Here is a 55,140-nt window from a genome sequence, read left to right as displayed (position 1 = left end):
TTTCCAGTTTTCCCAGCACCATTTATTGAAGAGGCTTTCTTTTCTCCATTGTGTGTTGTTGGCCCCTTTATCAAAAATTATTTGACTATATATATGTGGTTTTATTTCTGGGTTTTCTATTCTGTTCCATTGGTCTGAGTGTCTATTTTTCTGCCAATACCATGCTGTTTTGATTGTCGTGGCCCTATAATATAGTTTGAAGTCTGGTATTGTAATGCCCCCAGCTTTATTCTTTTTCTTTAGGATTGCTTTGGCTATTCAGGATTTTTTATAGTTCCATATAAATCTGATGATTTTTTTTTTTGTATTTTTCTGAAGCTGGAAACGGGGAGAGACAGACAGACTCCTGCATGCGCCCGACTGGGATCCACCCAGCATGCCCGCCAGGGGTGACGCTCTGCCCACCAGGGGGCGAAGCTCTGTGCCTCCGGGGCATTTCTCTGCCAGGACCAGAGCCACTCCAGCGCCTGGGACAGAGGCCAAGGAGCCATCCCCAGTGCCCGGGCCATCTTTGCTCCAATGGAGCCTCGGCTGCGGGAGGGGAAGAGAGAGACAGAGAGGAAGGAGGGGGGGGTGGAGAAGCAAATGGACGCTTCTCCTATGTGCCCTGGCCGGGAATCGAACCCGGGTCCCCCGCACGCCAGGCCGACGCTCTACCACTGAGCCAACCAGCCAGGGCCAATCTGATGATTTTTTGCTCCATTTCTTTAAAAAATGTCATTGGAATTTTGATGGAAATTGCATTAAATTTGTATATTGCTTTGGGTAATATGGCCATCTTGATTATATTTATTCTTCCTAACCAAGAAAAAGGTATATTCTTCCATCTCATTATATCTTTTTCAATTTCCCTTAACAATGGTTTATAGTTTTCATTATATAAGTCCTTTATATTCTTTGTTATGTTTATTCCTAAGTATTTTTTTTTGTTGTTGTTGCAATCGTGAAGGGGGTTGTTCTTTTGAGTTCGTTCTCAAATGTTTCAATTTTGGCATATAGAAAGGCTATTGTCTTCTGTATGTTAATTTTGTATCCTGTGACCTTACTGTATTGGCTTATTGTTTCTAGTAGTCTTTTTGTGGATTCTTTGGGGTTTTCTATGTATAGGATCATATCATCTGCAAAAAGTGATACCTTTACTTCTTCTTTTCCAATATGGATGCCTTTTATTTCTTTGTCTTGTCTGATTGCTCTGGCTAGAACCTCTAGTACCACATTAAATAAGAGTGGAGAGAGTGGACAACCCTGTCTTGTTCCTGATTTAAGGGGGAAAGCCTTCAGTTTAGTGCCATTTAATATGATGTTAGCTGAAGGTTTATCATATATGGCCTTTATCATGTTGAGATAGTTTCCTTCTATACCCATTTTGTTGAGAGTCTTAAACATAAAATTGTGTTGTATTTTATCAAAAGCCTTTTCTGCGTCTATTGATAAGATCATGTGGTTTTTGTTCTTTGTTTTGTTGATATGGTGTATTACGTTAACCGTTTTACGTATGTTGAACCATCCTTGAGATTCTGGGATGAATCCCACTTGATCATGATGTATTATTTTTTTAATATGTTGTTGTATTCGATTTGCTAGTATTTTGTTTAGTATTTTAGCATCTGTATTTATTAGAGATATTGGTCTGTAGTTTTCTTTTTTTGTGCCATCCTTGCCTGGTTTTGGTATAAGGGTTATGTTTGCCTCATAAAATGTGTTTGGAAGTATTGCTTCTTCAATTTTTTGGAAGACTTTCAGTAGAATAGGAACCAAGTCTTTGAAGGTTTGATAAAATTTGCTGGTACAGCCGTCTGGGCCTGGACTTTTTATCAATGAACACATTTAAAAAAATTATTTTATTGATTGATTTTAGAGAGACAAAGGAAAAAAGGGAGAGAGAGAGAGAGAATCATTCATTTCTTGTTCCACTTAGTTGTACATTTTTTGGTACATTTATTGGTTCCATTTAGTTGTACATTTATCTTCCATGTGCCCTTACCAGGGATTGAACCTGCAAGCTTGGTGTTTTGGGATGATGCTCTAAATGACCGAGGTAACTGGCTGGTGCCCAGTGAACATATTTTAAACTTGATCCTGTCCCAGGAGCACTTGACAGTCATGTTTTACTTCAAATGTCTGTGTTCTCTGCATGTATTTCACAATACTTGATGCTCCTGTTTTCTCTCACACTTCAGTGCTTGCTTCTTTTCCTTTTCTGGAGGTTCCCACTTCTCTACCCAGTTTTAAAATATGAGAATTGGTTAAGGTAACAGAGCAATACAATAAGACACATTCAGAGGTTTCTGTGCTTCACTGGTTGTGTCTTGCAGAAGGACTGGGGAAATCAACACATCTGGCGTGGCTCAGAGGTAACAAGGAGGAGAAGAGAAAGGACCTTAGAATTCCCAGTCCACAGAGAAGGGGCTTAGAGCAAACTACTTTTTCTTTCTTTAGTTGAATTTATTAGGGTGATACTAGTTAACATAATGATTTAGGTTTCGGGTACCTAAATCTAAAACACATCTCTATACACTGTATTTTATGTTCATCCTCTCAAATCATGTTTGTCCATCACCATCCGTCTCCCCATTCCCTCCTTCACCTTTAGTGTCCCAGTAATCACCACACTTTTGTCCAAGTTCATGAGCTTTTTTGGTCCCTTTTTTATCTTATCTTTCCACCTCCTTCTCCCAGACCTCCTTCCCCTGACAGCTGTTAGTCTTCTCTCTATGTATGAGTCTGATTCTATTTTTTTTTATTTCTTTTTGTTCATTAGAGTCTCCATATGAGTGAAATTATATGGTACTTGTCTGTCTCTGACTGGCTTATTTCACTTAGAATAATAATATCCAGGTCTATCTATACTGTTACAAAAGTAAGATTTCCTTTTATTTACGGCCACATGGTATTCCATTATGTAAATGTACCACAGCTCTTTAATGTACTCATCTACTGATGGCCACTTGGGTTGTTTCCTGATCTTGGCTATTGTAAATACCACAGCAATGAACATAGTGGTGAATATATTCTTTTGAATTAGTTTGGAATTTTAAGATATATTCCAAGAAATGCATTGCAGTGTCAAAAGGAGTTTCAGCTTTAATTTTTTTTGGATAACTTCATACTGCTTTTCACAATGGCTGTACTAATATATATGCATTCCCAGCAGTAGTGCATAAGGGTTCCCTTTTCTCCACACCCTCAGCAGCATTTGTTGTTTGTTGATTTACTGATAATGGCCATTCTGACTGGTGTGAAGTGATAGCTTATTGTGATTTTAATTTGCATTTCTATGATGGTTAGTGAGGTTGAGCATCTTTTCATATTGGCTATCTGTATGTACTCTTTAGAAAGTTTCTATTCACGTCATTTGTCATTTTTAATTAGATTTTTTTGGTGTTGAGTTTTATAAGTTCTTTATAAAATTTGGATATGAATACCTTATCATATGTATCATCAAATATATTCTCTTATTGTATCAGTGGGCTGTATTCATTTTTTTGATGGTATCTTTTTTATGAAAATACTTTTTAGTTTGATTTAGTTCCAATTGTTTGCTTTTTCTTTCACACAAGAAGATATATCTGAAAAAATATTGCTATGAGAAATATATGAGATTTTACTGCTTAGGTTTTCTTCTAGAATTTTTTTTTTAGTTTTGTGTCTAATATTTAAGTCTTTAATCCATTCTGAGTTTATTCTTGTGTATGGTGCAAGAAGGTGGTCTAGTTTTATATTTTTGCACTTATTGTCCTATTTTCCCAAAACCATTTATTGAATAGGCTGTTTTTAACCCATTGCATGTTCTGGCCTCCTTTATTAAATATTAGTTAACCATATAGGTGTAGGTTGAATTCTGGGCTCTCTATTCTGTACCATTATTTATATGTCCATTTTTATGCCATATCATACTGTTTTGGTTACTACATACTTATAGCATAGTTTGACATCAGGTAGTGTGATTTTTTCCAACTTTATTCTTTTTATTTATGATTGCTGTGGCTATTCAAGGTCTTTTGTGGTTCCAAAATTTTTTTGTTCTGGTTTTATGAATTACACTATTGGTATTTTGATGGGAATTGCTTTGAATCTATAGTTTGCTTTGGGTAATGTGGAACTTTTAATGATGTTAAATTTTTCTATCCATGAACATGGTATATGCTTCCACTTGTTTGCATCTTCTTCAATTTCTTTCTTTAGAATCTTATAAATGTCTGAGTACAGGTCTTTTACATTCTCAGCTAAATACATTCCTAAGTGTGGAGCTCCAAGAGGCCTGGTATCTCTGGCCCTTTTCACCACCAGGAGACCCATACTTTATTCACACACCATTGGGTCTCTGTGGGAAGTAATGAGGCTTCTACTGTTGCAGACTTGAGGGATGCTTATTTTCAAGAATATGAGGAAAGTCATTCATGTCTAAAAATCATTTCTCCTTCACCATCTACCACAACTCTCTAAAACAACGTGTGGTGCCATGGCCAGTTGGCTCAGCGGTAGAGCATTGGCCTGGTGTGTGGAAGTCCTGGGTTCGATTCCTGGTCAGGGCACATAGGAGAAGCACCCATCTGCTTCTCCACCCTTTCCCTTCTTCTTCCTCTCTGTGTCTCTCTTCCCCTCCTGCAGCCAGGACTCCATTGGAGCAGAGTTGGTCCAGGTGCTGAGGACAGCTCCATGGCCTCCACCTCAGGTGCTAGAATGGCTCTGGCTGCAATAGAGTAGTGCCCCAGATGGGCTGAGAATTGCCCCTAGTAGGCATGCTGGGTGGATCCCGGTCGGGTGCATGCGGGAGTCTGTCTGACTGCTTCCCTGCTTCTAACTTCAGAAAAAACAAACAAACAAACAAACAAACAAACAAACAGAAACAACATGTGTCAATTTATTTCTCAAATGATGCTAGGGTTCTGGATCAGTCTTAGCATCACAGGATTGGATAATCCCCAAAGCTTAGTCAGGTAGAGTTTCCTCTAGCAGGAAACTCCTTCTGTAACATTACTGCAGACCTGACTTACACACAGACTGTACAGAAGAGCTTACCATTCGTGGCCTTTCTCTTCTTTTATATCTGGGCTGCTTGACAGGGAAAAAGTGTGTGTGTGTGTGTGTGTGTGTGTGTGTGTGTGTTGTGTGGGAGTAATGACTCCTGGTCCTGCCCTGTCAGCCTGAATCCCTACCTGTCAGGAAATGCTTTCTGGAGTAGGAGGCATACAAGCTGAGTTTGCAAGATCAGAAAGAAACCTGGGAGGAAGGTCCTAACCTCCAGTCTAAAACACAGCTTTAACTACCATTCTTGTACCTTCATTTGACAGCTATCATTATGAGTAGTTTTTGGACCTTAACACTGTGTATGTGTCATGCAGTTGTGCATGTGAATGTAAACTCAGGCTGGTTTTTTTCCATTGCCCGAAGCCAGCAGGGTTACATGTTGGTCCCTCTCCTCACCCCAGTGGAATATTGTGGTTGAAGCACATGAGCATAGCTGATCACCCAGAAGTCCATGTTTCCATTGTCCTGTGCTTTCTCACATGGGTGCTGAGTCTCTCTGCTTCACCTGATATCATTGGACCTGCCAAACTTCCTGTTCAGGATGCTCTCAGCTCATTTTTCTGCTCTATGTCTCATTAAGCACTAAGTGTCCATCCTTCCCCCTTCTTAGAGCAGGGTTGAACTTCCCCAGTGACCTAGGAGGCCAGAAGACTGGGAGGGAGATTCTGGCTACTGGTACTGATTAAGGGAGAAGCCCTTCAGGGAGCAGGATGAGGTATCCCACTGAAGGCAGTGGGGTGCCGGGAGGTCCATATATGACATATAGGATCATGGACTAGGAATGGCAAGGGTTTTCCCAGGAGGATGACCTGTGTTTAGAATCATCAAGAGAACATCTTTGAATTGAAAGAAGCTAGTGGAGAAGGACAAGGAGAGCAGACCCCCAAGGGCAAGAGGACCACCACTCACATATTCACCAAATGTTGCAGGTTCGTAGAAGCCCCTCTGCCATTTGGGTATTTGACAAGAGGTGCAGAGGACTGCCAAGAGCCTGTCCTGGGAGAAGGTGCAACCAGATCTTTACTGACATCCCTTCTCCCTGGTCACACTTATTTGCCCACTAGGATATTTCAAATCTCTCCTGGATAGCTGCTTAACTCCTGGTCTCTGAGGTAATGGGTCCTGGCACCACAGAGTAAATATTTTTTCCCTTCCATTTCTCCTTTATCTATCCTCCACTTCTCTCTTCTCTTCACCCATCTCCTCCTAGGAGTAAACACTTCACATGACATTATGAACTTTATTCCAGGAAAGTAGAAAGAAGGTGAGGTTATGAAATGACACATGTGTAGACAGGTAACCCACAGAAGGGATCTGGGAACAAGGAACGATGGTAGTCACACAGGGAGTTTTTAGGTAGAATAAAGGCTCCCAATGTCCAAGGTCTAATCCCTGCATGTTGTAACTATGTCTTATTCTTTATTTTTAAATTTTTAATAATTAATACTTATTAATTTTTTAGACAGATATGAAGAAGGAGAGAGAAAAAAAGAGGGAGAGAGAGAAACATTGACTTGTTTTACTTATTCATGCATTCATTGGTTGTTACTTGTATGTGCCCTGACTGGGGATAGAACCTGCAACTTTGTCATGTCAGGACCACATTCCCATAAACTGTACTGTCAAGCCAAGGCCTATGTCCTGTTTCATTATAGTGGGCCCATGTAATCACAACTGTCCTATAAAAGAGAAGGAAGTGTAAAGACAAAAGCAGAGAGACATTTGTAGATGCTGCTGGATTTGAAGATGGAGGAAGGCTCCAGAAGGCAAGGAATGTAACAATGCAGCTCAAATGCTGGAGAGACAATGGCAGGGATTCTCTTCTAGAGCCCAGGAGGTGTGTGTATGTGTGGGGCTCTGCGAACACCTCAGTTGTGTCCCGAGAAACCCATTTCAGATTTCTGACTCCAGAACCCAGGAGAAAACTATTGAAATGTTTTAGTCACTGATGCTATGGTAAATTACTATACCAGCTAAAGGAAACTAATACAGGGAAAGACAGCAAGCAGAAAATGGAAAAGACAGGGAGAGGTCGGACAGGCAGAGGCCCGGAGGAGATCAGGGAGATTGGCAGGCACGCAGATGGAAAGCAGGAATTGATAAGAGAGACAGGGGATGGGAGTGGGTAACAGGAAGGGAGGAAGGAGTTCCTCAGAGCTTGTCCTTGTGTCATCAAGGGTTAGAGGAGCTTCCTGAGCTGCAGGTGGATCCCATTATTAGACTTCAACACAATTTCTGGTATAGGGATGGGGACTCTGGAAGAATCCGCTACCAGCTCAAAGCGAAGTAGGGTCAAGGCCACGGCCACCTTCAGCTCGTTCATGGCAAAATGCTTCCCGATGCAGTTCCTGGACCAGGGATGGAAAACAACATGAGAAATGGTCTCAAAACCTGTATTGAGCTAGGCAGGCAATGGCTACTGAGCCCTTGCCAGGACCAGGGGATTCTGATGTGAGTCAATCTGATTTCCTTCCTGGTCAGTCACGCACTCTTCTGCCACACGAGCCTTGCTTCACATTCTGCCCCTGAACTTTGACAAAGTCTAACTGTCTTCTACAACTAGCCCCTAACTCCTATGTCTGTTCTCAACAGGCATGAAATCTTCTTAGGGAGAGGTCAGTGCACTAAGCTACCAGGTCAAGTCCAGTGAACCACTTTAATGTTAATTATTAGTTTGGTTACTCCTGACATAAGCAGTTTCTGGTTTCACAATGTGGAAGCCAGGTCATGGCATGATATAAAGGGGGGTGAGGCCACATTCTCAGATCTGGTGGACACAGTGGGGCTTCTATTCTCAAAGAGAAGGAAAGGTTCACAGAGAAGGAGGGATGAAATTGTGTGAGGAAATGAGAATGACAACAGGGAAGTTTCCTGGGGCAACTAGAAATTAGCGACTTTCAATCAGTTGCTCACAACTGGTCCAGACTCCTGCCTCTCCCACATCTTTCACCCTACTAGCTGATGTAGCTTTTCTTTTCTGTAGCAGAAATGTTTTTCCTTGACATTTGTCAGTCTCCTCACCTGGACTTTTCTGTCTCTCTGCCTTCTCTTCCACTACATTGAAGCCAAGACCCAGCTCAGCCCTTCCAATAACTCATCACAGGTAGGACACGACCAAATCAAAGCCCTCTATGGATGGTTGCCTCACTTACTTCTTACTTGTCAAACTCCACTTCTAAGTCATCTTATGTTGTTGAGATCATGGATAAAGACATCCCTCCACCTTTGCCTGCCACATGCTCAAGGCTAAGCTGAAAGACGTCCCGTCTTCACCTTCTCTGCCAGCTGCATGTTTCCTTTCCTGACCCCAAGTCTCCATTAGAGTTTTACTCAAGGGTACATCACCATGCAGTGCCCAGGAAAGTGCAAATAGCATGTAACATTCCACAATCTTCAATAAGGGAATCTTCAATAAGTGAATAAGTAAGTGAAAGAAAGAATGAATGAGTGATATCTGTTTGAAGTAGAGGTACTGGTTTCCTGACTCTGAACTCCTAAAGGCAGGAACATTATCTTTCCCATCTCCTAACTCAGGACTTGTCACGCAGAGATAGGCTTAAAATACTTTAATATTAGAGTGAAGTTAATTGAATTGAAAAAGTAAATTAAAACTTAAAATAAAAACCCCATGGGCCCTGGCCAGTTGGCTCAGTGGTACAGCATTGGCCTGGCGTGCAGGAGTCCCGGGTTTGATTCCCGGCCAGGGCACACAGGAGAAGCGCCCATCTGCTTCTCCACCCCTCCCCCTCTCCTTCCTCTCTGTCTCTCTCTTCCCCTCCCGCAGCCAAGGCTCCATTGGAGCAAAGTTGGCCTGGGTGCTGAGGATATCTCTATGGCCTCTGCCTCAGGCACTAGAATGGCTCTGGTTGCAACAGAGCAATGCCCCAGATGGACAGAGCATCGCCTCTTGGTGGGCATGCCGGGGTGGATCCCGGTCAGGTGCATGCGGGAGTCTGTCTGACTGCCTCCCCGTTTCCAACTTCAGAAAAATACAAACAAAAACAAAAACAAGCCCCCCCACCATGATTTCTGACCTAGGAATTAAAGCTGCCTAGTGCTCTACTGCCCTCTAGTGGCAGCAACATGACTTGCAATTCTGGGAAAAACCAAACCCTGGAGCCAGTCTCTGGAAGAACGATTTGTTTAAAGCCTGTTCTGTGAAACCTGGTTCACTGTTTGAAGAACTCACAGACTTATGGATTCAGAAAAAGCTTGTTTCTAGTAAGCAAATTCAAATTTTATGAAAATTACTATTTCACAGGAGGATTCCTGTAGCATTTGCAGATTTTCAAACAGAACCCATTAAGTAGTATACTCAACAGCTGTTTCAAGTGTGCTGGATAGTTTACACACCAGGAACTTTTCAAATGTATGTGTGATACAAAAAATCATGTTTTTTCCCCCCCAAAACCAGTGATTGTTCACCTGACCAGGAAGTAGTGCAGTGGATAGAGCATTGGCCTGGGACACTGAGGACCAGATTTGAAACCCTGAGGTGGCCGGCTTGAGCATGGGCTCATCCAGCTTGAGCATGGGATCAACAGCTGAGCACAGGATTGCTTGCTTGAGCATGAGATCATAAACATGATCCCATGGTCGCTGGCTTAATCCCAAGGTCACTGGCTTGAGCGGGGGGTCACTGGCTCGGCTGAAGCCCCTCGTCAAAGCATATATGAGAAAGCAATCAATGAACATCTAAGGTGCCACAACAAAGAATTGATGCTTCTCATCTCTCCCCCTTCCTGTCTGTCTGTCCCTATCTGTCTGTTTCTCTTGCTAAAAACAACAACAACAAACAGTGATTGTCCTTATTTTTATGCTGTTTGCCATTGGACTGTGTAAACTATGGGACCATGGTATTTAAATTCCACTTTAAATAAAGAATTCTTACTGGTGATGTCACAGAAATGGCACCGTGAGCAGTGCGTCCGACAGATCTCCCCCAAATCTCAACAAATTTATCAACTAGAAACAGAAAAATTTATCCTCGGAGCATTCTGGAGTTCCACACACACTGAAAGCGAAAGGACTGTTATCACTTGAATCTGAGAGACAGGTGGGAGCTGAGGGTGTGGAGGAAGCTAACTACCACACGGACGTTCATTCAAGCCGAGGAGGGAGTATGCCTGTGGTGAGTCAACCCACACATGCAATTGCCCGCCCACACTGGGGGAGCAACAGCCTGAGCGCTGCGAGCAGCTGCCGGCATGCCGTGAGAAACTGCGTGCGCGCGCCCCGTGCTGCGGTCCAGTCGCAGAGCGAGCTCCCTTGCCCGTGAGCATCCCCAGCAGCCCACGCACTGCGAGTGAGAGTCCCCAGCCACCCGCGTGCCCAGAGCACCCCATTCGCTTGCGTGCCCTGAACGTCCCACTTGCCCACATGCCCAGAGCACCCCACTCGCCCGCACACCCAGAGTGCCCCATTCTCCAGTGCGCCCAGTACACCCCAGCCGCCAGCGGCAAAGCAAGCGGGAAGGGCGCCAAAGCTATCTTCCCTACTCCGGAGATTCTCTCCGTGGGCGGGGCACCTCACCCAGCCATTCAAGCTAACAATCAAGCATTGGGGGAGGGGTGCGCAGGCAGCTTGAAATACTTTCTGGAGCACAGCTGCGGATCCAATCACTGAAATTAGCTTAACCCACGAAATCTGCGCACCCATGGGGCTCTAATTGATAAGATCTCTCTCAGTTTGGCGATCCAAGACAAGAGGCGTGATATTTTTCAGTGCCTCTCGCTAAAGGGGCGGGGGCAACTTCTGATTGACAGAGCTTCCATATTCAGGGATATACGCTAACAAGAGGGACTTGGCAGATATTAAGATCTATACAGCAAGCAGCGACTAGTGCCTCTTCTTCCCAGACAAAACAGGCTACAAAGTGTGGAAAGCCTGGGTTGAGTGGTCCAACTGAATGCTAGGCGCTGAACAGTCACCTTGACAACAATTGACTCCCAGCCCCGCCTGATTACGCTGGAGGCTCTGACTGCCAGAGCCTTACCCAGAGCCTTGTGCTGAGTGGGGATAGAGTGGGGATTTCCCAGCTCTTTGAGCCTCTTACTCCCCAGGCAGAAGCAGTGGCAGCCTCATAGCTGGATCACCAGGCTGCTAATTCAGGAAGGGGAGACTAGGAGAGAGACTCCAGGGTAGCAAACTCTCTCATTGTTGGACCCTGCAAACACCAACAAGCCTTGACTACCAGCGAGACTAAAGCCAATTATATGACATTGCCATAGAATCCCATCAACTGCAAATCCCTACCTAAGCATGACACAGGGGCAGAGCCTGGGGTACAGAGTCACCGACCAGGAAGAGGGAGAGAAAAGAAAAAGGAAGAAGTTAACCTCTCAATATCAAGAAAAATCCACAGACTTTATGACTTGTTCCACTAAATTTTTTTGTTGTTTGTTTCTTCTATCTTACTGTCTTTATTATTATTATTTCTATTTCCTCCACCTCAATCTTTTTATTCTCTGCCCATCTTATGCTTCCCTTTTCTTGAACTACACTACCCATGAGTGTTACATTTTATTTCTTTTCTTCATCCTTACTCTCCTTTAGGGTTACACTCCAAAACCCTTAACTCTCACTCTCTCCCTTTTGTTTTTTTTTTCCCTTTTTTTCTTCCTTCGTTTTTCTCTTTTTCTTATTTTTTCCTTACTATTCGTTTCTTCTTTTCTCCTTTTACTTTTCCTCCCATTCAATCCTCAATCACGAACAAATTATTTAATTTGGAACTCAAGTTTTTTTGGATTTTTTTTTTGCTTTTGTTTTTGGTTTTCTTTTGTTTGTTTGTTTTTGTGGCATTTTGGGTACTTTTTACGTTGCTTTTTAACTCACTAGCATTCCTCCCAACCCAAGGTCTCCATTGTATTTAGTCTTTGCTCCACTTAATACAACAGATTTTTACTTATTATTACTTTTTTTCTTCTTTAATTATTTTTTTCCTTTTTCTGTTTCCCTCTTATCCCTCTCATTATATCTCTTAGTCGACCATCACTTACAAACAAATAATTTTATACTTGTCTAAGATTTTCTCATTTTTTTTAGCATTTAGTAGGTCCCTACTCCCTTTTTTGCTCCTTGAACTCTTCACCCCAAATCAGGCCCTCCGTTATAGGCAGTTTGTTCCATTTAGCATAATATAATTCACAGGTCATCATAATATTCCCCTAAGGAGGGGAGAGGAGGGAAAGAGAAGAAAGAAAAAAGGGGGAAATAATAAATTATTACTGTTTTTTTTGTGGGGTGTTTTTCTTTTTTCCTTTTTATTCTTTATTAATTCTAATTAGTGCTATCAACAAGACCACCCTCAGATGCCAATAAGAAAAAGGAAATCGAATATTATGGATACAAAAGATAGAGAGGTAACACAAATAGATGTGGAAAAATCTATGGAGAAAAGATTTAACATATTGAAAACCTTGGAGCTAAATGACAGAGAATTTAAAATAGAAATCTTAAAAATACTCAGAGATATACAAAAAAACACAGAAAGGCAATTTAGGGAGATCAGAAAACAACTCAACAATCACAAAGAATATATTACCAGGAAATTGAAACTATAAAAACAAATCAAACAGAAATGAAAAACTCAATTCATGAGCTGAAAAATGAGGTAACAAGCTTAGCTAATAGAACAGCCCAGATAGAAGATAGGATTAGTGAAATAGAAGACAAGCAACTTGAGGCACAACAGAAAGAAGAAGAAAGAGACTAAAAAATAATAAAAAATGAGAAAGCCCTACAGGAACTGTCTGACTCCATCAGAAAGAATAACATAAGAATAATAGGTATATCAGAGGGAGAAGAGAAAGAAAATGAAATGGAGAATATACTCAAACAAATAATAGACGAGAACTTCCCAAGCCTGTGGAAAGAACTAAAGCCTCAAATTCAAGAAGCAAACAGAACTCTGAGTTTTCTTAACCCCAACAAACCCACTCCAAGGCACATCATAATGAAGATGACACAAACCAATGACAAAGAAAAAATTCTCAAGGCAGCCAGGGAAAAGAAGAGTACAACATATAAAGGAAGGCCTATTAGATTATCATCAGATTTCTCAGCAGAAACTCTACAAGCTAGAAGAGAGTGGACCCCAATATTTAAAGTCCTGAAAGAGAGGAACTTTCAGCCACGAATACTATACCCATCAAAGCTATCCTTCAAGTATGAAGGAGATATAAAAACATTCACAAATACAGGAAAGATGAGGGAATTTATCATCAGAAAGCCCCCACTCCAGGAAATACTAAAGGGGGTTTTCCAACCAGATTCAAAGAACAAAACAAAACAAAACCACAAGTAACAGCTCCACCAAGAACACAATAAAACCAAATTTATACTGTGACAACAAAAGAAAAAAAGGGGGGAGAGGATGGAGATTAACAGTAGCAAAGGACGATGAAGTGCAGAAATACTCATAAGATAGGGTACAACAATGAATATTGTAGGTACCCTTTTCATTACTTAATGGTAACCACCCTTGAAAAAACCACCACAAAAACACTTGACTTAAAAAAGGTAACAGCAGAGGAAAGAAGTATGGAATACAAACAAACAAAAACAAATGATAGAAAAACAAAAGAGAAGAATCAAACAAGATACAAAACTAACAGAAAGTAATTTATAAAATGGCAATAGGGAACCCACAAGTGTCAATAATTACACTAAATGTAAATGGATTAAACTTACCAATAAAAAGACACAGAGTAGCAGAATGGATTAAAAAAGAAAATCCAACTGTATGCTGCCTAAAAGAAACACATCTAAGCAACAAGGATAACAACAAATTCAAAGTGAAAGGCTAGAAAACAGTACTCCAAGCAAACAACACCCCAAAAAAAGCAGGTGTAGCAATACTCATATCTAATAATGCTGACTATAAGACAGCAAAAGTACTCAGAGACAAAAATGGTCATTTCATAATGATTAAGGGGACACTGAATCAAGAAGACATAACAATCCTTAATATATATGCACCAAACCAAGGAGCACCAAAATATATAAGACAGCTACTTATTGACCTTAAAACAAAAACTGACAAAAATACAATCATACTTGGAGACCTCAGTACACCGTTGACAGCTCTAGATTGGTCATCCAAACAGAGAATCAATAAAGATATATTGGCCTTAAACGAAATATTAGAACACCTGGATATGATAGACAGCTACAGGACACTTCATCCCAAAGCGACAGAGTATACATTTTTCTCTAGTGTACATGGAACATTCTCAAGAATTGACCATATGTTGGGCCACAAAGACAATATCAGCAAATTTAGAAAAAATGAAGTTGTGCCAAGCATATTTTCTGATCATAAAGCCTCGAAACTAGAATTCAACTGCAAAAAAGAGGGGAAAAACCCACAAAAATGTGGAAACTAAACAACACACTTCTAAAAAATGAATGGGTCAAAGAAGAAATAAGCACAGAGATCAAAAGATATATACAGACAAATGAAAATGAAAATAGGACATATCAGAATCTCTGGGATGCAGCAAAATCAGTAATAAGAGGAAAGTTCATATCACTTCAGGCATATATGAACAAACAAGAGAGAGCCCAAGTGAACCCCTTAACTTCACACCTTAAGGAACTAGAAAAAGAAGAACAAAGACAACCCAAAACCAGCCGAAGAAAGGAGATAATAAAAATCAGAGCAGAAATAAACGAAATAGAGAACAGAAAAACTATAGAAAAAAATCAATAAAACAAGGAGCTGGTTCTTTGAAAAGATCAACAAAATTGACAAACCCTTGGCAAGACTCACTAAGGAAAAAAGGCAAAGGACTCAAATAAATAAAATGCAAAATGAAAGAGGAGAAATCACCACAGACATCATAGATATACAAAGAATTATTGTAGAATACTATGAAAAATTATATGCCACCAAATACAACAATCCAGAAGAAATGGATAAATTCCTAGAACAATACAACCTTCCTAGACTGAGTCATGAAGAAGCAGAAAGCCTAAACAGACCAATCAGCAGGGAGGAAATAGAAAAAACTATTAAAAACCTCCCCAAAAATAAAAGTCCAGGCCCAGAAGGTTATACTAGTGAATTCTATTAAACATTCAAAGAAGACTTGGTTCCTATTCTACTCAAAGTCTTCCAAAAAATTGAAGAAGAAGCAATACTTCCAAACACATTTTATGAGGCCAACATAACCCTCATACTGAAACCTGGCAAGGATGGCACAAAAAAAGAAAACTACAGACCAATATCTCTAATGAATACAGATGCTAAAATACTAAACAAAATACTGGCAAACCGAATACAACAACATATTAAAAAAATAATACATCATGATCAAGTGGGATTCATCCCAGAATCTCAAGGATGGCTCAACATACATAAAACGGTTAACGTAGTACACCATATCAACAAAACAAAGAACAAAAACCACATGATCTTATCAATAGATGCAGAAAAGGCTTTTGATAAAATACAATATAATTTTATGTTTAGGACTCTCAACAAAATGGGTATAGAAGGAAAATATCTCAACATGATAAAGGTCATATATGATAAACCATCAGCCAACATCATATTAAATGGCATAAAACTGAGGACTTTTCACCTTAAATCAGGAACAAGACAGGGTTGTCCACTCTCTCCACTCTTATTTAACGTGGTGCTAGAAGTTCTGGCCAGAGCAATCAGACAAGACAAAGAAATAAAAGGCATCTATATCGGAAAGGAAGAAGTAAAGGTATCACTTTTTGCTGATGATATGATCCTATACATCGAAAACCCGAAGGACTCCACAAAAAGATTACTAGAAACAATAAACCAATACAATAAGGTCGCAGGATACAAAATTAACATACAAAAGTCCATAGCCTTTCTATATGCCAACAATGAAATATTAGAAAACAAACTCAAAAAAATAATCCCCTTCATGATTGCAACAACAAAAATAAAATACCTAGGAATAAACATAACGAAGAATGTAAAGGACCTATATAATGAAAACTACAAGGCATTGTTAAGAGAAATAGAAAAAGACACAATGAGATGGAAAAATATTCCTTGTTCTTGGATAGGAAGAATAAATATAATTAAAATGGCCACATTACCCAAAGCAATATATAAATTTAATGCAATTCCCATCAAAATTCCTATGACATTTTTTAAAGAAATGGAACAAAAAATTATCAGATTTATATGGAACTATAAAAAACCCCGAATAGGCAAAGCAATCCTAAGGAAAAAGAATGAAGCTGGGGACATTACAATACCTGACTTTAAACTCTATTATAGGGCCACAACAATCCAAACAGCATGGTATTGGCAGAAAAATAGACACTCAGACCAATGGAACAGAATAGAAAGCCCAGAAATAAAACCACATATATATGGTCAAATAATCTTTGATAAAGGGGCCAACAACACACAATGGAGAAAAGAAAACCTCTTCAACAAATGGTGTTGGGAAAACTGGAAAGCCACATGCAAAAGAATGAAACTCGACTACAGCTTGTCCCCATGTACTAAAATTAATTCAAAATGGATCAAAGACCTAAATATAAGACCTGAAACAATAAAGTACATAGAAGAAGACATAGGTACTAAACTCATGGACCTGGGTTTTAAAGAACATTTTATGAACTTGACTCCAAAGGCAAGAGAAGTGAAAGCAAAGATAAATGAATGGGAGTACATCAGAATAAAAAGTTTTTGCTCAGTAAGAGAAACTGATATCAAAATAAACAGACAGCCAACTAAATGGGAAATGTTATTTTCAAACAACAGCTCAGATAAGGGCCTAATATTCAAAATTTACAAAGAACTCATAAAACTCAACAAACAAACAAACAAACAATCCAATAAAAAAATGGGAAGAGGACATGAACAGACACTTCTCCCAGGAAGAAATACAGATGGCCAACAGATATATGAAAAGATACTCAGCTTCATTAGTTATTAGAGAAATGCAAATCAAAACTACAATGAGATACCACCTCACTCCTGTTAGATTAGCTATTATCAACAAGACGGGTAATAGCAAATGTTGGAGAGGCTGCAGAGAAAAGGGAACTCTCATCCACTGTTGGTGGGACTGTAAAGTAGTACAACCATTATGGAGGAAAGTATGGTGGTTCCTCAAAAAACTGCAAATAGAACTACCTTATGACCCAGCAATCCCTCTACTGGGTATATACCCCAAAACCTCAGAAACATTGATATGTAAAGACACATGTAGCCCCATGTTTATTGCAGCACTGTTCACAGTGGCCAAGACATGGAAACAACCAAAAAGCCCTTCAGTAGAAGACTGGATAAAGAAGATGTGGCACATATACACTATGGAATACTGGTCAGCCATAAGAAATGATGACATCAGATCATTTACAGCAAAAGGGTGGGATCTTGATAACATTATACCGAGTGAAATAAGTAAATCAGAAAAAAACAAGAATGACATGATTTCATACATTGGTGGAACATAAAAATGAGACTAAGAGACATGGACAAGAGTGTGGTGGTTACCAGGGGTGGGGGAAGGGAGGACGAAGGAGGGAGGGAGGGAGAGAGTTAGGGGGAGGGGGAGGGCCACAGAGAAAACTAGATAGAGGCTGACGGAGGACAATCTGACTCTGGGCGAGGGGTATGCAACATAATTTAATGACAGGATAACCTAGACATGTTTTCTTTGAATATATGTACCCTGATTTATTAATGTCATCCCATTAACATTAAAAAATTTATTAAAAAAAAAAGAACACACACACACACACACACACACACACACACACACACACAAAGAAAAGAACCCCAACACTGGAAAATGCTCTCAGTCCTTTTCAATCCAATCAGTACCTTCAGTAATAGTCTCTCCCACACTGCTCAACTGAGTCACCAATTCACCAACCCTTGCATTTAATGTGTTTCTTGTTAAGGTACAAGTCACCCAAAAAGTCAGAAATTGACCAGCCTGGAATGCAATTATAAATGACCACTAGCCTGACTAGGTGGTGGCTCAGTGAATAGAGCGTCGGACTGGGATACAGATAAATGACCACTAACATTCCATTTGATGCCCAAACTTCCAAATTTGGCCTGCCCTGATAAAATCCTTCACAGAACATGCATCACCACCACCACCTTCCAATGAGCACATGGGTACAGATATGGATACGGGTTTTGCAGCAGGCTCTGCTGAAAACCACCTGATGAAGTGGCATAAGGCTCATCGGCCCCTCCAGCCTTATTTCTCACTACCCCACAGCTTGGGTGTCCCAATCTAGTTACATCACTTTACTCCCTTTAAAAAAAATAATAAACTTGCATCTTCTCTCCAAAAAAAAAAAAAAAAGAATTCTGTGGGAGATGACGTCAGAGTAATGGCGCGGTAGGAAGTGATACCAATAAATCTCCCCCAAAACTCAACAAGATCTTCAATCAGAAACAGGAAAACCTATCCTTGGAGCCTCCAGATGTTTCACACCTGAAGGTATTGTCAAGCAAAAAATTGGCTAAATATATAATCAAACCCCGAAGGAAATAGGGAGTAAGAAATGCTCTGCCTTCCTCACTAACCTAAATAGGGTTGCTTTTACTGGGAACTGAGAATATAGAAACTAAGGTAGGCAAAGGGGGTGAATAGATCCAGGCCACGGCATAAACAGCCGAACCAGGCTGTGATACAGAGATCCAAGCCGAGGAAAAACTGTGTCTGTGGCAACCCAGGCAATACAAGCTAATGCTTGCACCAAACCCAGACAAAGAAAGACAAGTGGGGCAGCCATTTTCCCTGATCTCCTGGTCGGCGTGCGCAGATAGTGGGCGAGAGATTCCTTCGAAAGCCCCAGGAGTGGGTGCCCGTGTTATCCCACAGAGAGGCAGAGTCAGAGACCTTTGTGTGGGCCAAAAGTGGAATCTCTGGGCCACCCCAGCGCCCTGAAAAAGCCATGGATGGGGAGGGAGCAAGAGCCAATTCCAACACTGGAACTTTCCCGTGCGGGCGAAGGTTTCACTCAGGGGGTGAGACAGCTGGCCTGATATCCTGGTCTGCGCGCACGGAGAGTGGGCAAGAGATTCCTCCGAGCACCTCAGCAGTGGGAGCCGGTGTTATCCCACAGAGGAGCAGAGTCAGAGGCCTTTGTGTGGGCCGAAAGCAGAATCTCGGGCCGCCCCAGCGCCCTGAAAAAGCCACGCACAGGGAGGGAACGAGAGCCAATTCCAACGCTGGAACTTTTCTGTGTGGGCAGGGGTTTCACTCAAAGTATGAGGCGGCCGGCCTGATATCCTGGCCTGCGCACATGGAGAGTGGGCAAGAGATTCCTCCGAGCGCCTCAGCAGTGGGTGCCCGTGCTATCCCACTGAGGGGCAGAGTGAGGGGCCTTTGTGTGGGCCAAAAGAGGAATTTCCAGGCCTCCCCAGCGCCCTGAAAAAGCCACGCATGGGGAGGGAGTGAGAGCCAATTCCAATGCTGGAACTTTTCCGTGCGGGCAGGGGTTTCACTCAGAGTGTGAGACTGCCAGCCTGATATCCTGGTCTGCGCACAGATAGTGAGTGAGAGTTTCCTCCACGCGCCCCGGGGGTGGGCGCCTGCCCGTGTTACCGGACAGAGTGGCAGAGCCAGAGGTCTTTGAGTGGGCGGAAGTCCCGTCTGATTATGCTAGCAGCTCTGACTGACTGAGCCTTACCCACAGCCCTGTGCTGAGTGGGAATAGAGTGGGGAGTTGCCAGCTCTTTGAGCCTCTTACTATCCAGGCAGAGGCAGCAGCAACCCCATAGCTGGATTATCAGGCTACTAATTGAGGAAGGAAAGACTAGGAGTGAGGCTCCAGGAACACGAACTCTCTCACTGTCAGAGCCTATAAATGCTAATGAGCCTCGACTGCCAACGAGACTGAAGCACAATACATGACATTGCCATAGAGACTTATCAACTGCAAACCTCTACCTGAGCGTGCCAAAGGGGCAGAACCTGGTACAGAGTCACCGACCAGGAAGAGGGAGAGAAAAGAAAAAGCAAGAAGATAACCTCTCAAAATCAAGAATAATCCGCAGACTTTATAACCTATCCCATTTTATTATATTTGTTCGTTTGTTTCTCTTCATTCTTGATTTTTTTTTTCCTCCTCCAATTTGGTTGTTTAACTCTCTACTGGTCTTACTCTCTCCTCTCCTTGAACTACACTACTCATAAGTGTTACATCTCCCATTATCTTTTCTTTCCTCTTCCTTTCTATCTATGAAGGTTGCACTCCAAAACCCTTAACTCTCTCTCTCTCTCCTCTTTTTTCTTCTTTTAGTGGTACCCTCTTTTTTTTCTCTCTCTCTTTCTTTTCTCCCTCTATATTAGTTTCTTCCTTTCTCCTTTACGTCTCCTCTCATTCAAACCTCAATAACGAACAAATTATCTTATCTGGGACTCAAACTTATGTTTGTGGCATTTTGGGTTTTTTTTACTTCACCTTTTTAACTCACTAGCAGTGCTTCCATCTCTGGCTCTCCATTTTATCTAGTTCTTGTTCGACTAAATACAATAGTAATTTTTTAATTTGTCCCCCCATTTTCCTGTTTCCCTCTTATTCCTCTCATCATAACTCTTAGTCAACCAACACCTAAAAGCAAATCATTTTATTCTTGACCCTAATATTTTCCTTATTTGCTTTTTGTGGGTCCATACCCACTTTTTTTGCCCCTTTGTTACTTCTCCCCAATTCAGGCCCTCCATTACAGGCATTGTTTGTTTTATTTAGTACAATATAATTCACAGTTCACCACAAGATTTTCTCAAGAAAGAGGGGAGAGGAGAGGAGAGGAAAAAAAAGGGGGGGAATAATTTCCTTTTTTTTAATTTTAATTTAATTTTTCTTTATTATTAATTTTTTTAAAAAACAACTCTTTTTGATTTTTTATTTTTTAACTTTTTATTCTTTATTAAATCTCATTAATACTATCAACAAAACCACCCTAAGATGCCATTAAGGAAGAGAAAATCGAATATCATGGATACAAAAGAAAGAGAGGTAACACAGATAGATGAGGAAAAATCTATGGAGAAAAAATTTAATATATTGGAAATCTTGGAGTTAAACGACAGAGAATTTAAAATAGAAATTCTAAAAATACTCAGAGATATACAAGAAAACACAGAAAGGCAATTTAGGGAGCTCAGAAAACAACTCAATGAACACAAAGAATATATTTCCAAGGAAATTGAAACTATAAAAACAAATCAACCAGAGATAAAAAACTGAATTCACGAGCTGAAAAACGAGGTAACAAGCTTAGCTAATAGAACAGGCCAGATAGAAGGTAGGATTAGTGAAATAGAAGACAAGCAACTTGAGGCACAACAGAGAGAAGAAGAAAGAGACTCAAAAATTAAAAAAAATGAGATAGCCCTACAAGAATTATCTGACTCCATCAAAAAGAATAACATAAGAATAATAGGTATATCAGAGGGAGAAGAGAGAGAAAATGGATTGGAAGACATACTCAAACAAATAATAGATGAGAACTTCCCAAGCCTGTGGAAAGAACTAAAGCCTCAAATTCAAGAAGCAAACAGAACTCTGAGTTTTCTTAACCCCAACAAACCCACTCCAAGGCACAGCATAATGAAATTGGCACAAACCAATGGCAAAGAAAAAATTCTCAAGGCAGCCAGGGAAAAGAAGAATACAACATATAAAGGAAAGCCCATTAGATTATCATCAGATTTCTCAACAGAAACTCTACAAGCTAGAAGAGAGTGGACCCCAATATTTAAAGTCCTGAAAGAGAGGAACTTTCAGCCATGAATACTATACCCATCAAAACTATCTTTCAAATAAGAAGGAGAAATAAAAACATTCACAGATACAGAAAAGATGAGGGAATTTATCATCAGAAAACCCCTACTCCAGGAATTACTAAAGGGGGTTCTCCAATCAGATACAAAGAAAAAAAAAAAACAAAGCCACAAGTAAAAGCTCCAAGAAGAACACAATAAAACCAAATTTAAACTGTGACAACAACAAAAAGAAAGGGGGGGGGGGGAGAGGATGGAAATTAACAGTAGCAAAGGACGATGGAGTGCAAAAGTACTCACAAAATAGTGCACTACAATGAACAGGGTAGGAACCCTTTTCATTACTTAAAGGTAACCACCATTGAAAAAACCACCACAGAAGCACATGATTTAAAAAAGATAGCAACAGAGGTAAGACATATGGAATACAACCAAATAAAAACAAAAGATAGAAAAACGAAAGAGAAGGATCAAACCAGACACAAAATGAACAGAAAGCAATTTATAAAATGGCAATAGGAAACTCACAAGTGTCAATAATTACACTAAATGTAAACAGATTAAACTCACCAATAAAAAGGCACAGAGTAGCAGAATGGATTAAAAAAGAAAATCCAACTCTATGCTGCCTACAAGAAACTCATCTAAGTAACAAGGATAAAAACAAATTCAAAGTGAAAGGCTGGAAAACAATACTCCAAGCAAAGAACATCCAAAAAAAAAAAAAACAGGTGTAGCAATACTCATATCTGATAATGCTGACTACAAGACAGAAAAAGTACTTAGAGACAAAAATGGCCATTTCATAATGGCTAAGGAGACACTGAATCAAGAAGACATATCAATTCTTAATATATATGCACCAAACCAAGGAGCACCAAAATATATAAGACAGCTACTTATTGACCTTAAAACAAAAACTGACAAAAATACAATCATACTTGGAGACCTCAGTACACCACTGATGGCTCTAGATCGGTCATCCAAACAGAGAATCAACAAAGATATAGTGGCCTTAAACAAAACACTAGAGCACCTGGATATGATAGACATCTACAGGACATTTCATCCCAAAGTGACTGAGTATACATTTTTCTCCAGTGTACATGGATCATTCTCAAGAATTGACCATATGTTGGGCCACAAAAACAACATCAGCAAATTCAGAAAAATCGAAGTTGTATCAAGCATATTTTCTGATCATAAAGCCTTGAAACTAGAATTCAACTGCAAAAAAGAGGAAAAACATCCCCCCAAAATGTGGAAACTAAACAACATACTTTTAAAAAATGAATGGGTCAAAGAAGAAATAAGTGCAGAGATCAAAAGATATATACAAACAAACGAAAATGACAATACGACATGTCAGATTCTATGGGATGCAGCAAAAGCTGAGATAAGAGGGAAGTTCATATCACTTCAGGCATATATGAACAAACAAGAGAGAGCCCAAGTGAACCACTTAACTTCACACCTTAAGGAAATAGAAAAAGAAGAACAAAGACAACCCCAACCAGCCGAAGAAAGGAGATAATAAAAATCAGAGCAGAAATAAATGATATAAAAAACAGAAAAACTATAGAAAAAATTAATAGAACAAGGAGCTAGTTCTTTGAAAAGATCAACAAAATTGACAAACCCTTGACAAGACTTACCAAGGGAAAAAAAAAAAGAACTCATATAAACAAAATCCAAAATGAAAGAGGAGAAATCACCATGGACACCGTAGATATACAAAGAATTATTGTAGAATACTATGCAAAACTTTATGCCACTAAATTCAACAACCTAGAAGAAATGGGTAAATTCCTAGAACAATACAACCTTCCTAGACTGAGTCATGAAGAAGCAGAAAGCCTAAACAGACCTATTAGTAGAGAAGAAATAGAAAAAACCATTAAAAACCTCCCCCCAAAAAGAAGTCCAGGCCCAGATGGCTATACCAGCGAATTTTATCAAACATTGAAAGAAGACTTGGTTCCTATTCTACTGAAAGTCTTCCAAAAAATTGAAGAAGAAGCAGTACTTCCAAACATATTTTATGAGGCCAACATAACCCTCATACCAAAACCAGGCAAGGATGGCACAAAAAAAGAAAACTACAGACCAATATCTCTAATGAATACAGCTGCTAAAATACTAAACAAGATATTAGCAAATTGAATACAACAACATATTTAAAAAAATAATACATCATGATCAAGTGGGATTCATACCAGAATCTCAAGGATGGTTCAACATACGTAAAACGGTTAACGTAATACACCATATCAACAAAACAAAGAACAAAAACCACATGATCTTATCAATAGAGGCAGAAAAGGCTTTTGATAAAATACAACACAATTTTATGTTTAAGACTCTCAACAAAATGGGTATAGAAGGAAAATATCTCAACATGATAAAGGCCATATATGATAAACCATCAGCTAACATCATATTAAATGGCATAAAACTGAAGGCTTTCCCCCTTAAATCAGGAACAAGACAGGGTTGTACACTCTCTCCATTCTTATTTAATGTGGTACTAGAGGTGCTCTGGTGCCAGAGCAATCAGACAAGACAAAGAAATAAAAGGCATCCATATCGGAATAGAAGAAGTAAAGGTATCACTTTTTGCAGATGATATGATCCTATACATCAAAATCCCCAAAGAGGGCCTGGCCGGTTGGCTCAGTGGTAGAGCATTGGCCTGGCGTGCGGGGGACCCAGGTTCGATTCCTAGCCAGGACACATAGGAGAAGCGCCCATTTGCTTCTCCACCCCCCCCTCCTTCCTCTCTGTCTCTCTCTTCCCATCCACAGCCAAGGCTCCATTGGAGCAAAGATGGCCCGGGTGCTGGGGATGGCTCCTTGGCCTCTGCCCCAGGCGCTAGAGTGGCTCTGGTCGCAGCATAGCAATGCCCCGGAGGGGCAGAGCATCGCCCCCTGGTGGGCAGAGCATCGCCCCTGGTGGGCGTGCCGGGTGGATCCCGGTCGTGCGCATGAGGGAGTCTGTCTGACTGTCTCTCCCGTTTCCAGCTTCAGAAAAATACAAAAAAAAAAAAATCCCCAAAGAATCCACAAAAAGACTACTAGAAACAATAAGCCAATACAGTAAGGTCGCAGGATACAAAATTAACATACGGAAGTCAATAGCCTTTCTATATGCCAACAATGAAACATTTGAGAATGAACTCAAAAGAATAATCCCCTTCACGATTGCAAAAAAAAAAAAAAATACTTAGGAATAAACATAACAAAGAATGTAAAGGACTTATATAATGAAAACTATAAACCATTGTTAAGGGAAATTGAAAAAGATATAATGAGATGGAAGAATATTCCTTGTTCTTGGTTAGGAAGAATAAATATAATCAAGATGGCCATATTACCCAAAGCAATATTCAAATTTAATGCAATTCCCATCAAAATTCCAATGACATTTTTTAAAAAAATAGAGCAAAAAATCATCAGATTTATATGGAACTATAAAAAACCCCAAATAGCCAAAGCAATCCTAAAGAAAAAGAATGGGGGCATTACAATACCTGACTTTAAACTCTATTATAGGGCCACAACAATCAAAACAGCATGGTATTGGCAGAAAAATAGACACTCAGACCAATGGAACAGAATAGAAAACCCAGAAATAAAACCACATATATATAGTCAAATAATTTTTGATAAAGGGGCCAACAACACACAATGGAGAAAAGAAAGCCTCTTCAATAAATGGTGCTGGGAAAACTGGAAAGCCACATGCAAAAGAATGAAACTGGACTACAGTTTGTCCCCCTGTACTAAAATTAACTCAAAATGGATCAAAGATCTAAACATAAAACCTAAAACAATAAAGTACATAGAAGAAGACATAGGTACTAAACTCATGGACCTGGGTTTTAAAGAGCATTTTATGAATTTGACTCCAAAGGCAAGAGAAGTGAAGGCAAAAATTCATGAATGGGACTACATTAGACTAAGAAGTTTTTGCTCAGTAAGAGAAACCAATAACAAAATAAACAGACAACCAACTAAGTGGGAAATGATATTTTCAAACAACAGCTCAGATAAGGGCCTAATATCCAAAATATACAAAGAACTCATAAAACTCAACAACAAACAAACAAACAATCCAATAAAAAAATGGGAAGAGGACATGAACAGACACTTTTCCCAGGAAGAAATACAAATGGCCAACAGATATATGAAAAGATGCTCATCTTCGTTAGTTATTAGAGAAATGCAAATCAAAACTGCAATGAGATACCACCTCACACCTGTTAGATTGGCTATTATTAACAAGACAGGTAATAGCAAATGTTGGAGAGGCTGTGGAGAAAAAGGAACCCTCATACACTGTTGGTGGGAATGTAAAGAAGTACAACCATTATGGAAGAAAGTATGGTGGTTCCTCAAAAAACTGAAAATAGAACTACCTTATGACCCAGCAATCCCTCTACTGGGTATATACCCCCAAAACTCAGAAACATTGATACATAAAGACACATGCAGCCCTATGTTTATTGCAGCATTGTTCACAGTGGCCAGGACATGGAAACAACCAAAAAGCCTGTCAAGAGATGACTGGATAAAGAAGATGTGGCACATATACACTATGGAAATGATGACATCGGATCATTTACTGCAAAATGGTGGGATCTTGATAACATTATACGAAGTGAAATAAGTAAATTAGAAAAAAACAGGAACTGCATTATTCCATACGTAGGTGGGACATAAAAGCGAGACTAAGAGACATTGATAAGAGTGTGGTGGCTATGGGGGGAGGGGGGGAGGGAGAGGGAAGGGGGAGAGGGAGGGGCACAAAGAAAACTAGATAGAGGCTGACAGAGGACAATCTGACTTTGGATGATGGGTATGCAACATAATTAAATGACAAGATAACCTGGACATGTTATCTTTGAATATATGTATCCTGATTTATTGATGTTGCCCCATTAAAAAAATAAAATTATATAAAAAAAAGAATTCTGTGAACTGGAAAACTTGTCATACTTATGTGAATATTCATATACAGTCAAACTTCTGTTGGGATAGATTGTAAACCTAAAGACGCACACATTGGAGTGAAACTCTCTTCAAACGGCTACTGCACTGTTCATGCACTGCGTTTGAACAGCTAGCACAAGGAAGGAGCTGGAAATCCAATCAGATACTAATATCACAGACACGGTGAGTGGCAGAGCAGTGAAGTAGAAAAGGCTGGACTGCCCTGATGAATATGAAAAAACCTCCTTTTAATATTACTGATAACTGAGGAAATCAATCTGCAGCTTAATTTTTATGGAAAATTATAAGTGTGAGAAGTCATATTCCTGAAGTCTAGAAAACTCTAGAATTACTGAACTTCAAAACAATGACCGACACTGCATTGTGGATGGCCTTTGGGAGAGTAGCCACTGAAGAGTGTTTCTGACCATTGTGTAACTCTCTATTTTTGCAATCTATTCCAACAAAAGTTTGACTATATATTAATATTCACATAATCATGACAACTTCTTCAGTTGGCAAAGTTCTATTTTTTATTTTTTCTTAAAAAATTTTAATATTTATTTATTTAGAAATTAAATTTAATGAGCTGACATAGGTCAATAAGAATGCATAGGTTTCAGGTAATCATCTCTATAACATTTGAACTGCTGATTGTATTGTATGTCCATCACCCAAAGTCAAATGGCAAAATTCTTTATATAAAGTGGGATTTATATACCATAGTCCCACTATCTACATAGTAAAACGTTGGCAAAACAGTTCAAAATAAGGACAATCAATTGCTTTTGAGAGAAAGTCAGTGAGTAAAGTGTCTGTGTCATGTTCTGAAATGCCACTTTTCTTTTGTACATATTGACAAATGCCTCACTCCCAACACACCCTCAAATAAAAACATAACTGCAGACACCACATATAAATGTAGTGGTCACAAACATCAGGGTATGCTCCTGTGATACCCCACCCCAAATACAGAACACTCACCTTGATCCTCCTGAGAAGGGCAGGAAAGCATGGCTGTGTATATCAGAACCCGGTGCAAAACGGGAAGGGTCAAACACCTGCAGAGAGAGCACCAGGGCCGGGACAGGTAGGTCACACCCCTCCTTCCAATCCATGAGGACATGAGACTCCCAGGGGTTGAAGCAGGAGAAGGGGTTGTCTCGAGAGATCAGCCCATCCTCCCTCCCACAGCCATCATACCTCTGGATTTGGCCACACCTTTGGATTGTGGTGAAGGGCATAAATGGAAAGTGAGACTATGACTCCTGTAGGGCAGGGAGAAGAGAGAATAGCAATCACACACATGCCAGGAGGGGACAAGTGCATGCACACAAACCTTGGGAGCCACAATGAGAATTATCCGAGTGGAATGATCTTATGGCAATAGAGGTAGAGTGGACGTGACAAAGCACATGTGCACACATTAGAAGTAGATAAGCATGACCAAGGACTGTGAAACAAGAAAAAATTAAAGGTTTATTTTTTGGAGCAACTCAAGTTAAATCCCACATTTATCAAGTGCCATCCATGAGACCTTGAGTATTATGGATTAACTCATTCAATATTCATAACAACCCTGCAAAGAGGGACTGACATTCCCACTGTACAGATGACGCAACTGAGCTTCAGAGAGGCTGAGCAACTTGCCTTCTGTCACACAGATAAGATATGGCAGGGCTGTAATCCAGACCAAATGTGGGCCAAGGGGTGGTCTCTACCCATGGCAGGAGTCTCAGATTGGGTCATCAGCTGTTCTCTGTCAACTCCTCAGAGATTGGATCATCTTCTAACCCATTACAATGGATTTTCTGATCTTATTTCCCTAGACCCCAAATGAGTTATGCACCTCAAATATGGAGGATATGCCAATATATTTGACAATGCAGACAGAATCGCCTTAGAATCCTGTAATCTGGAGTTGGGATTGGAACATGGAATGTTAAAATCAAAAGAGAAGGGATTAGGAAAACAAAGAAAAAAAACCCGCAACCAACTCGTAGACTCTGACAACAGGACAATAGTGTGGTGACTGCCAGAGTGAGAGAGGACTGGGAAGAGAAAGAAGAGGCTATAGTGAATATAAATGGTGATGGAAAAAGACTTCACTTGGGGTGATGAACACACAAAACAATATAAAAATGATGTATTATAGAATTGTACACCTGAAACTTATATAATTTCATTGACCAGTGTTACCCCAATTAATTCAATAAGAACAAAAAAAAAGATAATTGTAGGAAATTATTCCAATAATCTAATTTTTTGTAGCTTTGTTCTCATAGTAAAATACACTTTCATATTAAAAAAATCATAGATCATTAGTTCCATCTAATGGAATTACTGTAGTGTCATAAAAACGGATTATTTTTATTTTTTTATTAAGTGAGAGACTGGGAGGCAGGGACACATTTTCACATGCACCCTGAATGAGATCCACCTGGCTAGTCCCTTATGGGGTGCTCTGCCCATCTGGGGATGCTACTCTGTTGCTCGGCCACAAGAGAAGTGACCATCAGTTTCTTCACCCCTCCCCCTTTTCTCTTTCTCTCTTCCCTCTTGCAGCCATGGTTCAATTGGTTTGAGTGCGTTAGCCCTGGGGACTGAGAATGGCTCTGTAGAGCCTCTGCATAGGTGCTAAAAATAGCTCAGTTGCAAGCATGGCCTCAGATGGCCAGAGCATTGGCCCCAGATGGAGGTTATCAGATGGATCCCAGTCAAGGCGTATGCTAGAGTCTGTCTCACTGTATCCCCTACTCTCATTTGGAAAAGAAGAAAAAAAATTTTTTTTAAAAGAAGTGGTGGAATGATAGTCCAGGAGAATGAGAGACACTTAAGACTCTACTCAGGTGAGATGTCAGAATTGAGATGGATCCTACTCAAGTGAATGTACCAAGATGACTTATTATCTGTGAGTTAAAAGGGAGCTAATATTTATTGAACTTTTACTGTGATTCAAGTCTTTGCCATGTGTTCTTGCAGAGTGCCTAAGATAGTGAGTGGGGTGAAGTTCAGACCTTTGGGTAAGGAGCGACCATCAGGGAAGGTGATGGGCTTGCTAAGCTTTCTGCTGACTTGTGGTACAGGTGGATAGAGTCGCAGTGCTTCCTTGATGCACATGGTGGTGTAGGGCATCTGATCCAGGTGATCCCTGAAATGAATGAAGCACAAGCTGAGGGCAGGCAGGGCCCAGGCAGACCAGGGTTTCTTGTCTAGCTGAGTGGGCGGGGCTCTCCCATCTCCTGAGCACTCACCAGGTGATGGAGGTGCCATCCCCCAGGAGGCTCTGGATCTCCTTGCGGCACCTCTCCTGATGCTCGGGGTGCGCAGCCAGAGCATAGAGGATCCAGGAGATGCCACTGGCAGTGGTGTCATGACCCTCGAACATAAATGTGTCCACTTCGGCACGGAGGTCCTTGTCAGACAAGGGGCTCCCATCCTTCATCTGGGGAAGGCACGGGAAGAGTGCAGGGTTTGCCCTTCCTGTTGCACTTCTGGGAAAAGGCTTAAGCCCTCCTACACACACTCACTCTGGCAAAGAGGAGGATGTCCAGGAAATCCAAGTGCTTCTTTCTCCCGACCTTCTCCAGCTCTTCCTGCTCCTGCAGATGCACCTTCCTCAGCTTGATCACTTGGTCTGTAAAGAACGTGGTCCCCAGGCAGAGCTCAGAGCGCTGGGGGCCCAGAAACAGGTACCTACATGGCTGTACCTGTCCCCGCCCTGCTCCAATCTGGGTGCCAGAGAATCAGGATGAGCATGGCAGTGGGTGTGCATATCAGGGGTGAGAGCTCTAGCACCCTCTGATTGCAGGTCAGGCTTCCCGTCAATAGCACACTCATGGTGTAGGCTGTAATTCAATGCTGCTTGAAAGGGGTGAGATCTCCAATGCGGTGACACATGTAAACCCCTGCACAGTCTCTTGCATCCTAATTTCTTGGTTTCAAAGACCCCAAACAAGGAAGTATCTAGTGTGGGTGTGTCCCAGCTCTTGAAGGCATCCAAGGCCAGGCTCTTTCTGAGGGTCAGGGACAGTCCCTTTGATATGAACTCGATGACAGAGAGAAGCAACTCAGGAGGTAGGGTCCAACCTGTATGTTGATGGGCAACCTGGCAGGCCTGGTGGTTACGGCGGCCTTCAGGAGTCAGCCAGTAGATGATGTTGTTCTGATAGAAGAAGTTCCTCACTCGGGAACAAAAAAGTTTTTTCACATCATCAATGGCCTGGATGTAGAATTGGGAGTTCCTGAAGGGAGAAGATACAGAAATTAGTAAGGAATTGGGAGGTTCCTGACCTGGTGGTTCAGTGAGTTTCCAGAAACAGTGTGAACAGGTGACACTGAGGCACTTGTCACTTTGTCTTACAGCCCTTGAGCCCTCAGTCCTTTGTAAGTGACATGAACAATAGGCTTCCTTTTTGTCAAGGGTCAGGGACCTGTGGCTAAGTCAAGGATTTTGCTGGACTGGATTTTGTCCATGGCCAGGAGCTCTTGACAGACTCTTGCTTCTTGTTCTGGTGAGCATCCCAACTGCCTAAACTGCTGTCCACTAAGTCCACATCAGATGGTAAAACAAAAGCTGTGTAGCTTAATGGTTATCACTGACCTGTCTGTCTGCGCGTTGCCTGGCTGGCTGAAGGCACACTTCATGATGGTGTCCAGGGTCATCACGGAGATGTGTTCAAAGATCTCCAGATGTGAGTCCTGGCTGACGAGCTCCTCCCATCTGTCCTGTGGTGGGAGGGGACATTGACCCTTCTCTACTCTCCTGAGGGCCTCTGCTGACCATTAAGCTCTCTTTCCCTTTCTCCAGAAACTTGTTTGGCATCCCTCACTTTCCAGAATAGAGCTACCATAGCATATTAATATCACACAGCAAATGTCTGTAAAGTAAAAACTAGTTTCAGGGAAACTTTGATTATATAATTAAAGAGGTTATCTCAGAATGATCTGAATTGGTTTTGAATTTTGGGACATCAGGAATGCTAATTACTGCCATTAATCAAATGGTATCTGAACATGCTGGTGAGGTTAGAGACCAGATGGGAGGATCTGGCTCTGTGAGCGCAGACCTAATCTCCATTTTCTTCCATGGAGTGGCTCAATGTCATGCTGGAACGCTGGGCCCCAGGCCAGAACCCACCTAGATGAAAACCTGGAATGTTCACCCTGCCACTGAAGCGGCCACTGCCCAAACATGCCAGTGGCAGTTTGTCTTGTTGTCCAGAGAAATGACTGTTCCTCTAGTCCACTTTGTTGAAGACGTGGAGGTGAGAGGAGAGCAGACCATGTTTTTCCATGGCCTTCCTTCCCTTGGCAATGAGCAAAGTTGTGTGGATCCAAGCTAGTGCCTAAATACTCCTTGCTCATCCACTTTTGGGAAGCTTTTTCACTTTGTAAGTTTTGAACATGTTATACTAGTTGGCTCTGTCTGATGGATGTCTGAAGGATACACGTGTGGACTATGTGAGTTGTGCTGTGAGTAGGAGTGTGTAGGTGAGACATGCATGAATTTACCAGCATCACTTGAACAGAGTCAGCCATGATTCGCACGTAGGGCTTCAGGATGTTAAAGTGGAAGGCTGGGGTCAACATCCGCCGGTGCTGGAACCATGTCTGCCCATTCAACAGGAGCAAACCATAACCTGGACCACAGATAGATGTGTGGGGGGAAAAGAGATGGAGTCAAGGATGACTGGGGACAATTTTGGAGGAACCAAGGGTGTGAGAAGAAGGCATTTATGGGCAAAGCAGGAAAAAGGCCAGTACATTTCAGGAATGCAAATTTTCTCAAATGGCAGGTACATAGGATGCTATTATGACAACTGTGAGATAAAGGCTGAAATAGAGTAGGGGGCGGGAAGAGCAGGTCAGGAGAACATAAACAAATGTCATCCTGACAATATGATGAGCACTGAGAAGTGCTGACAAGAAGCTGAATTTCAGGGGGCTCTCACCACCACCTGGAAGGATGAGGATTTTATAAGAAGAGAAATGATGTTTGATTCAGAGATGAGGATTGTGATATGGTGCTGGAATCTTGTTGTTTTCTGTGAGCCAAAGCTTTAGTTCTTGACAAATCTACCTGGCAGGTAGATGCAGTTCTTGTTAGACATACTTACCAATCCAGGGAACCAGGTATCTGTACACATCATGGTTCTTCGGGTCTGAAAGGTAAGGAAGGACCTTACAGGAAAACTGGTGGGGACCAAACACAGCAGGCAACTCTCAGGAGGCAGCTGTGGCTCACACCATGTGCGGTCATTCCTTCCTGATGACTGTCAGCTGGCAGTTTGTTGTAAGTGGCCTCCCACATACCTCTCATCCCCAAGTCTTTCACTGGGTGCTCAGGAAGGCGGAATCAGTGTCCCAGCGGCAGAACACCCACAGGACAGGATGACCATAATAGAGGCTCTATACTCAGTGCAGAAGACACACAGAATTGTGTGGTCTTCCAACAATTTGTGGGGGCTTAGTTTTCCCATGACCCAGTATAGGCAAATTTAGAGGTGCCAATCCCAAGTCAGGGTATAGAGGAAATTGTCTTCGACACCTGGGGATATTTTTATCTCAATCTGTTTAAAAGACAGAAAGAAAAGGAATAAAGGAAGAAAGAAAGAAAGAAAAAAGAGAAAAAAAATGAAGAAAAGAAAATGAAAAAAAAAAGGTAATGAGAACTGGTCACAGACAACTGTTTAAGCATTCATTTTAAGTCAATATTGTTGGCATACGCTGGTCTGTGGGCTGACAGTGCAGTTGGGAGAGGGTCAGGTGATGATGGCAGAACTAAAAGTCTCTTCTGGAATTTCACAACCTAAGGGCGTGTGCTCAAGAGAAAAGGGTTCTTCTAGCCTCAATGCTGGTTTGCTCTTACCTGATCTTCCCAGGATCACCTTCATGTAGTCAGGGTCATAAACCAGGAGGTTGGCACGGCTCCCCCACAGCCAGAGAGTACAGGCACGTGGGAATTTCTCTGCCCAGATCTGTAACTGTTTTAGCTCCTGGTCCTTTTGCAACTGTAAGTAAGTGAAAGAGAAAACAAAACCTTTCCCTTTACGTCTAAGCACTTGGAGTTGGTGATGAAGGGTAGGCCAGCCACAAGGAAAAAATTCTGGTTCTCACAGCAGTGATCAGGAGCTTGGAACTGTTTTTGATGAGCCAGGCTCTGAGCTGATTCCTGTTCTTCATCAAGACTTGGTCTAAAGTCAGATTCTGGCTTCTGGTGGGGCCCTTACTCAGTACTGCCTTTAGAATCTTACACATAGTGTATGCTTAATAAATGTTCAGTTAAGAACTGAACGGTATACAAGCCTTTTTCATGAACTCATATTAGAGTTATTGGCTGAATTACATTTGTTTCAAATTCCTATGTTGAAGACTTAAATCTTGTACCTCAGAATGTGATTTTATTTGTAATTAGCATCTTTATAAGAGTAATTAACTTAAAATGAGGTCATTATAGTGGGCCCTAATCCAATATAACTGTCTTTATCAAAAGGGGGACGTTTGGACACAGAAACAGTCACTCCTAGAGGGAAGATGATATGAAGAGACATGTGGAGAAGACAGTGGTTTACTAGCCAAGGAGAGAGGCCTGGAGCCAATGGTTCCTTCAGAGCCTGCAGATGAAGCCAATCCTGCCAACAACTAGATTTTGGACTTTTGGTCTCCAGAACTGTGAAACACATTTTCTGTTGTTTAGCCACCAGTTTGTTAAGCAACCCTAACAAAATAGTACAGTTGTGTGAAACTCAAGGCATAGCCATGACTGGGAACAGATCATGTATCCTGTTTCATTGAAGAATGAGGAAACGGTTAAAGGATATGCCCAGGTGAGATTCATTTACACCCAAGCCTTCTGAGCAGGTAGATAGGTAATAATGTGGTTACAGCTACCTGGGTATCTCTATTATCATATTTCAACTCAGAGTTTTAATTGTTGGGCCTAATGTTGGTGAACTTATCTTTAATATCTGTAATCTCTGTGCTTTTAGAGTCTGCATAGAATGTGGCTATTAGGAATTGTACCTTGTTTTTTTTTTTTTTTCCAAAGAAAACAACAAAGAAGTAAACAAAGAAATGCATGAGCACACGTAGGAGAGTAGATCATTGAGTCTTGTTTAAAATTTTTTTTGCAAGTGACATATATAATCTTGAGCTAATATAAAAGAGAGAAAAGGGACAAAGTGGAGGCTGAGGGCCCTGGGGTGTTTCACAGAGTCCTAGGGCAGGAGGCAGGCAGGGTGTGGAAGGGGCAGAACCAGGGACTGAGGAGCTGCCAGGACTGAGTCATTTTTTCTCTCTGTATGTACATGCATTCATTCTCTTACCAAATGTTTATTGGGCCTTTTCCTGAAAACTTTGTAGGAGCTGGCAATACAGTCATGAACAATTACACAACAGTCAGTGTGTTCATGGAACTGGGTCCACATGGTGGAGGAGAGCACTAGCACCCGTGCTCTCCTCACGGGTGGCAGTTATGATTTCCAGGTTTTGGAAGAAGAACATGTGGGGAAATGAGGTTGTTTGGGTTATTTGAATCTCAAATGTTAGTTTCCATTTCTCTGGTCCCTGTTCGATTCCATTCCTATTCAATGCAGTGAGTTTATACTTTACCTGGTTGTCCTTCATAGGCACTAATATTATTTTAAATTCATACAAATTAGAATGAGTGTAATGTTGGTTTTTGGTCTATGCCAAAGACAATTATATCATAATTACTCACTTGAGTGCTATACTTATCACCTTCTTCTTCAACTTACAAATGAGGAAATTGAGCCGTAGAACAGATATTTAAAGGATGTGATAGGACTGGGTTGTAAATTTAAGTAGCTTGGCAACAAAGCTCACATACATAACTGCCCCCCTTGTCACTTGTTATCTGGCCTGAAAGACTAGCTTCAAACTGGATTCAACATGTGGCATTCAATTTCTCACTTAGCCAATAACAGATTATTGAATGAATTAAAATCTCAGGCCATGCTATAAAAGCAAGGATATTTGGCTGCAGAGTCTCTCAGGCTACAGAAGTTAAGAGCTGATTCACACCATGAGTAATATGAATTATATAAATAGCCTTATCCACTTACTGAGTATACATATTATCTAATGCCATTAGTGTAATGGGAAAGCAACTGCAGGAATTTTTAGTGTTTCCTTCTGTCCAGTCTTAACTCAGAAAGTGACAAATGCATCAATAAAAGTCACAGTTCCTCCAAATCAACAAATAATCTGGAAATTATTACACCACAACTTGCATGAACATACTGGGTTCTGGTTGTCTCTCTCTGGCTGATATGAGCAGTTCCCATTTTTGGCTTCACCCTGCCTCCTTTCTGCACCATCCCACCTCCTAAGGTTTGTTCCATCTGCAAGCCCTTGGTGAGCCCCTGTCCATGCAGCCTGTCACCATGCTCTGTACCTTTCCCCTCGGGGACTAGTGCTGACAGAACTGGCTGGGTGGCACTGTCTCCAGAGGCAGATTTAACGGCGGGCACACTGGGTGCATGAGCTGGGCTCCAACTCTGAAGGGCCCCTCGAAACCCCAACTTTATACTTTTTTCTAATGAAGGGAGAGCCCTTCATTGGGTCCTTAAGAGCCCAATATATTCTTCTGTGCCTGGGGCCTTAATGAATCTTAATCGGCCTTTTTTTTTTTTTTTTTTTTTTACAGAGACAGAGAGTCAGAGAGAGGGATAGATAGGGACAGACAGGAACAGAGAGAGATGAGAAGCATCAATCATTAATTTTTTGTTGTGTCACCTTAGTTGTTCATTGATTGCTTTCTCATATGTGCCTTGACCATGGGGCTACAGTAGACCGAATAACCCCTTGCTTGAGCCAGCGACCTTGGGTCCAAACTGGTGAGCTTTTCTCAAACCAGATGAGCCTGCACTCAAGCTGGCAACCTTGGGGTCTTGAACCTGGGTCTCCACATCCCAGTCTGACGCTCTAGCCATTGTGCCACTGCCTGGTCAGGCTTAATCTGCCTCTTGACTGTTTCTCACCAAACTTGCAAGCTGCTTTTTATGTCCATCCACACATTGAGTCAAACATTTCTTTGTATCCGTCTGGCTCAATGCTGGGTGTGAGGGCTCAGATAGAGTGATGATATCTTCAGCCCCAAGTAGCTCACAGGGCAGGGGATTGAAGATTGAGATTTGGGAGATAAAGAGATTCTCTTTAATCATACCACTCAAATGTCAGTACTCCTTGAGACCATCCTGAAAGCCTTCTCTCTCATATGTACCAGTAACTTGTCAGGGATTCAGCATTGCGATCTCCTGTCTAAGTAATCCCATAGTCTTAGGTCAACCCAGTTGGTCAGTTCCCTACACCTAATAATACCCCCAGGACCCTATGATCAGCCTCTCATCCTGTGACCTGATACCGTCTTTAAATTCCTGTCTATAATCTCCACAGACTGTGACCCCCCACAGGCCGGGATCAGTGAGACCTATGTCTGTGTTCTCAGGCAAGCTCAGGGCTGAGCAGAGAAGATGGAAATGAGTGGACACGGGCAGGGAAGCATCTAGAAGTTTTGGTCTGTGGGCCTGGAACAGGGACACTCAAGAAGGAACAGCCATTGTTCTCAAAGGGCTGGGCTCCCAACATAGCACGGAATTCTCCCTCAGGAAGGTGGAGATGACAGACTGAGAACACCAGCACATGGGGTGAGGAGCACAACCTGGGGAGTAAACATGTTCCACCTCACCCCCAGCAACCATGTGCTGCTCAGACAACAAGGCTTTGTCCTACAGACTTGCTGACTACAACCATGCTCCGAGACTCCTGCCCTGATGGCCCTCCCACTCCCCTGTCCTGCTCCCTTTTACCTCTCGATAGTGTCCGAACAGCCAGTGGTGAGGGGAGGATGGGAACTCCTGAAGGGCTCTGAGCAGCCACTGCCGGCGCAGGTAGAGCTGGACTGCCTTGAGCAGCAGCAGAACCAGACCGAGCAGGGAGACCACTTGCAGGAGCCCAGAGATACTGCCCAGGGGTCTTGTGAGGCTGAGCACAGACACACTCATGGTGCAGCAGCTTCTGGATTGCTGACTCTGATCACCTCAGGCCAGTCTGGAATTTTTGTCCCACCCACCTGTGGGGAGGGTGAAGGGTGAGGGCAGAGCTTAGGGCTTAGCCTCCAGAGTTGATTAACTTGGATGATCTACCTTGGGGAACAGGAAGTGAAACTTTTTCAGCTGACAGTAACAACAGTTGTATATATTTCAACTTTGTACTCATCAGTTCCTTAACAAACGTCTTAATTTTTATTTATTTATTGATTTTACAGATAGAAAGAAAAGAGAGAAACACTGATAGAGAGAGAAAGAGAGAGAGGAAGGGACAGAGATAGAGAGACAGTATGTGAAACATTAATTTGTTTCTCCATTTATTTATGCATGTATTAGTTGATGCTTGTTGTGCCCTGATCGGTGATCAAACCCACAACCTTGGTATATCAGGACGATGCTTTAACCAACTAAGATACTTGACCAGGACCTAACAAACATTTAATTTGCATCTATTATGTGCCAGTTTGTTACATTCCAGGACACACCACAAACAAAACAGACATGAACCCCTGGTTCTAGAAATCATAGTCTAGTTCACCAAATGTTCAGTTGATTGGCTATTTTATTATTGTTTCCATTTCAGAGATAAAAACTAGTTAACAGATATGTAAAGTGACCAGTAGGAAAGAACCATTCAAGTTGGGGTTAGAAGTCTTCTGTGTTACATCATAGAAATACAAAGAATTATTGTAGAATACTATGAAAAATTATATGCCACCAAATACAACAATCTAGAAGAAATGGATAAATTCCTAGAACAATACAACCTTCCTAGACTGAGTCATGAAGAAGCAGAAAGCCTAAACAGACCAATCAGCAGGGAGGAAATAGAAAAAACTATTAAAAATCTCCCCAAAAATAAAAGTCCAGGCCCAGACGGTTATACTAGTGAATTCTATCAAACATTCAAAGAAGACTTGGTTCCTATTCTATTCAAAGTCTTCCAAAAAATTGAAGAAGAAGCAATACTTCCAAACACATTTTATGAGGCCAACATAACCCTCATACCAAAACCTGGCAAGGATGGCACAAAGAAAGAAAACTACAGACCAATATCTCTAATGAATACAGATGCTAAAATACTAAACAAAATACTGGCAAACCGAATACAACAACATATCAAAAAAATAATACATCATGATCAAGTGGGATTCATCCCAGAATCTCAAGGATGGTTCAACATACGCAAAACGGTTAACGTAATACACCATATCAACAAAACAAAGAACAAAAACCACATGATCTTATCAATAGATGCAGAAAAGGCTTTTGATAAAATACAACACAATTTTATGTTTAAGACTCTCAACAAAATGGGTATAGAAGGAAACTATCTCAACATGATAAAGGCCATATATGATAAACCATCAGCCAACATCCTATTAAACGGCATAAAACTGAGGACTTTCTACCTTAAATCAGGAACAAGACAGGGTTGTCCACTCTCTCCACTCTTATTCAACGTGGTGCTAGAAGTTCTGGCCAGAGCAATCAGACAAGACAAAGAAATAAAAGGCATCCATATCAGAAAAGAAGAAGTAAAGCTATCACTTTTTGCTGATGATATGATCCTATACATCGAAAACCCGAAGGACTCCACAAAAAGATTATTAGAAACAATAAACCAATACAGTAAGGTCGCAGGATACAAAATTAACATACAAAAGTCCATAGCCTTTCTATATGCCAACAATGAAATATTAGAAAACGAACTCAAAAAAATAATCCCCTTCACGATTGCAACAAAAAAAATAAAATACCTAGGAATAAACATAACAAAGAACGTAAAGGACCTATATAATGAAAATTACAAAGCATTGTTAAGGGAAATCGAAAAAGATACAATGAGATGGAAAAATATTCCTTGTTCTTGGATAGGAAGAATAAATATAATCAAAATGGCCATATTACCCAAAGCAATATACAAATTTAATGCAATTCCCATCAAAATCCCTATGAGATTTTTTAAAGAAATGGAACAAAAAATCATCAGATTTATATGGAACTATAAAAAACCCCGAATAGCCAAAACAATCCTAAGGAAAAAGAATGAAGCTGGGGGCATTACAATACCTGACTTTAAACTATATTATAGGTCCACGATAATCAAAACAGCATGGTATTGGCAAAAAAATAGACACTCAGACCAATGGAACAGAATAGAAAGCCCAGAAATAAAACCACATATATATGGTCAAATAATCTTTGATAAAGGGGCCAACAACACACAATGGAGAAAAGAAAGCCTCTTCAACAAGTGGTGTTGGGAAAACTGGAAAGCCACATGCAAAAGAATGAAACTCGACTACAGCCTGTCCCCGTGTACTAAAATTAATTCAAAATGGATCAAAGACCTAAATATAAGACCTGAAACAATAAAGTACATAGAAGAAGACATAGGTACTAAAATCATGGACCTGGGTTTTAAAGAACATTTTATGAACTTGACTCCAATGGCAAGAGAAGTGAAGGCAAAGATAAATGAATGGGACTACATCAGAATTAAAAGTTTTTGCTCAGCAAGAGAAACTGATATCAAAATAAACAGACAGCCAACTATATGGGAACTGATATTTTCAAACGACAGCTCAGATAAGGGCCTAATATCCAAAATTTACAAAGAACTCATAAAACTCAACAACAAACAAACAAACAATCCAATAAAAAAATGGGAAGAGGACATGAACAGACACTTCTCCCAGGAAGAGATACAAATGGCCAACAGATATATGAAAAGATGCTCAGCTTCATTAGTTATTAGAGAAATGCAAATCAAAACTACAATGAGATACCACCTCACTCCTGTTAGACTAGCTATTATCAACAAGACGGGTAATAGCAAATGTTGGAGAGGCTGTGGAGAAAAAGGAACCCTCATTCACTGTTGGTGGGACTGTAAAGTAGTACAACCATTATGGAGGAAAGTATGGTGGTTCCTCAAAAAACTGCAAATAGAACTACCTTATGACCCAGCAATCCCTCTACTGGGTATATACCCCAAAACCTCAGAAACATTGATACGTGAAGACACATGTAGCCCCATGTTCATTGCAGCACTGTTCACAGTGGCCAAGACATGGAAACAACCAAAAAGCCCTTCAATAGAAGACTGGATAAAGAAGATGTGGCACATATACACTATGGAATACTACTCAGCCATAAGAAATGATGACATCAGATCATTTACAGCAAAATGGTGGGATCTTGATAACATTATAAGGAGTGAAATAAGCAAATCAGAAAAAAACAAGAACTACATGATTCCATACATTGGTGGAACATAAAAATGAGACTAAGACACATGGACAAGAGTGTGGTGGTTACCAAGGGTGGGGGGGGAGGGAGGACATGGGAGGGAGGGAGGGAGAGAGTTAGGGGGAGGGGGAGGGGCACAGAGAACTAGATAGAGGGTGACGGAGGACAATCTGACTTTGGGCGAGGGGTTTGCAACATAATTTGATGACAAAATAACCTAGACATGTTTTCTTTGAATATATGTACCCTGATTTATTAATGTCATCCCATTACCATTAATAAAAATTTATTAAAAAAAAAAAAAAAAAAAAAAAAAGAAGTCTTCTGTGTTATCTCCAAAACTGCTTGACTATCTGCCTGTGAAGTTTCCCGAGGGCATGTCTCAGTCCACTACTCAGTTGTGCTCCAAGGTGAATGTGCTGGTGGACAGAGCATTCACCTTGGATTCAGGAGATTCAGCCCTGAGCCTGGCCCACCACATACAAAGTCAGCAACTGATACTTTCTGAATCTTAGTTTCTGTTTTTGTAAGATAATAATCTTTTATCTAAGAATGGTAAAGGGATGCTCATTTATTCATTCATTCACTCAACACATAATTCTTGAGTGCACAACCTAGTAGGTTAAGTCAGAAAACACTTGGTACAATAAAATATGATAAGGCCTTTACTGAAGGAATGAGTAGTGGCCTGGTCCACCCAGGGAAGGAGAGATCTAGAAGAACAGTATGGGGTTTTATAGGATGAGTAGGAGTCCATCAGCTGGAAAGTGCTCGATAGAGGGATTGGCAGTGAAAAGTCGTGGAGATGATCACATGGAAGAGAGAAAGGGATAGAGGCAAGTTAATCTCTTATCTTCACTGTTTTCATGATTCTCTCTCCCCATATCAAATCCAAGGCAAGTAGGAAAACAAAGTATATATGATATATTGTAGGAAGAATTCCTTGGCAGGCAGCCTTCCAAGGACCCCATTTTCTCCTGACTTATTCCTTCATCCATCTGAACTCTTACTCTCACACCCTCATCCTTTGCCCTATCTTGTGACAGGCAATTCACCAAACAGCCTGAGTCCTGTTCTCTCTCCCCAAAGTTCTGGGCTCTTATTTGAGCACAAGGGCCAGGACATGTAACCTTTTACACCAATTTCTTCTAACCTTTCCCCCAGTTCTCTGGGTTTTTTCCATCCCTCTGGCTCCAAACCCAGATACTTTTGGACCCTGACCTTCTCTTACTTGATTCAGCACCAACTTTTTGCCATCAACACGAGGGGCAGTAGTGGAGAGACTTTGGACTCAGAAAGCCTAAGTTTGAATTTTGTTTGTAATTTTCTTTCTCTTCTTGAGTCTTCAGTTTCTTCGGTAGAGTTGAGCTCATTGTGCTGGGTAATAGCTAACATTTAGTGAACACTTACTACGTTCTAGGCACCAAGCAAAAAAATTTATACGTTTTCTCCCAAAACAGATTTTTAAAAAAATTCTCACAACTCTATGAGAGAAAACTAAGGACAAACAGGTAAGCTGCCTGCCCAAGATCACCCAGTTGGTAAGGGGTAGAGCCATAATTCAAACCCAGGCACTCTGGCTTCAGAGATTTGTTGTTAATCATTAATATAAAAAGATAATTTGGGGGTTGAGATTTCTGTCCATATATGGCAGCCCTCAAACTTGCCATAAGGCAAGTCATGTTTGTTCTGTTTTGTCCAGTGTTTCTAGTAGCAGATGAGTGTTTTACCAATTTCACATACTGGGGTAAATGCAAACCTTACTATCCAGGGCAGCTTCTGTGAGAAGGTGTTGGTCAAACCATGTGACCTAGATGTAACAGTCATTGAAATGGTATTTTTATAGAGAGTCTTCAATGATATGAGAAAAGCTTATAACAAGTTGATCCAAGCAGAATATACTACTACCTATAGTGTATGAGCTCTTAGAAAGTTATGCCTGCCATGGTCAATACTTATTAACTAGTAAATATCTTTTTCATTTCTTTGATATCCAATCAAGGTAACTAGGCATTCTATATCCTTATGCTTTTGATAGCTTGGAATAGAAGACTGTGCCTATTGATGATGTCCAATACATACTGATTTCATGAATGAAAGAAGGAGGGAGCAAGTAAATCCTGACTGTTTAGGTCACCATCTCAGACAGACAAGTTTCAGTTTCGGGTGCCATATTTGAAAATGACATTAACACTTTTATTCCTGGATGTTTTCTGGTTCAGCTTATAGGCAACAGAAAGGCGTGGGAGGGTGGTGTGCAGTCAACCCCCAAAGCAGCAGATTATAACATTACATATTGTATTTCCCCATGAATAAGACACACTTTTTTTGGGAGAAATTTGGGGTCTAAAAACTGGGTGCATTTTATACAGTGATTGTAGATTTTTTACTTTCATTTCCCACTTTTTTGCGCTTGTTTTTGTGCTCATTGTTGAAGACAGTGATTCGTCATTGGACATGACGAGGACAAGCTAATTAATGGATGGGAGTTCTGACAGTGATGAGTTGTATAAATTTTATGAGTAAAACTTGAGTTCAATAACTTTATGTGATACTTTTTTTTTTCAAATTTTGGGCCCCCAAATTAAGGTGTATCTTATACATGGGAGCGTCTTAAACATGGGGAAATATGGTATGTGGATTGATTGCCCTAGAACTTCTTGTTTTGGGGGCTTGATAAAATTGGGTTTTATGTTGATGCAATTTATTGTATCTTGTTTAGTTTTGCTTCTCTAAAAAGACTGCATGTACCAGGAGAAAGTCTTTTACTCTAATTATTTGCTTGTATTTTTGATTCAAGGGAATGCATAAACCTGTCAAGGTTATTTTCAGCTAGGGACATTCTGCATCACCACCTTTAACCAGAAATGAGATACACAGATACTTTTGTGAAAGCACTCAGTACACTGCACAGTGCTGGCATGCTGCTAACTTCCAAAAAAAATCTCCTAAATATTTGCCTAATGCATATACTTTCCAAAGCACAATCACAACTGCTCCCCCGTTTACCAGATGTTATTGACCTTATTTCACAGACAAGAAAACTACAGTTCAGAGATGTTAGTTGACTTTTTCAAGGTCACATAGCACGTAAGTATTAGAGTTAGGGTCATTACCTACAAATTTCTAATTTACTACAACATGACTGTCATTTATCTAATATAATACTTACATGTGCTGACATGGTGCCAAGTGCTTTCATATTTATCTACTTTGCCCTTACAATAACCCTATCATAGTGTCATAGCACCCACCATCTTCCAGCTGATATCTCTAACCTCATTTTAAACCACTGTCCTACCATGAGGCAGCTCCTGGAAGACAGCATGCTTTTTCCCTTCTTGAGTCTCTGTACTTTCTGTTCCTTCACCTGGAATCTTCTACTCTTACTCTACAGATAACCACTTTTTTTTTTTTATCATCCTTTGGGTTTCACCTTAAGTGTTATCTCCAACAAGAGGCCACTAGGATCACTCTTGCCCAAGCAGGTCCTCCCTATTAGTCTCTGTTGTGCCATAGTTTTTATTTCCTTCTTAGCACTCACTGATATCTGAAGCATTTTACTTAACTGTTTACTTGTTTCTTATTAGTCTTCCTCATAGAATAAAAGGGGAAGACCGTGTCTCTCTCCTTCCCTTGAGACATCTAGATCTGTGGTTTTTAACCTTTTTACACTTGGGGACTAGTGAAAATAGAATTATTTTGGGGACAGCTAAGGCAGAAGTTACCCTGAGCATAAATAATTCAAATAAGATCGTTGGTCCTTTAATTTTCATATGACATCAGGGCGGTTAACTCTTTTCCAGATAGCACTACATTTCTGGTGAACTGGCCCACAAACCAGCTGTTGAAAAACATTGGTCTAGATCTCTGGTCTGCAAACCGTGGCTCATGAGCCACATGCAGCTCTTTGGCCTCTTGAGTGTGGCTCTTCCACAAAATACCATGTGCGGGCTCGACCGTGATAAGGAATGTACCTACCTACATAGTTTAAGTTTAAAAATTTGGCTCTCAAAAGAAATTTCAATCATTGTACTGTTGATATTTGGCTCTGTTGACTAATGAGTTTGCTGACCACTGGTCTAGATAATGCCTTGCATATAGAAGGTTCTCAATAAAAAAAATGTGTCAAATCCCTTAACAGGAATGAAATTGAGATTTTTTTCTTTTCTTTTTTTTATTGCAAAGCAAGCTGAGACTATTTTTCTAATGTAAAGCTGTAATGATGAAAAGAAATCTTTTTGGCTGGAGTGTAGTAGAGGGTGGGAAGGCACCAGATGGAAACAGGTTGGACAGTTTGGGGTTGTTGAGCTAACTGAAGGGCTATAAGAGAGATGCTTTGACTCAGAATGTTGCACCTGGGACTGAAATGGGATTGATCCCAGAGATGGTTAGGACAGGGTGACAGGCTGGGAGAGGAGATGCAGAAAGAGAGAAGCCTCAAGGACTTAGAGCCTGACATATGATGCTGTGTTCCTGAGTGGCCTGGCCTTCTGTCACTAATACAGATCCAGTAGACAAGTAGCCTTGACAAGGTGGTGCCATGGGCCCAACAGTTCCCCTATAATCACCTATCCTGGTTTCAAAAATTCTTTGACTTACTGAACATCTAAGAGCTTGACCATACCAAAGTCATGTACGGCCAAGAGTTTGGCATTCTTGGGAGAGGACAAGATCTCTTGAGAGCAAAAGGCGTAGGGCAGGGTTCGGGAACGTTTTTGGCTGAGAGAGCCATGAATGCCACATATTTTAAAATGTAATTCCATGAGAGCCATACAATGACTTGTGTACCTTATGCATTACCCAATAAAAATTTGGTGTTGTCCCAGAGGACAGCTGTGATTGGCTCCAGCCACCCGCAACCATGAACATGAGTGGTAGGAAATGAATGAATTGTAATACATGAGAATGTTTTATATTTTTAACGTTATTATTATTTTTTATTAAAGATTTGTCTGTGAGCCAGATGCAGCCATCAAAAGAGCCACATCTGGCTCGTGAGCCATAGGTTCCCGACCCCTGGCTTAGGGCATTATGTGAAGAGGAGTCACTGGCCTACATCTTAAGTCTGGACAGTTGTTGTGCACAACCTATATGTTAATAAGTTTCCTCTGAAAACACCACAGTCCCTACTTGACCTGATCTTATCCTCCAGCAGATCCAAAAGCCCCAACTGTGAATGACTTTCTTCAGTGAATTAGTGAGTGGGCACCTGTCACCCCTTCCCTTCCCATTTCAGAACTTTGGTGCTTGAAATCCTTCCCTGCCTTGTTTTACTCAGTCAGTTTTTCCATCAACTGTACTACCGGGTCCCCTGTGCTCCTTTTCAGCTTATCTATTCAGGGGGATAGTGGAGGAGGCAGGAGGGCTCCCAGCTGGCTCCTCCTTCTGGGTGTGCCTTTTTCTTCACAGGCATATATTCTACTTCTTTTGTGTTTCTGATAGAACCCTGACTAATACGGAATGCAGTACCAAGGTCGGTTCTGGAAGAACAGAATCTTGAGGATCAGTTTTTTGAGTTGGTCTGGGTTTTCTGGAATTGGTTCTCTAATAAGATTAGTTTGAAAGGCCCTATTGATTCAATTATCAATGGTAAAGAGGGCATGGTAGTCAAGGGCATGATGTAGCAATAGCAATAGCAGTTGATACTACTAGTCATATACTTACAATAGGCAAGCTTCTGGTGACCATTCTCTTGATACTTTAGAACATTGTAGTCAAACTAAGGAGAATAATAAGATTGGCTGGTTGCTCCTAGCTGTACTGGAGAAGGTGGGGAAAAAAAGATGAGGTTGAGGATTCAAATTCCCAGCCTAAAGTACATTGAAATAACCTGAAATCTATACTTATCCCCCCCAAAACCTTTATGCCCTGTAGCCACAGAACTCAGCTGGGGTTGAGATTTCTGAAAACTAAACCCAAAATCTTATTTTTCCAGTGTCTGAATAACAATGCAAATTGACACCCAATCTTATAAAGTGTCTTTTGCTAAAGTGAAACATTGATTGAGAATCGACAAGAACCTGAAGATTGGAATAAGGCAGGTGGGAAGATCCCAGTGAAGCTGGAGACATCAAACCCCTACATTCTCTTGAGCTTTCTATGGAAAATGCTGAGTGTATACCTGTTTTAATTATGTATTACAGAAACAGAAAGAACCGCAATATAGGTTTGGGTATATAACACCAGTAGGTGGCAACAACTTGCAAGGCTGAGGCAAATTTCTCTGGGAGGCTGTGTATGCTATAAATCAATGTCTAGTAAATGGTGCTGTTTTTTCCATTGCCATGATTCGGGGATCAATGGATGGAAATGGGAATAGCACCACTCTTTATTACCCCTTGGGGTCCTATTAGCAAATATTTTGCTTCTTGTTCTTGCAAACTTACACTATATTGGTTCCAAAGAAAGAAATGTTTCCACTGGGAGACAAAATAATGATAACATTAGACTAGAAAGTAAAACTGTCACCTGGCCACTTTGGGCTCCTCATATTTGTGAATCAAAAGCAATTACTGTACTGGATCTATCTTGATTACCAAGGAGAATTTACTAATGGGCGTAAGGAAGAGCATGTCTGTAATACAGAAGATATCTAGAGTGTCTCTTAGAACTTTGACAAAGCTTATCTCTTTCACACCAGCTCCTAACTCCTACTTCTGGTTTCAGCAGGCATGGAATCCTGTTAGGGGAAGGTTGCTGCCTTAAGCAACTGAGTTGTCTTGAATAGTGGTATTTATTTATTTACTGTGAACTCTTGAAGGTAGGAACAGTATATTTCATCTTTATGTTCCCCTCTTGTAGCCAGGACTTGACACGGAGACAATTTTGATAATTTTATATTTAATTGGAAGTTAACTGAATTAAAAAACCCTGGAAGGAATAAAACATGAGTAAATATGAGTTCTGGCCTTGGGATTTAGTTGCCTAGTCAAATGAATTGCAATAAAGGTCAATGAGGAAAGACTCAATTCTGGGAGAAACCAAACCTTAGAGCCAATTTCATTAAAACCATTTTTTTTTAAATTTAGAAAATTAAACTTAACAGGGTGACATTGAATCATAAAATTACATAGGTTTTAGGTAAACATTTCTATAGCATTTGAACTCTTGATTGTGTTGTGTACCCATCAAATCACTCTCTGTCACCGCATACTTGTCCCTCTACTCCCTTAACCCCCTCCCCAACATCTCCCTTTCTATGGTAACTACTTTACTTTTATCTATGTCCATGAGTCTCAGTTTTATATCCCACCTTTTTATGAAATCATACAGTTCTTAGTTTTTTTCTGATTTATATATTTTACTCAGTATAATGTTCTCAAGTTCCATCCATGTTATTGTAAATGGCACAATGTCATCATTTATTATGGTTGAGTAGTATTCCTTTGTATATATGTACTACATCTTCTTTATCCAATCCCCTATCGAGGGTCACTTTGATTATTTCCATGTTTTGGCCACTGTGAATAATGTTTCAATGAACATGAGGGTGCATGTGTTTTTACACACCAATGTTTTCAAGTTTTTGGGGTAAATATCCAGTAGAGGAATTGCTGGGTCATATGGTAGTTCTATTCTTAACTTTTTGAGGAACCACTATACTTTCTTTCATAATGATTGTACTAATTTGCATTTTCAGCAGTGAATAAGGGTTCCTTTTTCTCCATAGCTATTCCAATATTTGTTATTACATGCCTTGTTGATAATAGCCAACCTAACAAGTGTGAGGTGATATATCATTGTAGTTTTGATTTGCATTTCTCAAATAGCTAGTGAAGATGAACATCTTCTCGTAGATCTGTTGGCCATTTGTATGTTTTCTTTGGAGAAGTGTCTGTTTAGGTCCTTTCCCCATTTTTAAATTGGATTGTTTGCTTGTTTGTTGCTGAGCTTTGTGAGTTCTTTGTATATTTTGGATATTAACCCCTTATTGGAGCTATTATTTACAAATACTGTAACATCTCTCATTTAATTGGTTGCTTATTTGTTTTGTTGTCAGTTTCTTTGGCTATGCTGACACTTTTTAGTTTGATATAGTCTTACTCATTTATTGTTGCCTTTACTTCCCTTGCCTTTGGGGTCAAATTCATAAATTGTTCTCTAAGGCCAAGGTCCATGAGTTTAGTACCTATGTTTTCTTCTATCTGATGTACTGTTTCAGATCTTATATTTAGGTCTTTGATCCATTTTGAATTAACTTTTGTGCAGGGGAACGAATTGTATTGTTAAGTTTCATTCTTTTGCATGTGGCTTTCCAATTTTGCCAACACCATTTATTGAAGAGGCTTCCTTTTCTCGATTGTGTTTTTGGCTCCTTTGTCAAAGATGATTTGTCTATATATATTTGGTGGCATAGAATCTATCATAGTATTCTACCATAATGATTTTTATATCTATGATGTCTGTGATAATTTCTCCTCTTTCATTTTGTATTTTGTTTATGACTCCTTTCTCTTTTTTTCCTTAGTGAGTCTGGCCAGAAGTTTGTCAATTTTATTGATCTTTTCAAGAAATCAGCTCTTTGTTGTACTAATTTTTTCTATATATATTTTGTTCTCTATTTTATTTAGTTTCACTCTTATTTTTATTATTTCCTTTCTTCTGCTAATTTTAAATTGCCTGGGTTCTTGTTTTTAGTTTCTTACAATGTGATATTAGGTTCTTTACTTGGGATCTTTCTTGTTTCTTGATATAAGCCTGTAATGATATAAACTTTCCTCTTATTATTGCTTTTGCTATATCCCAGAAATTTTGATATGTCCTGTTGTCATTTTCATTTGTCTGTATATATCTTTTGATCTCTGCTTTTATTTCTTCTTTGACTCAGTCATTTTTTAGAAGTATGTTGTTTAATTTCCACATATTTTGTGGGTTTTTTTACTTTCTTTTTACAGTTGAATTCTAATTTCAAAGGCTTATGGTCAGAAAATATGCTTGGTATAATTTCAATCTTCCTGAATTTGTTGATGTTTGTTTTGTGGCCCTACATTTGGTCTATCCTTGAGAATGTTCCATGAGCCCTTGGAGAAGAATGTATAATCTGATGTTTTGGAATGAAAAATCTTGTAAATGTTTATGTCCACTTGGCCCAGAGTGTTGTTTAAGGCCTATATTTCTTTATTGATTTTCTGTTTGGATAATCTATCTAAAGCCATTAATGGTATGTTGAAATCTCCAAATATGATTGTGTTTTTGTATGCTTCTATTTTTAGGTCAATTAATAGCTGTCTTATATATTTTGGTGCTCCCAGGTTCAGTGCATATATATTAAGAAATATTATGTCTTCATGATACTATGTCTCCTTTATCATTATGAAGTACCCATTTTTGTCTTTGGTTACATTTTTTTTTTAAGGTAAGTTAAATTTTAAAAAATTATTTTTATTTATTTATTCATTTTAGAGAACAGAGACAGAGAGAGATAGGTAGAGAGAGAGAGAAGGGGAAGGAGCAGGAAGCATCAACTTCCATATGTGCCTTGACCAGGCAAGCCCAGGGTCTTGAACCGGCAACCTAAGCATTCCAGGTTGACGCTTGATCCATTGCACCACCACAAGTCAGGCCTTGGTTACCTTTGTTTTAAAATCAGCATTGCCAGATATGAGTATAGCTACACTTGCTTTTCTTTTGATATTATTTGCTTGGAGAATTGTTTTCCAACCTTTCACTTTAAGTCTACTTTTGTCCTTGAAGCTTAGATGTGTCTCTTGAAAGCAGCATATGATTGGGTTTTGCATTTTGATCCAGTCTGCTACTACTGTATGTGCCTCTTTATTGGTGAATTCAGTCCATTTACATGTAGGGTAATTATTGACGCTTGAAGATTTCCTAAAGCCATTTTATGTTTTGTTTTCTGATAGCTCTGTGTCTCGCGTGGTTCTTCTCTTTTCTGTTTCTATCAGTTGTTCTTGTTTGGTGGTATTTTATACTTCTTTCTCCTGCTTTTCATTTTTTAAGCTGCGTGTTTCAGTAGTGGCTTTTTGTATGTGGTTACCATTAGGTTATTAAGAGAAAAGTGTTCATAAATACAAGAGTCTTTTGTCTTATGAGTGCTTCTACACTCCATTTTCCTTTGCTATGACAGATATTTATCCTCTCCCCTTTTATGTAATTGTTGTTACAGATTATTCTTGTTTTTATTGTGACCTTGTTGGAGTTTTTACTTATAGTTTTGACTTGTTTTGTTCTTTGTGTTTAGTTGAATAACCCCCTTAAATCTTTTCTGCAGTGGATGTTTTCTGGTGATAGATTCCCTCAGCTTCTGTATGTCTATAAAAGTTTTTATTTTTCCTTCATATTTGAAGGATAACTTTGATGAATATAGTATTCTTAGCTGGAATTCTTCTCTTTCAGTATTTGAACATTTGGACCCACTCTCTTCTGGCTTGTAGAGTTTCTGCTGAGAAGTCTGATGATAATCTAATGGCCTTTTAAAAAATATGTTATGTTCTTCTTTTCCCTAGCTGCCTAGAGGATTCTTTCTTTGTCATTGATTTGTGACAATTTTATTATGATGTGCCTTGGAGTAGGTCTGTTTGGATTGTGGTAACTCAGTCTTCTGTTTGCTTCTTGGATTTGAGGCTCAACTCTTTCCATAGATTTGGGAAATTCTGATCCATTATTTGTTTGACTTGGCTCTCTATTTCCTTCTCCACCTCTTCTTCTTCTGATATACCCATTATTCTTGTATTGCTCTTTCTGATGGAGTCAGGCAATTCTTGTGGAGTTCTCTCAGTATTTTTGTTTGTTTATTTATTTATTTATTTAAATGTGTGAGTCTTTTTCTCTTTCTCTGTAGCATCTCTGATTGCCTGTTTTCAATGTCCTTAATTCTTTCCTTTATCTGGCTTATTCTATTAGCTAAACTTCTTACCTCAGTCTTCAATTCATGTATGGAATTCTTTATCTCTGTTTTTAAAGTTTCAGCCTCCTTAGTGAGCTCATTAAATTGCCTATTGGTGTTTTCTCACATCTCATGAGTTATTTAGAACTTCAATTTTGAATTCTCTATCATTTAATTTTAAAGTTCCCAGGGATAGAGATTTTTTTCCTGGAGAGATTTTATTTTCTTTCTAAACTACGTCTCTGTCTTGTGTAGCCATGGTGTTCAATATCTTCTTCTTTGATGGCATTTGAGAGTGGCATTGTTTGGAACCCTAACAAAAAAAACAGAAAAAGTAAAAAAATTACAATAAAAAATACAATATATAAAAATTTAAACAATTATGATAAGTAGAAAAAAAAGATCTACAGAAAATAAGGATAAAAAAAGAGAAAAAATCAAATGAAACACCTACAAATAATAAGAATAAAAATATAAAAATTAAGAAAATAAATTCAAAAGAGAAAATCAAAAATGAGAAGAAAAAAAGGATAAAGGGATAAAAAGAAAAAAAAGAAAAAAATAGATTTTGATTTTGAGCAGTTTCTTCCAGTAGGTGTCACTGTATTACAAGTTTTAGCTCTGTGAAATTCCTGGGCTGCTTCTGTTGAGATGTGTTGTTGCAATGATGTAGGTGGGGCTGCAATTGTGTTGGTGCGTGGGACATGTGGATAGGGCTTTACAGCTTTGACTTTGGGTTTAAAGCTCTGGCAATGGCGATCTCAGGCCTTCAGAACTCCTCCTTAGGGACCAGACATGGAGCACCTCTGTTCCAGGGGAAAGAGTAACTCTGGAGAGCTAGCTGTGGGGTTTGTTTCTGCCACTCTCCATACTGTGAAGGAGGGAGGAAAGATCTGGTAGGCCAGGGAGTTTCACTTTAGTATTCTCTGTCTCAGCTGAGTGTGAGCTTTAGTCCATTCAGTGTGTAGATTTTTAGGCACGCCTGTGAGCCCCACTGGGTTCCTTCACTGTGCTATTGTTGCTTAATTTGTTGAAATTTCAAGAAGAGAGATCCAAAGTAACTCTCATGCTGCCACTACTCAGACATTATTTCAGTGACCATTACTAGGACTCTTAAAGAAGGGACATCAGGGACTTTAATTCTTATTATTCATCAAATGGTAGCTGAGCATAGTTGGTGAGGTCAAAGATCTGATGGGAGGTCACATGATGGCAGGATCCAGCTCTGTCATGCAGACCTAATTTCCACTTCCTTCCATAAAGTGGTTCAACTTCATGCTGAAACCCTGGACCCCAGACCAGAGCCTGCTTGAGAAACAATCAAGGATGTCCATCCTGCCACTGAAGCTGCCACTGTCTAGGCCAGCTAGTGGCAGTTTGTCCTTTTGTCAGGAGAATGACCATTGCTTTAGACTTGGGGATGGGAGAGAACAGACCCTGTTTCTATTATGGCTCTGCTTTCTCTTGGCAATGACCAAAGCAGTGTGATCCACACTGGTGACTGGGTCCTTCTTGTTCCATCCACTTTTGGGAAGCTGTTAAACAAATACCTGCAAGGCCAAAAGTGGTAATGAATGAGTTTATTGAGTCATATAATGGCCAGAGAAAAGATCAGGACCTGGAACATGAAGTCTAAACCACAAGTAGCAGCAATGGGTAGAGGAATCAACATGTCTGCTATTGGAGTTGACAGAGTTAACAGGCTTGTATTGTACATCAAGTAGGGGAAGGAGGATGTGAGTTGTTTTGAAAGAATTTGCATTGGCTACAGATAAAGGGTGTGGAGAAAGTTGAATAAGGGCTAGTTCAGGGATAGGTGTAGAGTTGATAAGGAAGAAATGTTTGCTCCTTTGGGTAGCATGGGTAACAGTCCAGTGATGCCTAGCTATTCTTTATATGTAATGGTGGAAATAGCCACTTTAAAGTTAATTCAAAGTTTGAACATATACTCAGAAATGTAAATAGTTGTTTTTGGTTTTGCTCTGAAGTTGTTTACACATTAACCTCTCGTTTCATTCTTTTACCATCTAACCTGATGTAATTAATTTAGAACATCTTAGAAATTTTTTTTCAATTGAAACTATAAGATTATGCTCTGAAAAGTAAAAAAGGGCATTATAGGAAACTTGAGGCAAGCAGCCCTGAGGAGGCAAGCAGCCCCGAGGAGGCAGCTGTGGTCCAGACCATGGACTACCATTCCTTCCTCTTGACTGTCAGCTGGCAGTTTGTCTCAGGTGACCTTCCACATGCCTCCCATTCCCTAATAGTCACTGTGGGATCAACAAGGCAGACTCAGTGTTCTAGCAGCAGAATACCCACAGGACAAAGATCTTGAATCAGACAGAAAAATAGGATCTATCCTCAGTGTCAGAGAAGACAGAAAAATCTGTTGTCTTCCTATAAGTCATGGGGCTTAGTCTTCCCACAACCCAGGAAAGGCAACATTTAGAGATGCCAAACCCAAGTCAAGGTAAATATGAAATTGTCTTTTAGATCTGGGGAAATTTACATAAGAGATCATCTCAATCTGGTTAAAAGAGAAAGAAAGAAAGGAAGGAAGAAAGAAAGAAAGGGAAAAAACAAAAAAAAGAGAAAGAGAGAGAGAAAGAAGGAAGAAAAAAAGAGAGGTGACAGAGACTGAAAGGAAAAAAGAAGGAAGGAAAGAAGGAAGGAAGGAAGAAAATAAAGAAGGAAAGAGGGAAAGAAGAAAGGTAAGGAGAGAGGGAAGGAAGTATAGATAAAGGAAGTTAGAAAGAAAAGGAAAAATAAATTGGGTCCCACATAGCTGTTTAAACATTCAGTTTATGTAAATAATAGAAATAGTACATACTTGATAAAGTGTGAGTAGAATTAATGGAGTGAATAAAGGAAATAAAAAAGAAGAAAGACAATAAAGGAAGGGAGAGAACATACAAAGCATCTGGCTAATGTAAACACTGGCCACAGACAGTCTCATGGGAAACTAGCCCAAAATCTTGCTCAATTTGGGAAGTCAGTCTGGCAAACACTATTGCACAATTTTATTTGTTTTCCCAGCTGGCCATAACCTGTCTACTCTGGACAATGGTCAGATTTGCTGCTTATTTCTGCATTCTGTCTCTTGACAAAAATATGGAAAGGGAGTGATATGTATTGTGTATTTCCTATATGTCAGATATTATGTGAATGAATTCATAGATTGCCTCATG

At 40.2% G+C, this 55,140-nt stretch overlaps 1 protein-coding gene across 1 annotated transcript; it reads right to left on the bottom strand.

Moving 5' to 3' along the window:
* Positions 1 to 7,070: 7,070 nt before the first annotated feature.
* Positions 7,071 to 37,871, bottom strand: LOC136331188 (cytochrome P450 4A11-like). The gene is made up of 12 exons (XM_066269273.1): positions 37,612 to 37,871; positions 33,651 to 33,792; positions 32,899 to 32,943; positions 32,294 to 32,421; positions 31,383 to 31,507; positions 30,869 to 31,023; positions 30,310 to 30,416; positions 30,034 to 30,224; positions 29,797 to 29,930; positions 27,983 to 28,047; positions 27,764 to 27,840; positions 7,071 to 7,379 (listed from the first exon to the last, which is right to left on the bottom strand). Exons 1-12 carry the CDS (start codon positions 37,804 to 37,806, stop codon positions 7,211 to 7,213), a joined length of 1,533 nt encoding a protein of 510 aa, XP_066125370.1. The 5' UTR covers positions 37,807 to 37,871; the 3' UTR covers positions 7,071 to 7,210.
* Between the last annotated feature and the right edge of the window lie 17,269 nt (positions 37,872 to 55,140).

This window comes from Saccopteryx bilineata, chromosome 3 (assembly GCF_036850765.1).
Source record: "Saccopteryx bilineata isolate mSacBil1 chromosome 3, mSacBil1_pri_phased_curated, whole genome shotgun sequence".
In the NCBI taxonomy this organism is placed as follows: domain Eukaryota; kingdom Metazoa; phylum Chordata; class Mammalia; order Chiroptera; family Emballonuridae; genus Saccopteryx; species Saccopteryx bilineata.
Note: the sequence above shows the minus strand (reverse complement) of the source record. Positions and strands in the feature narration are given on the sequence as shown.

What these genes read in the sequence shown, in the direction of transcription:
- LOC136331188 (XM_066269273.1), bottom strand. Translation starts at nt 37,806, where the DNA reads ATGAGTGTGTCTGTGCTCAGCCTCACAAGACCCCTGGGCAGTATCTCT. An exon ending in TGTTCGGACACTATCGAGAG is followed by an intron (nt 33,793 to 37,611) that starts GTAAAAGGGAGC and finishes ACTTACTTACAG; the next exon opens with TTGCAAAAGGACCAGGAGCT. An exon ending in GGTTGCCCATCAACATACAG is followed by an intron (nt 30,417 to 30,868) that starts GTTGGACCCTAC and finishes CGTTCTTTACAG; the next exon opens with ACCAAGTGATCAAGCTGAGG.